This window comes from Phyllobates terribilis, unplaced genomic scaffold (genome assembly GCF_046119375.1).
Source record: "Phyllobates terribilis strain yellow unplaced genomic scaffold, ASM4611937v1 Scaffold_13__5_contigs__length_258822181, whole genome shotgun sequence".
Lineage (NCBI taxonomy): Eukaryota > Metazoa > Chordata > Amphibia > Anura > Dendrobatidae > Phyllobates > Phyllobates terribilis.
In genome coordinates, this window is record NW_027362773.1 from 137,872,777 (window position 1) to 137,944,865 (window position 72,089).

A 72,089-nucleotide genomic window follows, 5' to 3' on the forward strand; every position below is an offset into this window, starting at 1 on the left:
AAATGTTGTTTTAGCCCCAGATTTTACATTTTCACACTTGGAAATGGGTAAAGCTGGCAATAAAATTTGACACACAATTTCTACTCAATGTGGCAATACCCCATATGTGGCTGTACAATACTGCTTAGCCACACGTCGTGTCTCAGAACGGAAGGAGCTCTATTTGACTCTTGGAGAACAAATTATCTTAGAATAGTTTGCAGATTCCATATACAGAGCCCCTAAGTGCCAGAAGAGCAGTATCCCCCCTCAAGTGACCCCATTTGGGAAATTACACCCCTCTGAAAATGTATCTATAAGTGTAGTGACGATTTGACTCCATCAGTGTATGCCAGAAAAAAAGCAACAGTGAATGTTTCTGAGTGAAAATTGCAAATCTGCCGTTGTAGTGCCTGTACATTGTAGTGCCCATACATTGTAGTGCCCATACATTGTGCCAGAAAAAAAGCAACAGTGATGGTTGCTGAGGGAAAATTGCATATCTGCCATTGTAGTGCCTGTACATTGTAGTGCCCATACATTGTAGTATCCACATTGTGCCCAGCTAGTGCTTCTGAAGACATGGACCCTATAAATTAAGTGAGCACTCATCGCTGCAGAAATTCTTAAGATGGATGCCAAAAGTGGTTTAAACATACGGTGAAGCTCAGAAGATAGTGAGGCTATTGGATTTGGGAGCCCAGAATTCTCTGGATTTCTTTTGGGGGCGAGAAGCCATAGCACTTTTCCAGATCCTTTGTCCTACCAATAACGTGGAAGTCCCCTATATTTCCACAGACGGATGACAGACCTGAGTGGGGACTTGCTTTTTGGTGGATTGAGTTGAAGCTTTTATTGGGAACATTTTACATAAAATTTTCAATCACATTTATCTGGTGCTCTACGCTCAGCACTTTGATGTGATTCAGATGTTTCGAGGGATCCTTTCACTGTAATGAGGCAGTAGAATTACTCTGGACTTTATATGGCCTCTGTTCTGTGGTGTTCTTTTTATCAGAGGTGCGCAAAACTGTTGTTGACTGCGCTTTTATGCATGCTTAAAAAGACAGACACAGCCGGATCATAGGCCAGATGGCATCCACAGTGTCTGAATCTGCCTCATTACAGATAATCTTCAGCCGGGGGGTCCGTCTGAATCACGTATTTCTGAGATTTACATCGAAACCTTTGTGTAAGCGCTCAGAGCAGAGCGCAGGATAAATGTGAGCTGAGTCTTACTGCGATCTTTGTGATGCAGAATGAACAAATCAGCAGCAGGTGAAGAATTGGTTTTGTTTATTTTTTCCATCATTCCTTATGTGGTTTCAGTGATTAGAGTACTTTAATATTTGGGTCAGTTCAATTACAGTGATACCAGATTTATATTGTTTTTAATGTTTGGTTGCTGTCACACACTAAAAGACGCTTTTTTCTGCAAAAACAAGTTTTTGCGTCTCAATATTTTGAGAGCTATAATTTTTCTATAATTATGCCAACAGAGTCCCGTAACGGTTTGTTTTTTGCGGGATGAGTTGACGTTTTTATTAGTATCATTTTTAACGTTTTTTGATTGCTTTCTATTTTGATTTTTGGGAGGCCGATTGAACAAAAAACAGAAATTCAGGAATATATTTTTTTATGCTGTTCACCATGTGGTAAAAGTGATAAGACAACTTTATTTTTCCAGTTGGTATGATTTCAGCAATAACACATTTATTTCATTTTTTTTTACTTTTGCCACTTTTACTCAATAAAAACAATTTTATTGAAAAAAGAATTGTTTTTGCATCGCTTTATTCTGAGAGCTATAGCTTTTTTATTTTTCCACTGATGAAGCTGTATAGCGGCTAGTTTTTGACAGGACCATATGACGTTTTTTATTTACATTCTATTTTTTGATCACGTTTTCGTCCACTTTTTGTTCAGACATATGATGAAAAAGCGGAGTTTTTGCCACATTGCCACATATTTTTTATTTTTACGGTGTTATCTAAAACTTTTTTAACTTTTTATCTTGTCCCAGGATGCGACATCAACTTTCCCTGCCCTGATCGCTGATCTAATACTCTTCAATGCTTTTGCATTGAAGGGAATTAAATCAGACAATCGCACACAGGGAGGAAGCGTGTCAGGCCACCACACCTGGGTGGTTTACAGCTTACAGACCACTGTACTTGGGTGACCCCGTGGCCATCATTCGGCATGGGGTCACCATGGAGACCATCGGCACAATGCGATCACAATTGCATTGTGTTAATCAGAGCAGAGAATGAGTTTCCTCTCTCTGCAATGCCGATCAATGTCGCTGTCACTACAGAAAGCGGCATCAGACGAGTTAAAGATAGCACCGATCGTGGGCATTGCTGCAGGGTTTCAGCTCTCATATAGCACTGACACTTGCTTTTGATCGTGCCGGAGCTCGGAATGAGTCTGGGTGATCGTCACATCGTACATGTATCGCGGTTTGTGTGAACACGCCTCCCACAGCACCATACATGTATGGAAAATGTCATGAAGGAATTCTGCTTAAAGGGATATTCTCATCTCCAAGACACTATCCCAATATGTAGTAGGTGTAATAATAATAATATTAGCAAATACTTTCAATTAGAAATGTAGTATTGTTCTTCTGATTTGCTATGTCTCTTACCCCATGTACTGTTTTCTTGATAGTCTTGGCCAGATCCACCAGAGTGTGCAGAGCATGGGTGGGATATGGTGTGGCTAAGCCAGCCCTACAACTTTTTCAAAAGTTATGCCACTTTAAAATTGTAGTTCAGTCCCTGGCTGGAGTAACATTTCTGGCAAGGCTCAAGCCAGTGATAAGACACCCCTAATTTACTAAGTGACTTTTAGACACATTTTACCACACCACAATACTTCATTAACACTAGTGAGTGCAACGCCAGTCTTAATGAATTGGGCCCATACTGAATAAAAAGAAACTAATTAAATTAAAGACAATTGATTGCAGTTTGGGAAGAGTCACATGGCCATGATACTTGGATGACGATCACAACACAATGCTTGGAATGATGAAAGGTTCTCCCGTCCTGAGCGCGACAGCATGTATTTCTATGCAGCTGTAACACTCAGGTCGGGAGAGCCACTAGCCAGTCAAAGCATTGCGTTATTATCCCTGTCCAAGTTATACAGCCGCCTCGCTTTTATCGTATTAATATCTGTCAAAAATGATTTGCTCGTTTTTACCACTTGTGTTAAAATATCACATTTACTAAACAAAGGGGCCAGAGTGAGGCAAGCATAGGCCACAATATAAGAGGTATTGTAGTGGCAGGTCAGATTTTAATAGTTAGCGGAGGTTTGGTAAAATAGGCCAGGATTGGGTAAGAGGAAGGAGCAAGAGTGATACTTTTTAAAAGATGCAACACAGGTAGAAAAGCTGCATTCCCATTAGAACTGTGCCAATGAATAGCCTGTTCATCTGCACTGGTGGACACTTAGTGGAATGAGGGATGGCTTGTATATTAGGAGAGTCTCTGTCATAGTAGCTTGTTGGGGAGGAGATTTTGTATCAGTCTTACTAACATGGGTTGGAGCCCATTGGTGGTAAGGAAATCCTGTTTTTGGGTGAGGTTTTGAGGTTACTGTTTAATGCGGTCCCATGTAATTGGTCATGCTGTAGCAATATTGTGGTACTGTGATAGTTTGTTAACCCAAAGTTGGTGCAAATGGAGATGTTTTTGGGTACTGCTAATCAAAACTTCCATGATGTCCACTCATGAATGGTTACTTTATTAAGTTATAAAATGCTTATATATATTGGTATGGTAAATATGTTGTTATTATTAAAGGTGCTTACTCTATTTCACTGTCAAGAAGTGTGTGTGTACCTTTATTTAAAGGGATGGAGGGACAACAAAGGGAAAAAGGATGAGGGCTAGGGGCTTAATAATGGCCAACCCATTAAAGGGTTCCTTGCCCAGTATATAAATAATACCCTACTCAATATTTCATGGCTCAATACCTAAAAGAAGTGATCAATTTATTGTTGGCAGTCGTTATAAAGTTTGTGGATGTCATCTAGATAGTCAATCAGAAATGAATTAGGAAAGGTTGAATACAAAGCTGGAATTGGTCTTGGATCCACTTACCCTCCACTTTAGCTTGATTAGTGCTGTTTCCAGATGGGTTTTTGCAGGTCTTCATGGAGGAGTCTGCACCAAAAGGTCTGTAATGCCACTCACATTTGTCTTGCTCATTATAATAGTCACAGAATATAGCTGCACAAAAAAGACAACAAGGTCTACATAAGTAAATGTAATATTAGTAAAATGTAATTCACTGTCAGGTGGGAAGAATTCCATTGAGAAAGATTAAAGTGGTTTTCAAGAAATTAATGTTTTTACTTCATAGATTCCTACTGGTTGATAAAAAAATAGAGCTTTACTAACTATTCCCTGTTTTAGCTCCAGCTTTTCACCGCTGCCTCTGGTCTTTATTGACAAGCTGCAGTGATGACATTACATCAGTAGTGCTGCAGCCAAACACTTGGCCCAGTGATCCCAGTGATTAGCTGCAGCACTGTTGTTGCTACATCACCACTGCAGCCTTTCAACAAAGACACATTGGTGAAGAGAGGGAACTAGAGGAAGGTAGAGTAGTGGGAGCCTGTTAAGAAAAATAAAATGAATTCCTGGAAATCCACTTTTTAATTTTTATAAATATTTATAAATGGTAAAATTGAAAAGTATTTGTAAAGACAAGGTACTTTGCAATTTACCTCTCAAAAACAGAGGGATTTTTATTTTCATAGTTCTATGGCATGTTGTCTTGGTTACAGGCCACCTCTCTTGTCTACCTGAGTTAGAGTCTGTACCCTAGGCAAGAAGTGTATACTTGCAAGCTCTTTGACAAAGAGCTTGCAAGCTCTTCTCTGAAGCTGGCTGCATTGCTGGATCCAGCTAATGTCAAAGCCTCTGTGCTCCTCCTATACTGCAGAGGCAAAACTGTCTCTGCTTGCAACATGGTATAGCATACAATTCGAGGCAACAGTTCAGTCATGCTACTGGTTTGAACTGTCAGTTGTTAGGGGAGTACTGTCCCTCCGAAAATAGGAAGCTTGGATGAAGGTGAGCAGTGTGCTCCTCAACAACAGTTTTGAGAATAAATCTTTAAGTTCAGTGATACTTACGGCAAAGATTTGGAGTTCTCCACTGAACAAAGGCACAATGAGAGATACATGCCTGAGCATACATTGCTATAGCTGTACAATAGCAATCACAGTCCCCTCCTTCGTCACAACCGCATGAATCTTTCACACATGCGTCAAAATAGCAGTGAGGATCAACCTGAAGCAATAATAGTGGAAAATCATTTAAACATTGTGGTATACACCTTCACAAATAAAATAAAAAAAATGTAAAAAATGAAATGAGTAGAAGAAATATCACCTTCTGATTTAGGAAATTCTATTTGTTTAGGTCTTAGGCTATGTGCCCACGATGCAGAAATGCTCTGGATTTTTCCTGAGCATTTCTGCATCTCCCTGGCAGAAAAAACGCATGCGGATTGTACATGCGGATTGTACATGCGGATTGTACATGTGTTTTCCTGTCAGGGACATGCGGATGTGAAGCGTTCTTCACATGCATTTCCGCATGCGAGCTGTCAAGCGCCTTCCAAGCGATTTTAGCATCACTTGGAAAGTGCTTGTCAACTTGGTCACACTATATAAATCCATGCAAACGGCATGGATTTATATAGTGTGACCGAAAGAATGTTAAAAACTAAAAAAATAAATCTATACTAACCTTCCGATGGCCCCCGCTGTCTTGCTTCGCTCCGTCCCTGCTTGCCGTCAGCTCGCGGTACACTACACTGAAGGACCTGCCGTCACATGACTATGACGTCAGCGCAGGTCCTTCAGTCCACTGCGAGTTGCCGGCAAATGAAGATAAGGAGAGCGGGGGCCATCAGAAGGTAAATATAATATTTATTTTTTATTTTATTCTGTTTTTCACAGGTTCTATGGTACCCGGGTCCGGAGGAGAGTGTCCTGTCCTCCAGACCCGGGTACCATCCTCACATTGAAACGCATGGATTCTGCATCTACAGATGCAGTGATACTGATTCCATGCGTTCCAATGCAAGTCAATGGCGGCGAAAACGCAGCGCTTCCACAAAATACCATGGCCTTCTACCATGCATTTTTTAAGCATTTCTGCAGCGTTTTTGCAGCTGCGGAAATACTTAAAAAATGCATCGTGGGCACACAGCCTTAAAGAGGTTGTCCACTACTATACATAATGCACCCATCTGTAACATCTCTGGCGGCGTGCTTGCATAGTGCACCACCTCCCACTATGCAAGACCACAATCTTACCTGTCAGTCCAGCCTACAAACCTTGCTCCAGTTCATGCTGTGTGCATTTCTCCTGTCTGATTGCTTAGGGCGGCGGCCTGCTTACTTCCTGATTCTTATAGCTGCTGGGGGCGCACTCCTATTGCTGTGAGTCACTGGATATTTAAACCTCCTCCACCCAGAAGGAGGTGCCTGAGCAATACCTTCACTCAGTTTGTCTTTGCAACTGAATTGCCAGGTCCTGTCCTGTATCTTGTCTGTTTATGCCACCCTGGGGGCTGCATACCCAGGCCTGTTATCTCTGACTTCTAGTCTGTTTCCGCCACTCTGGGGGCTGTATACCCAGGCCTGTTACCTGTGACTTCTAGTCTGTTTCTGCCACTCTGGGGGCTGTATACCCAGGCTCGTTCTTGTATCTCGTTGCAGTAGCAGTTCCTGTCTGAACTGTATCCTAGCCTGTCACCTGTTTGTCTCTATGTCTGTACCTTCCCTTTTCCTGCAGTATCTGAACCTGCACCTAACTCCAACTCATTGTCCCTGTACTTTTGTTTGTGAGTTTTGTGTCCACTCGCTACTTCATTGTAAGTACCTTGTGTGTATCTGGTTCTGCTTGTCCCTTTTCCCTTCCTCCGTATCTACCTCCTGTGTTCTAGCCATCTTTCTCTATTTTCCAGTCTGTTCCATGTGAACAGAGCCCTGGCCTCTCTGCCTGCACCTTCAGCCCTGTTTGGCTCTGCTTGCTCACCGCGCCAGCGGTTTCCCTCTGCTCTGACTTGCCCACCTCTCCGGCGGTTCCGCTCTGCTCTGCCTTGTCCACTGCACCTGTGGTTTCGCTCTGCTCTGCCTTGTCCACCGCACCTGTGGTTTCGCTCTGCTCTGCCTTGTCCACCGCACGTGCGGTTTCGCTCTGCTCTGCCTTGTCCACCGCACGTGCGGTTTCGCTCTGCTCTGCCTTGTCCACTACACCTGTGGTTTCGCTCTGCTTTGCCTTGTCCACCACATCTGCGGTTTCGCTCTGCTCTGTCTTGTCCACTGCACCTGCGGTTTCACTCTGCTCTGCCCTGTCCACCGCACCTGCGGTATCGCTCTGCTCTGCCTTGTCCACCGCACCTGCGGTTTCGCTCTGCTCTGCCTTGTCCACCGCACCTGCAGTTTCTCTCTGCTCTGCCTTGTCCACCGCACCTGTGGTTTCGCTCTGTTCTGCCTTGTCCACCGCACATGCGGTTTCGCTCTGCTTTGCCCTTGTCCACCACACCTGCGGTTTCGCTCTGCTCTGCCTTGTCCACCGCACCTGCGGTATCGCTCTGCTTTGCCTTGTCCACCACACCTGCGGTTTCGCTCTGCTCTGCCTTGTCCACCGCACTTGCGGTTTCACTCTGCTCTGCCTTGTCCACCACACCTGCGGTTTCACTCTGCTCTGCTTTGCCCACCACACCCGCGGTTTTCGCTCCAGTCTGCTTGCTAACCGCACCGGCGGTTCCTCTCTGCTCTGCCTCATCCTCCGCTCCGGCGGTTTTGCTTTACTCTGCTTGTCTACCGCATCTGCGGCTCTGTTCCTGTCTCCCAGTCTGTACTGGACCCTATCCAGCCTGCGCTCCAACCTGCTAGTACCTTCCTGTCTGCACTCCAGCAGTGCTTGCCAGTATCTTCCTGTCTGCATACCAGCCGTGCTTGCCAGTGCCTACCTGTCTGCATACCAGCCGTGCTTGCCAGTACCCACCTGTCTGCATACCAGCCGTGCTTACCAGTATCCACCTGTCTGCATACCAGTCATGCCTGCCAATACCCACCTGCCTGTATGCCAGTCTAACCTGCCTGTTCCTGCATTCCCCGATGTGGGTCAACAGCTGTGACGGGGGTCTGACCAGGAGTAGCACCTGGTCCCTCTGCTTGGTTCCTCATTGGTTCACGGAGTCGACTGAGCCGCCGTGCGACCTTGGTCGGATCGGGTTGATACTTAGTTACGCCCCTCCAGGCACTCCTTGGTTCATGGTACAGTGGGATCACTAATCACGCTCACGCCAGTCAGTCCGAGCGTGAGCGTAACAGTTTGCTCAGGCCATGGTTCCCGTTGAGCCCCACAGCCTTTTGCACTCAGAGACATTTTGAATCCTTGTCTGGCGAATACGTGCACCAAGAATTTTTTTTTTTATCAAGCTATGGCCCAGGCGATTTACGCACCAGCCCAAATGCATCTATCAGCACTCATTCCTGCGGATTCACCACGGTACTATGGGGATCCAAACCGAAGCCGTGCATTTCTGGAGCAATGCATGCTGCATTTCAAGTTCTATGCTCACTATTTTTCTACTGATCGGGTTAAAGTAGCATTCATGATGTCCTACCTAGTGGGTGATGCCTTGAAATGGATCACCCCCCTATGGGAAGCATGGGATCCTATCGTCTTTGACCTGCAGGCCTTCCTGGTGGCCTTTCTAATGGTCTTCGATGACCCTAATCCTGAAGACTCTGCTAAATCTTCCCTTCCCAATATCCCGGAGCAGCCCCGATGGGTAATGTGTATAGGTAGCCTACCAGTTCTCCAGCCCGAAGAGACTGCTGCCCACCCAGAATCCACACAGGATGACTATGCTCCACAGAATACTTCTCTTCCCAACCTCAAGAGGCAGTCCAGACGTGCAAGGCGTAGAGGTAAACAGTCACACCACGTTTTGTCCTCCCAAAGACCTCCAGTTCCCCAGCCTGTAGAGACAGCTTTCCGCACAGAATCCATGAAGGATGACTATGTTCGTCAGGCAAAGCAGAGGCCAGAACTCAGTCACAAAATCGGATTGCGGTCCCGCTGCGGTTGTTTGGGACTCCCTGACGGTCTTTGTCCAGCGAAGGTTGGAGAATCCCAAGACATTAGGCCTGTAGGAGAGGCTGCCCTTAGCGTTATTGTTTCCTCTCCACAGATGACCATGAATGTCTCCGTGGCAAGTGAAGGCCTCGGAAGTTTCTGGCTTAAAGCCTTGAAGAGTCGGTGTCTGATTCCCGTCCGACAACTCCAGAAGCCGGTTTGGGCATTGTCAGCAGAAGGATGAGCCCTACTCAGAAACAGTCAAAATATGTCTGTACAAATTAAGCTCCAGATTGGAGCATTACACATGAAGAAGTTCACATTCCAGGTGCTGACTGGCTTACCCACAGGTCGTCCAGAGCCTAGAGATCTAGTGCCCGCTCAGGTCTGGAGATCCTGTATGGTATATCCTGGGGGACTGCTAAGGTACAAGGGGTGTCCAGTCCCCATATCTTCAGGACAGTCAGCAGTTTCTTCTTCTTCTTCACCAGATCTGCTAGTCGCTGACTCGCTGTGCGCTGAAGTCTACAAAGGGAGAGAAGCGGAGGCGATGTCCCCACACAGTCTCGACGATTGTACCAATGATCTGACTTCAGGTACTGTCCCGCCTTACAGACATGTCATCTCTGAAACCAGATTGAAGATGGTCCCTAAGCAAGGACCCTCTATCTCTAATAAATCTGCTCTTACGTCCATCAAGGTAGTGGTTACCCCCAAGTCTCTGCACCACTCCAACCAGGTGGATGACCTCCAGTTGTCTCCTGAATCCTCCGGGGTGCTACCTGATAACAAATGGAGAGAGACTTTCCTACACCCTGTACCTAGTACTTCGCCCACTTCATCCAGTAAGCTTGGCAAAGTGTACTTCGAAGCAGTGATTACCCCCGAGTCTCTGCACCCCTCCAACCAGGCGGAGGACCTCCAGTTGTCTCCTGAATTTACCGGGGTGCTACCTGATAAACGGAGAGAGACTTACCTACATCCGGTACCTGGTACGCCGCCCACATCATCCAGTAAGCTTGGCAAAGTGTACGTCAAGGCGGTGGTTACCCCCAAGTCTCTGCACCCCTCCAACCAGGCGGAGGACCTCCAGTTGTCTCCTGTATCCACCAGGGTGCTACCTGATAACAAATGGAGAGAGACTTTCCTGTGTGCTGTTCCTGGTACTTCACCCACTTCATCTGTTTCTGAGGATGGCTTGATAGGAGGAAGCATCCTAGTCACCAAGAAGATGAGACCAGTTTTGTTTCCTCTAATGGACAGAAGAGGTAATCCTCTTGAAGAAAGGGATTGGCCTCCAAATTCTCTGCAGAAGACTCTTGCAGGCTTGAAGAAGAGGGGGCATAAAGGGGGGGTACTGTAACATCCCAGGCGGCGTGCTTGCATAGTGCACCACCTTCTCACTATGCAAGACCGCCATCTTACCTGTCAGTCCAGCCTTCAAACCTTGCTCCAGTTCATGCTGTGTGCATGTCTCCTGTCTGATTGCTTAGGGCGGCGGCCCGGTTACTTCGTGATTCTTATAGCTGCTGGGGGCGCACTCCTAATGCTTCCCCAGCCTATTGCTGTGAGTCACTGTATATTTAAACCTCCTCCACCCAGATGGAGGTGCCTGAGCAACACCTTCACTCAGTTTGTCTTTGCAACTGAATTGCCAGGTCCTGTCCTGTATCTTGTCTGTTTCTGCCACTCTGGGGGCTGTATACCCAGGCCTGTTTCCTGTGACTTCTAGTCTGTTTCCGCCACTCTGGGGGCTATATACCCAGGCTCGTTCTTGTATCTCGTTGCAGTAGCAGTTCCTGTCTGAACTGTATCCTAGCCTGTCACCTGTTTGTATCTATGTCCGTACCTTCCCTTTTCCTGCAGTATCTGAACCTGCACCTAACTCCAACTCGTTGTCCCTGTACTTCTGTTTGTGAGTTTTTTGTCCACTCGCTACTTCATTGTAAGTACCTTGTTTAGTATCTGGTTCTGCTTGTCCCTTTTCCCTTCCTCTGTATCTACCTCCTGTGTTCTAGCCATCTTCCTGTATTTTCCAGTCTGTTCCATGTGAACAGAGCACTGTCCTCTCAACCTGCACCTTCAGCCCTGTTCGGCTCTGCTTGCTCAACGCGCCAGCGGTTTCCCTCTGCTCTGACTTGCCCAACGGTCCGGCGGTTACGCTCTGCTCTGCCTTGTCCACTGCACCTGCGGTTCCACTCTGCTCTGCCTTGTCCACCGCACCTGCTGTTCCGCTCTGCTCTGCCTTGTCCACCACACCTGCGGTTTCACTCTGCTCTGCCTTGTCCACCGCACCTGTGGTTTCGCTCTGCTCTGCCTTGTCCACCACACCTGTGGTTTCGCTCTGCTCTGCCTTGTCCACTGCATCTGTGGTTTTGCTCTGCTCTGCCTTGTCCACCGCACTTGTAGTTTCGCTCTGCTCTACCCTGTCCACCGCACCAGCGGTTTTGCTCTGCTCTGCCTTGTCCACTGCTCCGGCGGCTCCTCTCTGCTCTGCCTTGACCACTGCTCCGGTGGTTCCTCTCTGCTCTGCCTTGTCCACCGCACCTGCGGTTTCGCTCTGCTCTGCCTGTCCATCGCACCTGTGGTTTCACTCTGCTCTGCCTTGTTCAACACACCGGTGGTTTCGCTCTGCTCAGCCTTGTCCACTGCACCTTCAGTTTCGCTCTGCTCTGCCTTGTCCACCACACCTGCGGTTTCACTCTGCTCTGCCTTGTCCACCGCACCTGCGGTTTTGCTCTGCTCTGCCTTGTCCACCACACCTGTGTTTTTGCTCTGCTCTGCCTTTTCCACTGCACCTGTGGTTTTGCTCTGCTCTGCCTTGTCCACCACACCTGTGGTTTCGCTCTGCTCTGCCTTTTCCACTGCACCTGTGGTTTTGCTCTGCTCTGCCTTGTCCACTGTTCCAGCGGCTCCTCTCTGCTCTGCCTTGACCACCGCTCCGGTGGTTCCTCTCTGCTCTGCCTTGTCCACCGCACCTGCGGTTTCGCTCTGCTCAGCCTTGTCCACTGCACCTTCGGTTTCGCTCTGCTCTGCCTTGTCCACCACACCTGCGGTTTCACTCTGCTCTGCCTTGTCCACCGCATCTGCGGTTTTGCTCTGCTCTGCCTTGTCCACCACACCTGTGGTTTCGCTCTGCTCTGCCTTTTCCACTGCACCTGTGGTTTTGCTCTGCTCTGCCTTGTCCATCGCACTTGTGGTTTCGCTCTGCTCTGCCCTGTCCACCGCACCAGCGGTTTTGCTCTGCTCTGCCTTGTCCACTGCTCCGGCGGCTCCTCTCTGCTCTGCCTTGACCACCGCTCTGGTGGTTCCTCTCTGCTCTGCCTTGTCCACCGCACCTGCGGTTTTGCTCTGCTCTGCCTTGTCCATCGCACCTGTGGTTTCACTCTGCTCTGCCTTGTTCACCACACCTGCGGTTTCGCTCTGCTCAGCCTTGTCCACTGCACCTTCGGTTTCGCTATGCTCTGCCTTGTCCATCACACCTGTGGTTTCTCTCTGCTCTGCCTTGTCCACCGCACTTGCGGTTTCGCTCTGCTCTGCCCTATCTACCGCACTTGCTGTTTCGCTCTGCTCTGCCTTGTCCACCGCTCCGGCGGTTCCTCTCTGCTCTGCCTTGACCACCACTCCGGCGGTTCCTCTCTGCTCTGCCTTGTCCACCGCTCTGGCGGTTCCGCTCTGCTCTGCCTTGCCCACCGCATCTGCGGTTTTCGTTCCGCTCTGCTTGCTCACCGCACCGGCGGTTCTTCTCTGCTCTGCCTCGTCCTCCGATCCAGCGGTTTCGCTCTACTCTGCTTGTCTACTGCATCTGCGGCTCTGTTCCTGTCTCCCAGTCTGTGCTGGACCCTATCCAGCCTGCGCTCCAACCTGCTAGTACATCCCTGTCTGCACTCCAGCCGTGCTTGCCAGTGCCCACCTGTCTGCATACCAGCCGTGCTTGCCAGTGCCCACCTGTCTGCATACCAGCCGTGCTTGCCAGGGCCCACCTGTCTGCATACCAGCCGTGCTTGCCAGTGCCCACCTGTCTGCATACCAGCCATGCTTGCCTGTATCCACCTGTCTGCATACCAGCCGTGCCTGCCAATACCCACCTGCCTGTATGCCAGTCTAACCTGCCTGTTCCTGCATTCCCCGGTGTAGGTCAACAGCTGTGACCGGGGTCTGACCTGGAGTAGCACCTGGTCCCTCTGCTCGGTTCCTCCTTGGTTCACGGAGTCGACTGAGCCACCGTGCGACCTTGGTCAGATCGGGTTGATACTTAGTTACGCCCCTCCAGGCATTCCTCGGTTCATGGTACAGTGGGATCACTAATCACGCTCACGCCAGTCAGTCCGAGCGCGAGCGTAACACCATCGATTTAACAAGTGGAAAGAAGTATTTTTGGAATTACCTTCTGTTGTCATTCTTTCCTGTGAGCGATGCTGACTGCTCACTAGGCATCATGTGACCCGGCTGCAGCCGGCTTTGACATCCGCTCATGGCATGACCCAGTGGCATGCACCCAAGCGATTGTTGGGCTGTGGGCGGGTTTCATCGCACATCAAAGCCCATCATCCAGCCCGTATTTTCCTTCTCTTCTGCATTCGTTGGGAAAACGCTTGCTGGGTCCTGGCGTGTGATGTACAGTGAAACCCCGCCCACAGCCCATCAATCAGGGGGGGTTGCGTCACTGGGTCACGCCTGGCTGCAGCCGGAACTTGATGTGACATCAGCAAATGCAGCCGGGGTCACATGATGCCTAGTGAGCAGTCAGCAACAGCGTTGCCTACAGGCAACAATGACAATTCAAGGTAATTACAAAAAGACTTCTTTCGACTCTTTAAATTGATGTATAGTAGTGGACAACATCTTTAAGTCAGTAAAATATAAATTAAAATCTTGATTTTGTTTTTTTGTTAACATAGAAAACTTTCCTAGCAATGCCAATTACAATTACCAAAAAAAGCTACAACAGTGCAAATAATAATTGCCTGAGCATTAAAGGGACTGTGGCACGTAAAATAAGTGCTATTGACCTACAGATATGGGGTTAATAGCACCCTGAAGCCTCGGGTCCACTGGACTAAGACTCTGGCTGCCAGGAGGAAATGAAGTTTAGTCCTCCCGGCAGCTTTCAGTCATAGAGGCGCAGGCGGCATGGAATCAGGGTCTCTATCCCTACATCATACTCCTTACAGATTACATAGCAAAATCATGCTGAAAGATTCTATTTAAACTTTCCATTTTAATAGCAGACAGGAACAATTTAAAAGAAAAGATTATGCTTTCATTGCAACATGGATTTTCACTGTAAGTACACCTGCCTCTTCCTGTCAAAGAGAACTTTTTTTTTTTACATATATATGCAATTTGTATTGTCAAGATGGACAACATATTCACTTTTTGATTTGTACAAATCCTTTTGTTCTGTCAATCAATGGTTGAACTTCACATCTTTTGGCATGTATTGTAGGATACTTATTTGTCATTGTAATGTCTAACTGTTAGACAGACTGTTAAAATTACCTCGGAATGGCAGGTTTTGAATTTTTCACCCCAAATAATGTCACATTGTTTTTGAGCCCATGACTTTCGGTGTACGTTAATCTCGCAGGGTTCTACCATGATTTCAGTATCTGGACATGATGGATGACATTTCCAGCTGTTTCCAAATTCTAGCACATCTTCTACATTACAGTGACCTCTGGTAATAAAATCATTGTTTGACTTGCCATCGAAATTTCCACAGAGTCCACAAACACTATGCTGTTAAATATTAAAAAAGGTAAAAATGTATTATTGCAAATAATAAATTCTGAGGACAACGTACAGTAGATATTCTTAGATAATTACCGCAAATTGATCGTCCACCTATTAACATTACAGCATGTTGTGCTGATCCATTTTTCATTTTTATAAGAGGTTAATTTTTCAAATATTCAGATACAAACATTGGATGATTAATATATGAATACTAGGCAGTGCATTTCACAGCTTCAAATATTGGTGGTCAGAATTAGTGTTGAGCCACCCCCGTAGTGTTCGGGTTCGGTTCGGTTCGTCGAACACCGGGATGTTCGTGGAACTGTTCATCGAACACCTTAGAACACCGTCAAACACCGTTGAATACCGTTAAAACCAATGGCAGGCAAACAAAAACACATAGAAACACATAGAAAACACCTTCAAAGGTGTCCAAAAGCTGACAAACTGCTCAGAAGACACTCTTTTTAAAAAAGCCGGCCGGCAATTCAGCAGCGGCATACACCAGTACCCGACAATTTAGACAAGAAGGAATAGAGCATCTCACATAGATTAGATAGATAGAAACATGTCAGTCACATATATAAGAAGTACAGTGACAGTGTTGGTTACTGTACTTGTCATTTAGTGTTAAAGGATTTATTAAAAAAAATATTCGTGTTTTCATGCACCGTCTCTTTAAAAAAGCCGGCCGGCAATTCAGCATCGGTACTCGACAATTTATAACAGAAAGAATAGAGCATCACACATAGATTAGATAGATAGAAACATGTCAGTCACATATATAAGAAGCACTGTGATAGTGTTGATTACTGTACTTGTCATTTAGTGTTAAAATAAAGGATTTATTTAAAAAAAAATTGGCGCGGGTTTCCCGTAATTTTAGTCTCTAGCGGAGGTTAAGCAGACGGCTAGGGCAGATGTTTGAAGCCTGGGAAGGGGGTAATACCCACGGAGCTTCCCAGGCTACTAATATCAGCCCCCAGCTGAATACCTAGCCTTTACTAGCTAATAAAATGGGGGACCCCCCAAAAAAATGACGTGGGGTCCCCCCTATTTTAATAGCTAGCCAATGCTAAGCAGACAGCTGGGGGCTGATATTAATAGCCCAGGAAGGGTGCCATGAATATTGGCCCCCTCCCAGGCTAGAAACACCAGCCGTCAGCTGCCCCAGAAATGGCGCATCCATAGGATGCGCCAATTCTGGCACTTAGCCTTGCTTCTCCCACTGCCCTGTAGCGGTGGCAGTGGGGTAATAGGGTTGGGGTTGATGTCAGCTTATAATGCCAGCTGACATCAAGCCCAGGTTAGTAATGGAGAGGCATCTATAAGACACCCCCATTACTAACCCCATAGTCAAAGTTACAAAAAAACACAAACACCCAGAATAAAGTCCTTTAATTGAAATAAACACACAATTCTTTATTGTTCTAAATTAAACCATACTTACCGTCACGCCCATTCCAGCTGAAGCCAACGATCTCCTGCAATAAAAGTAAAATAATAAAGCAACATCATCCTTACCTTTCCATGGTTCCCACGACAGCTTCAGCTCTGCTACATTCACATGGGAAAATTCTCCTGCGCTCAGCTGCATTGCCGACTTTTCATGTTTCACTGTGAGCACTGTTCCCATCGATTTGGGCAACCACTGTAATGCCACAACCACCATGGCTGTGGCATTACAGTTAGTGGCAGACAATCCCTGCATGATTGGTGCTCTAAATAGCGCCAGACATGCAGGACACGCTTTTGGTGCACGAACAGTTATCGAACATAACATCGAACAGCCAAATTTTTTGCAAATCGTTCGCGTTCGTCGAACGACTCGAACACCGCCCAAAACAGCTCGAATTTGAGATTGGCGAACAGTTCTAGTCGAACACCGCTCATCTCTTGTCAGAATGCTATCATATTGCTGTACGGCTATGCTAACTTGTAGCATTGTACGGTAACCATGTTGTGAACAAGGGTCATGAATTCCTGCATTCCCAATACCTTAGAGGCTACGTTCCCACAATTTACTTTTGGTGAGTTTTTGATATTGTAGATTTTCTGCACCATTTCTGCACCTATTAGCTAAATTAGGTTACTTGCATTTTTTTCATTGCTTTTTTTAATGCATTTTTTACGTGTGTATTTAATGTGTTTTTGATGCTGCGATTTTTGCCTCTTTTTAGCATGTCAAGTTTTAAGCAAATTTTGATACTTCATGATATTCGTCTTTGTCTAAATTTTAATTGATGTAAATACTTTTATGCCCAAAAATGGAGTGATACTTTTATTGGCTAACCAGAAATAAAAAAATATTTATAAGCTTTCAGAGCACAGGGGATCCTTCTTCATACAGGTTTACAAATTAATTAATTGATTTCATTTATTTGTAAACATGCCTGAATAAGGAGCCTCTGTGCTCTAAAAACTTGAAAATATATATTTTTTCTGTATATACCTACATTTAAGGCCCATATATTTAACGGCGCTTCCACACAACACAATAAACCTATAGCAAAACGAAATCAAGAACCATCTAAGTATCAGAAGAGGGAGCCCAAGCTCCATAGGCTAAATATTAGAATCAGAAGAGACTCTCACAGAAACTATTTGCAGGTACCATGGAAGTTGGCACATACAGGTAATCTATAAAATGATTATGCCTATAATAAGGTGCAAATATCAGTAAAGTGCATATGTGCAAAGTTATGAGTGGTGCCTATACAATATCCATCCAAAGTACTCAAGGCACTATCATTTTGTTACCTGAGAAGAGTGTATACATACGATGTAGAGCTGTGCAAATAAAAAGAGTGTATGAGCATAATATAGAGCTGTGCCCAATTACGTATATACACTGCACCTTCACTGGATTCGGAAAGTATTCAGACCCCTTTAAATTTTTCACTCTTTGTTTAATTGCAGCCATTTGGTAAATTCTAAAAAGTTCATTTATATACCCCAGGTATATATTCACCCAGACTAAAGGGAGGTAGTCGCTGGGTCCTAAACACAGCCTCCTCTTTAGGCAGCTGTCTGCATTGCCAAAGGTGGAGATCTCCTGCAAACCATTGCAGGGCAACTGTCTGTCACCTCTGACACACCCGTGACACTGGGCCAGTCAAGAATGGTCACAGAGTTGTTCTGAAGCCACTCCTTTGTTATTTTAGCTGTGTGCTTAGTGTCATTTTCTTGTTGGAAGGTGAACCTTCAGCCAAGTCTGAGGTCCAGAGCACTCTTGAAGAGGTTTTCATACAGAATATCTCTGTACTTGGCCACATTCATGTTTCCTTCAATTACAACCAGTCGTCCAGTACCTGCAGCTGAAAAACACCCCCATAGCATGATGCTGCCACCACCATGTTTCACTGTTGGGATTCTATTGGGCAGGTGATGAGCAGTGCCTGGTTTTCTCAACACATATCACTTAGAATTATCACCAAAAAGTTCTATCTTGGTCTCATCAGACCAGAAATTCTTTTTTTCTCATAGTCTGGGAGTCCTTCATGTGTTTTTGAGCAAACTCTATGCGGGCTTTCATATGTCTTGTACTGAGAAGAGGCTTCCGTCGGGCCACTCTGCCATAAAGGCCCGACAGGTGGAGAGCTGCAGTGATAGTTGACTTTGTGGAACTTTCTCCCATCTCCCTACTGCATCTCTGGAGCTCAGCCACAGTGATCTTGGGGTTCTTCTTTACCTCTCTCACCAAGACTCTTCTCCCACGATTGCTCAGTTTGGCTGGGTGGCCAGGTCTAGGAAGACTTCTGGTAGTCACAAACTTCTTCCATTTAAGGATTATGGAGGCCACTGTGCTCTTAGGAACCTTGAATAACGCAGAAATTCTTTTGTAACCTTGTCCACATCTTTACCTAATCCTGTCTCTGAGCTCCTTGGGCAGTTCCTTTGAGCTCATGATTCTCATCTGGTCTGACATGCACTGTGAGCTGTGAGGTCTTATACAGACAGGTGTGTGCCTTTCCAAATCAAGGCCTATCAGTTTAATTAAACACAGCTGGACTCTAATGAAGGAGTAGAACCATCTCAAGGAGGATCACAAGGAAATGGAGAGCATGTGATTTAAATATGAGTGTCTGAGCAAAGGGTCTGAATACTTATGACCATGTGATATTTCAGTTTTTCATTTTTAATAAATGGTCAAAAATTTCTACATCTCTGTTTTTTTCAGTCAAGATAGGGTGCAGAGTGTACTTTAATGAGAAAAAAAATGAACTTTTACCAAATGGCTGCAATGAAACAAAAAGTGAAAAATTTAAAGGGGTCTGATTACATTCCATACCCACTGTATATAATAAGAGCATAGTGCATGATGCTTATGCAGACATTGGGAACTTCTATATATTAGTAAGGTATACTTAATTATGCATTATTATATACCAAAATGCCATAAGATATAGAGATAAAGTGCTTTGCATAGTTCAGAGACATATAGAGCAACATGCAGAGTATATATCAAATTAGAAGCCATGAACAGCAAAGTGCTGGGAATGAGCGATACAACCTGCGAATGAGTTTCAGACCCCGACGTGTGTTTCGTGGTTAAGCTTCTTTCTGTGGGATAAGTATACTGCACTATGCTAAGCATTTTGTCTAAGCACTTTATTATGCTGATTCTAAAATTTAGCCTTTAGATCGATTTTTCTGGCTAACACGGTACCATAATATCATTTTTTATCGCACATCTAAATTTTATTGATACGGTCATGTGTGGATTACATGTATTTTTAGTAAGTTTCTGCAGAAGAAACACACTAAAAATGCATATGCCTTTTTACCTGCAGATTTTTTGCATTGAATGCAATTCTATGGGTAAATTCTGCACATAAAACTCAGAGTACCCGCAAGAGAAATTGACCTGTTGAGGATTTCAAACAAGGACCGTAGGTCAGTTTACATTGCATAAAAAAAAAGGACAAAGGGCATGAGATTTCTGTACATTTCATCCACATTGCTGGAACAGTTAAGACATTGCCTTTCTGGTGAATCAAAAATATGCAACATCAAAAACTCATAGTGAGAAGATAACCTAAAAGGAACCTGTCCGCTGATTCATGCTACCAAAACTCGGGACAGCTTGAGAAGAAACTTACACTGTGTATGTTTTATTTTAACATTCTGTAGCATTTCAAATAAAACATACTTTGAAACAGTGTCTGAGGATACAGTTGCTTGGGTAACTATTCCATGAGGCTGGTTAGCAGTGGTTCCTCCCTATCATTTCTCTCCACCTTACTTTTCTAAACTGATAGGTCTATCTTTATGTGTGTGGATACGAAGAGACCGTTCAGTCAAATTAAATGAGGCAAACTCACCAAGGACCTTCTTTTTGAACAAGGTATCCTAGTTGCATGGTCGCCAAATTGCCATTAGAAAGTAGAGTACATTAACAATTAATGGAGCAGAGACCGATCATGAACTCCTCCAACTTCATTCAAAAATGGACTCTTCAGAGAGTCACCCTTTAAAAAAATCTACATCTGGCATCTTTCGTTCCAAATATAACATGACACCTTCAAACTGTTTGTGGAGCCCATATTTTGTTTAGTCCAAGCAATTTCTGTTCTTGGGGATTGATGAGGTCCCAGAGGTCAGACCCTTAGCAATCAACAAAGTTCTTCTCTATTTTATGGATTTTGGGCAGTAGGATAAAAAATGATTTGCTAATTGTCATTAGGTTTTCAAAAAAACACTTTGAGTTTGACATTTGTTGACATTTGCACAATAGTGTTTGCAAAAGGTGAATATATACTGTAAGCAGCTGTAGGCATTATTGAAGGTGAGCATGGTGAGTTTCCCTGATAATCAATTCTGGAGGCAGTCCTATTACTCAGCAGAAATGCCTGGCATTGGATGATTGGTCCAGAAAAGAGGCACTTAATCACTGCAGGATGAAGCTGAACATATAAGTATTCAGCATGCTGCAGTGCACACGTGGCTGCTATAAATTGCCATATGACTAGTGTGACAGCTTCTTATCGTAATCAGCCAGACGCCTAGATTTGTTAAATCAAGAGAAATACACTGTGCTTATGTTGACCTTTGAATGTTTGTGTTTCTTTGGCTGGTCAAGAAGGACAGTGACTCAGTGTTTGTGAACAATGATGTTTGTTACTATACTATTCTACTCTTATCTATCTTCCTTGAGATAGATAAGAGCAAGATCCTTCAATAGGCTTTCACTGCCAAGGACTTATCCCATATGTCCTTGCAAAGCGACAACTCAGTATTCAAAGACGTATGAGCAGTGTCGCAAAGGCCCACTGGTAACAATGATTCTTATGGCCCACTGTTCAGCTATATGCAAAAATAACCTGACCCTACTACAAAAATTTACTTTTGTTTCTATATAATAATAATTTGGCTAGCGTGTTTAATTAATGATTAGATTATACCTTTGTTTTGCAAATTGTGAATCAAGTATAATAGTACAACTCATTAGTATTCCTTTACAGAGGTGGCCTACCAGAGGATTCTCCTATTTTACTGTGGGCCAGTCCGAGCCTGTGTATCAGTAACGCCCTGGCTACTGATGGCCATATTTCAGCCTGGATTGCAGCTACAGAGACGATCCATCCAGGCAGCTCATTTTGAGATTCAGATTCTCAGCTATAGTTCTAACTCAGCCCGTGATATTAAAGAATAATGTAAAAGCTGCAGGTGTCACTCCCAACTCTTGCATTATCTTATAATATATATTGGGTCGTGACCACAGAGATTATTCTGGTCACATTCTAGGGACTCATTCAGACATCAATGAGTTTCTCAAATGTTAAAATCGGTCCGGTTTCATTAGAGTTTGGTCAGTGAGTGAGATTTATTATCAGAGTTTGGTCAGTGAGTGAGATTTTCCTATCACAGTTTGGTCGGAGTTTCATCAATTTTGTCTCGGGTGAGAAACAAAAAAAAAGTTTAGTTTTCTACCTAGCAGTCCATGAAAAATGGACAGCACTCGGATGGCACATGGACCCATAGACTTGCACTGCACATTTTGATCCAACACTCAGATCAATATTGGACATGCCTTTGTGATTCTGCGATGAACGCTCGGTCCATGAAATATCAGGGACATTTGATTGGCCCCATCACTATAATAGGTACAAGCTCTATCCGTAAAAAAGACGGATAGCACCTGTATGCAAAACACAGCCATATGAATGAGCCCTGATTGATATATATATAGCAACATATCATTGCTGAGAAGGCAATAAAAATGTAAACAATATTGCAACTTTAATGACAGCTTTAATACATCTGTGACTTGTTATACCAAATCATTTTCAAGGCATAACAATACAAATTTAAGGCCCCATTTATCAAACCTTTAGTGACAAAATTCTGGTGTAAAAAACTTTGAAAACTTGGAATATTTTGGCACAACTCAATGTTGCACTAAATTCTTTGCAATTTTTTTTGCATTTCTAACCATTTATGCTGAACTCTGACAAAGTGGATGGATCTGGAGTGTAATGGGGCATGCAACCACCTCTCATCAAATTCACCATGCCACAAAACTTACTGCAGCAGGGAGTGGAGTAAAATTTATGGTAAATAGCACACTGAGGCGAATGCCACTCGTCAGATGTTCCTGTAATTAAGAGGTAAATTGGAGTAAGATTTGTGGCAAGGTGCACATGGAAGCACTTCTTAATGAATCAGGATACTTGTGTTCCATCTCACTTCAGATGTGAAGACTGCTGGTTGTGATTAATCTGAGCCATAGATTTCAATATTAATAGTCCCTTATAGTGGATCAGTGAAAGAAAGGTTTTCAAGACAGATAAAACAATATAAGTAGCCAGTTTAGGCAATTTTGTAGAATTATATAGTATATACATCTTTATTGTCAAACAACAAAACAAAGCTAAAATTAAAGAACTTACTTGAAAATTTGCTGGGATCTTGATAGTGAGACCATTTTTTTTATTCCAAATGAGTTCCAGTCCAATTATTGTAACTATGTGTAAATTAAGGCTGTTATCCAAGACATTAAATGGTGACTCTAAATGACCCCACTCATTAGTTATAAAGGCTTTTCCATCTTTCAAAACAAGCAGGTAGCCCTAGGGACAGACCAGTTTACTGTTAGGAAAATATTAAGCCATTGCATAATCATCTGCACGCATTTGTATACTGCTCGATATTCCTCTTATTCGCATTATTTTCTGCATTATGCTGAAGCCAAAGCTAAAACAAATGCTATTAATTGGTAGCAGGATCCAGAGATTTAAAAACATAAAAGAAAAGAAGAGCATAGAAGAGCACCCCTCTGTGGTGGTCAGCCTAGAAGAGCAACCCTCAGTGAGGGTCAACCTAGAAGAGTAATCCTCAGTGGTGGGCAGCCTCGAAGAGCAACCCTCAGTGGTGGTCAGCTTAGAAGAGCAACCCTCTGTGGTAGTCAGCCTAGAAGAGCACTATTCTGTGGTGGTCAGCCTATAAGAGCAACCCTTTGTGGTGGTCAGCCTAGAAGAGCAACCCTCTGTGGTGGTCAGCCTAGAAGAGCATCCCTCTGTGGTGGTCAGCCTAGAAGAGCATCCCTCTGTGGTGGTCAGCCTAGAAGAGCGACCCTCTGTGGTGGTCAGAGTAGAAGATCACCTCTTAGACTGACCACCACACAGGTTCTTGCCCATTCTGATTAAGCATTCTATTTTGCAATTACTAGCTCATTAGGCAATTCTTCTGGTACATTTTTTGGCTCTTACTTAGGCCACGTTCATACATTCAGTATTTGGTAAGTATTTTACCTCAGTATTTGTAAGCTAAAACTAGAATTGGGTGAAAAATGCAGAAGCGGTGCACATGTGTCTATTATACTTTTCCTCTGATTGTTCCTCTCCTGATTTTGGCTTACAAATACTCATGTAATAAACTGACCAAATACTGAACGTGTGAACGTGGCCTTAGGATGGCCTTAGGATGTCTTCCATATTTCCATTGTCTTTTTGATTAGATTGGTTATTTATATAAGGATTCTCTAGTGTAGTAAGTTTATACTATAGTTTGATTTTTATTCTCATCTAGGATCCTTTTTTCCTTTCATGTCTCAGTGACCACTTAGTTATAACAATATATGGATCTAGTGCAGTAAACTAACAGGAACTTATTCCATTATTTACTTTTGTGAATGTCTGTATCCACCTACCAGTTACCAGCATTTGTTTTTTTCTGGAGTTCCCCTTGGAGCTTGCCATTTGGCATGTTCCCTTGCGTATTGGAAATAGCAATCCTACAAGTCATTATCAACCCTGTAAGCGAGCCTTGAAATATGACTTGAGATAAAAGCCAAATCACAGCCAAATCAGATCTCATACTTTGCACTGACGAGGGGCAATACCTCGAAACACCGTGTCTGCAAATTGATATTCTGATGTGGCTTTTATCCTATGTCATATTTCAAGGCTTGTTAAAGGGTCAATAATGACTTGTAGGATTGCTGCTTCCAATAGGTGGCATGAGAGTTCAAGTCCTCTTCCTCTCTGAAAAGACAATTTGCATGTTTAATTTCTCAGAGAATCATGCAAGGTATTTAAGTCTCCTCATACTGGCGTGACAAACCTGGCATGTCACTCTCCAGAAGGAGAAACCTTACCCCTTAGATCCCAGTCTTAGCCTCTCACCCAGCCAAATCAGTTTTCATACTTTGCACTGACGAAGGGCAATACTCCAAACATCTACAAATTGAGATTCTGATTTGGCTTTTATCCTAAGTCATATTTCAAGACTCGTTAAAGGGTTGATGATGACTTGTAGGATTGGTACTTCCAATAGGTGGCACTAGAGTTCAAATCCTATTCCTCTCTGAAGAGGCAATTTATAATGATAATAATAATAATAATTTTTATTTTTATAGCACCAACATATTCCGCAGCACTTTACAATTTTATATAATGTATGGCAATGACAAGGAGAGGTTTCAATATTTTCCATTCCTGTTGGCATCTGTAGAAGAGTGTAACAGGCTTGATTCTTTGCTCCTAAACTTTCCTATTACCATTGCTATTTTTATAAATACATTTTGTACTTACTATTTTATTAGATGCTATTAACTTACATTTAAAAGCATTTTGAACATCTTTGAACAAGTTGAACCAGTATCACTGCATTCGGTGTTTACAGAAGAAATGTGAAATGTTCCGTTACTGTTCTCCGCTCCACAGTTATCCTGAAATCATGTGATTGAATAAATACAGTATGAGCAGTGCGAACAATGAAAATGATTATCATAATCTCATAATAATATAAATCTAATTCAGTTCATATAAACTGTATTATTTCACATAAATTAGACTCAATCATGTCAGTATTTTAATGCAGCCTACCACACGGAGAATTTATGTTTGATATTCACATATATATGTTTGCTATATTAATTTGGCTAACCTTTGTGGTTTTACAATATTTGTTCCCTTAAAGAGTCAGTGAATGTTCAGACAATTTATAGGAGTGATCCTTTGAATAAAAATTGCAGTATTGCAGTTGTGCATATCATTACGTTAACCATATCAATTACAAAACACCGCTATACAGTTTAATTTACATTCACTGTAATCTCTTTACATACTCCGCTTTTTTGTCTCTTCCTGGGGGTAGGCAACAGCTTGTCACATGGGACAGGGAAGTAACAGAAGGAGTACAGCTTCTGCTAACTCCACATTTCCTGTCTTTCCCTCCAGAGCTGCAGAGGAAACATTCCCAAATAGCCCCATCAGTCCCACTAATAAATAGTTTGGACATGCAATGGTTTTCCTCAAAGGAATACATGAATCTAATAGAAACTGGTAGCAGCTATCCCAGGCCGACAAGGTTCGGCTTCACTGGAGCTAGTGAAGAAGCATCTCAGCCTGTCAGGGGTGTGAGCGAGTGTGATGCCACATCAGTGGCTGAGTGGGCCATCTCTTCTCACCCCCTGGTGTCTTCCTTTACTTGCGCAGACAGGGGGTGTCTGTATAGACCTGTACCAATCTGACCTTACACGTCCTTGAGGGGGTGCGGAACGTCACGCTGGTGCAAAGGGGAGATCCGTATCACATGATCCGTCTGATGTAATAGTGATGGCAGGCGGGTGGCGGGGTGTTGATCCATCACAAGTGGTGGCAGCGGTGGGATTCTGCGGGGTCTCTCTGTTGCCATTTCATCACATTGGTGGCAGTGGTGGGATTCTGCGGGGTCTCTCTGCTGCCATTTCTTCACATTGCCTTCAAGCGTACAACCTGCAGTAACCCTCGCTCCACCATACCGCTGCACAACTAGCTCTACCCTCACCTACGGTATCCTCCCCCATCCCTTGTAGATTGTGAGCCCTCGCTGGCTGGGTCCTTGCTCCTCCTGTACCAGTCGCTGTCACGTTTTGGTAACAATCATTGTAATAGTTTTCGTATGTATACCCCTTTTTCACATGTAAAGCACCATGAAATACATGGCGCTATAATACTAAATAATAATAATACAGTGATTTGAAAAAAATGTCTGCCCCTTCCTGATTTCTTATCTTTGTCTAATATTTAATTTTGCTTTGTGATCTGAAACATTTAAGTATGACAAACATGCCAAAGAATAAGAACTCAGGAAGGGGATAAACACTTTTCCACAACACTGTAACAGCAACGAATAGAGAAACATGTATGAAACAGAACAGAATATCTGTTTAAAAGGATTGTCTAAATTAATAAGTTTGCTTCACTCTGTGTGACTGCGGACTTATGAATCCCCCAGCACACGCACTGTGCGCTGTGATGATTAGCCAGTTTTGGAGCTGGGAACAGCGGTGATGTATGCTATATGCATACTCCTGGCCAGAACCTGACTAGTGGGCAGCGCCTCGCACCATACACTTGTATAAAACAGGGCCGTGCCCACTAGATGGCCATGTCTATTGGACAGTCGCGTCACAATATGGGGCGTGGCCTCGCTCTATACAAGTGTATGGAGCTAGACCACACCCACTAATTGGATTCTATCTGGGAGTATGCATAACACATACGTACCTGCAGTTTCCAGCTCAGAAACTGATGAATCCTCGCAGCGCACAGTACATGCTCTGCGTGGATTCATAAGTCTACAGTCACACAGAATGACTGCACTCTTATCATTTTATACCGGATAACTACTTTAATTTTAAAGTCCTCAAAATATCCTCCTTTTACTCTGATGACAGCTTTATACCCCCTTGGCATTCTGTTAAGCAGCTTCATTGGATAGTTACTTGAAATGTCTTTGCAACAGTCTTGAAGGAGTTTCCAGATTTGCTTACCATTTGTTACCTGCCCCACTCTGCTATTCAACTAATCCCAAACCATCTCAATTGGGTTTAGGTCGGGTAGTTGTGGAGGCCAGGGCCGGCTCCAGGTTTTTCTGGGCCCCGGGCGAAAGAGTCTCAGTGGGCCCCTTTAACACTTACCATGATTCATGATACACAGAAACAGCGGAGAAATATAGGTATAGAACACAAGGCCCAGCATGCACCCTCATCCTTCACATATGCAGACATGCATATACATACAATATGCAGACATACATGCGCACACACATACAGTACACAGACATGCGCGCACACACATACAGTACGCAGACATGTGCACACACATACAGTACACAGCATGCGCGCACACACGTACAGTACACAGACATGCACACACACATATAGTACGCAGACATGCACGCACACACAGTACGCAGACATGTGCACACACATATACAGTACGCAGACATGTACACACACATACAGTACACAGACATGCGCGCACACACGTACAGTATGCAGACATGTGCACCCACATACAGTACACAGACATGTGCGTACACACGTACAGTACACAGACATGCACACACACACATACAGTACGCAGACATGCATGCACACACATACAGTACGCAGACATGCGCACACACACACACACAGTATGCAGACATGTACACACATACAGTACGCAAACATGCGCACACACACAGTATGCAGACATGTACACACATACAGTACGCAGACATGTGCACACACACAGTATGCAGACATGCACACACATACAGTACGCAGACATGCGCACACACAAACAGTATGCAGACATGTACACACATACAGTACACAGACATGCGCGCACACACGTACAGTACACAGACATGCACACACAAACACACATACAGTACGCAGACATGCATGCACCACACATACAGTACGCAGACATGCGCACACACATATACAGTACGCAGACATGTACACACATACAGTACACAGACATGCGCACACACATACAGTACACAGACATGCGCGCACACACGTACAGTATGCAGACATGTGCACCCACATACAGTTCACAGACATGTGCGTACACACGTACAGTACACAGATATGCACACACACATACAGTATGCAGACATGCGCACACACACAGTATGCAGACATGTACACACATACAGTACGCAGACATGCGCACACACAAACAGTATGCAGACATGTACACACATACAGTACACAGACATGCACACACACACATACAGTACGCAGACATGTACACACATACAGTACACAGACATGTGTACATGTTTTGCAGACTTCCACACATACACAATACGCAGACATGCACGTACACAAACATATACACAGATATGTACACATACAGGCATACGAACATACACATATTTAAAGACAAATTCACAAACCACATATAAACAGACATAAATATATACACAGTCATAAACACTGACATACATAGATATACACATCATACATGCAAACACACAGACATACAGACACATAAGAAATATTTATAATATGAGGACGCCAGCAAGAAGCCTCGCCCACCCCCCACCTGTCCATCTCATCTGGAATGTGGAGGTCGCGCTGCTTGATTACTATCACTTTAACAGACATGGCGATGCGCAGTGCACTGTGCGGTTGAATCTGCTAGTAGTGATGTGGCCGGGTTGGCACGGCACTTTTAATTTTGATTGTGCGTCTCCCCAGCTGTGCTAGGAAATGTTGTTATATTTGCTTGTGTGGTAAAAGTACATGAGATTTTATATGCCATGATTTTATATTTGCCCTCTGCTTCACTGTTACTCTATGTGCGGGCATATAGTACATAGATGCATACATCCCATGATAGATTATGCTTCACAGCTGTCTGTACCCTCCTTGTACTGAGCATAGTATTTTTTTCAGATTTAATCCCATTAGCTACATTTTCTGTAATTCTAAATTTCTTATTATGGAATATGTGGCTGCATAAAATATTACTCTGCAAAGGAAAAAACTATTATGACGTACCTGAATCAAGGTATATTCACACTGTCCACTGAATCGATAATATTTTTTGTCAAATGTTATATAATTTCCTTCTCCGTAAACCATACACTCTGCCTGAGCACCTGGGTCATTACAGATCCATTGACGGTTATGACATGTACTTGGGGAAAAGATGAAAGAAATCTGAATCAATTGGTACTAATCAGAAATTACCATAACAACAAAGTAGGAGCACTCATACTTTTTCATCAACATGACCATATGAGGGCTTGATTACTTTGAAATTAGTAGTAGTTTATGCATTGAAAAAGGGAAAAATTGCCAAGGGGGGTGAAGTGGTGCAAAAAAAAAATGCAATTGTACGATATATTTTGGGTTTCATTTTTACACCATTCACTAAAAATAACTTGACAACTAGGTCATTACAATTAGAATGATATCAAGCTTGCATGTATTTTTATTTTTAATGATTAAGAAATAAAAAATTCTGAACTTTGCCAAAAAAAATTACCTTGTGTTGCCATTTTCTGAGACATGTTGTATTTTTATTTTTCTATCAATGGAGCTGTGCAACAGCTGTTTTTTGGCATGGTAAGCCAGATTTTACTTTGTACCATTCGTAGGGGTATGAAGATAGATAGGATTGCTTTTTCTTTCTTTTTTTTTGGGGAAAGATCAAAAAAGACTAATTCAAGCATTTATATATTTTTGTCTCTACTGGGTTTACCGTGTGGATTAATTATTTTTTTAATTTCATAGATTCACCTTTTACAGATGCAGCCTTTTAAATGTGTTTATTGTTATTACTTTTTTTTTACATTTCTTTATTTTTAAATTGGGAAAGGAGTGGATTCAAACGGTTATATTTTTAAGTATTTTTTAAAAACTTTTTTTTAACTTATTTGTTTAGCCAGTCAAAGGGTACAGCAATTATTTAATTGCTTGCATTTTATACTGTGATAATTCAGTATTGCAGTATCTAGCAAAAATGATGACCTCTTATGAAGCCCAGCTACGAGATGTACTTCTTAAGAATACACATATGTCAGTGACTGGGATTTTTAGTAGACCACCTGTCAAAAGTAAACAATCATAACCATTTAAATGCACTGTCAGAGATCTTTATGATTAAACGGCAACGAGTGGAGCTAGCTCTAGTCACTGCTGTTGAAAACACATTCCGGCGGTATTGTGTGTGGAGTAGGTGTCCATCATCAGGAAGAGGTTAAAGGGAACCTGTCAGCTCAGAAATCCCCTGCAATCTCTGGAATTGATTTTAATAGAGCAAATTAATATATAGATTTATGGGAAAAGAGATCCAGCATAACTTATATTTACGGGCAGCATGGTAGCTCAGTGGTTAGCACTGCAGCCTTGCAGTGCTGGGGTCCTGGGTTCAAATCCCACCAAGGACAACATCTGCAAGGAGTTTGTATGTTCTCCCTGTGTTTGTGTGGGTTTCCTCCGGGTTCTCCAGTTTCCTTCCAAAGACATACTGATAGGGAATCTAGATTGTGAGCCCCAATGGGGATAGTGGATATAATGTCTGTAAAGTATATAAGTGAGTAAAATAAATAAATATTTTATCTACTAAAATGACTGCTCGTTCTGAGCTTGGTCAAGAGGATAGACAAATTTCTCTGTATAACTATGCATGCAGAGACAGCTGTAATTCACTGATTAGGACCGACTACTTTAATTTAAAACAGATTTCATCCTTCAAGTTTTCTATAAATTCCATATATTCTATTCATTCTTTTATTAAAAAAAGTGTTATAAATATTTTAACAGCAGTTTTATTCCACATTCGTTCTCCTGGTGCTAAAGATGCTAGCTACATACCACACACTGCAGCCAATCTTTGCTTCCGCATTGTGGCTATATATCACGTCATTATGAAAACAGGTACATTGACCATCTGGCACGCATCCTCCTTTGCCATCTGCCAATAAACCTTCAGGACAAATACAACCAGAGACGCAATCTTCGTTGTACTGTGATATAGAACAACATATATTTTTTAGACTGTAATACACACATAATCCTAATACAGGTATAAAGTTCGGTATATTGAGCTACTTTCAATTCCGAGTCCAGGGAAATTGGACTACATTAAGATGTCATTCGAGTGCAGTCCAATGATTTCCACGTACTCATAGACTTGAATGGGTGAGTGTCTTCTGATTTCAGAGTCTAATCGCAGCATGCTGTGACTTTTTTTCCCAGACAGATTATGTCAGTGAAAAAAAACGCTGATCAGCACTGCCCCATTGAATAACACTGGTCCGAGTGTTAGCCGATCAAGATCAGATAGCACTCGACCTATGTATATGCTGGTGTGAACATGTCCTATGGATAGGCCATCAATATAAAAGCCCAAGACAATCCCTTTAACAGCTATGTACATTGGTTAAATAATTCTTCTTTACTATAACCCAAATAATAATGCTCTACAATAAAACCACCTTAGATCACGTGCACAGATTGAATATTTGGTGAGGTGTTTTTTTACCGCAATATTTGTAATCCAAAACCCAGAGTTTCTAACTCCGTATTATTGTAGTCTACAACATGCAACCTTCCATGTCTCTAAGGCTAGGCTGAAATGAATGTATAAAATAATGAACATTTTTCATCTATCCAGACATCCAAATTGTCTCTGTTTTTATATTATCAGCAGTTCTTACATTTTACAAGACCAAATGCAGTTTTTTATGTTAAAGAATTGCAACATATCCGTAAAAAACAGATGCTGCATTAGATTGGATTTTTTTTCCACACCTATAGACTTGAATAGGTGAATGAACTCCAAAATCGGGTCGTGTAAAAAAAAGAAAATGGTAATCTGATCAGCCGGATTTAATAACTTTGATCCCAGTGCTGTCAGTTTTTACCATGGCGATCAGACAGAAAATACGATAGTGTGAATGTAGCCTAAGGCTATGTTCACACATGTTGTGTTTTTTTCTGCTGCAAATCTGCTGCTAACTTTTCTCTGGCAGGAAAACAGCTGCCTTAAAAACGTGCGTATTTGCTGCGTATTTTTGACCACCCATTACTTCCTATGGGTGAAAAAACGTAGCAAATACGCAGCAAAAACGCCGGTGCGTATTCTGCTGCAGAAACGCTGAAAGAAGTGACATGCTCTATTATCCAAATACGCAAGCAAGTCAGAAAATACACAGCAAGCTAAAAGCAACATGTGTGACCAGAGAATTCTGGTTTCTCATAGATTTTGCTGGTACTGCTAGGCACAGCTGAAAATTTGTATGTAACACAATGGTCAGAATAATACTTCCAGAAATTCGATATATACCACACAAGCATAAGCTACATCAGCTCAGCTTAGAAGGAAGATACGATGCAAATAAATTAAAATAAATATTTTTATTATTGCAGATATTAAAACAAAAAGTAAAACAATTAAAAAGCAGAGACCTTCAGGTTCCCTTAAAGTAAACACTTCATGACCATATAAATAATGCACATAGCCCAATAAGTAGATAGATGGTAGTAACAGTTGAAGAAGCATTCACGAAATGGCGTCGTCGGGGCAGGTTCCTCAGTATATCTTCTACCATATGTAAGTATTAATCTGCAGCCCACTCCGGGTACATCTCCTATACATTCTCCTAACATCCCAAACACTAGTTGGTATCCTATTACACATATAGGGATTTGAAATTGTTTTGTGGTTTCTACAGGAGTGTCCTTGCACATATTTATTGTGACGTTTACCTTTCAATTAACCCCCCTTTATACAAAGGTCATGGGATTTAATACAATTACCCCTTTTTTTGTACATGCACTTGCACTTTTCAAATGATTGTGGGGATCATTTATCCCATTGCTCCATTTCTGGGTTTAGAATTAAAGGTTTTCTCCCATTGGACATAATTCTACCTATTATTCTACACTTGTCTGTGTATAAAAGACGATTTAGTAGGTACAACTGTTACTACCATCTATCTACTTATTGGGCAATGTGCATTATTTATATGGTCATGAAGTGTTTACTCTAAGGGAACCTGAAGGTCTCTGCTTTTTAATTGTTTTACTTTTTGTTTTAATATCTGCAATAATAAAAATATTTATTTTAATTTATTTGCATCGTATCTTCCTTCTAAGCTGAGCTGATGTAGCTTATGCTTGTGTGATATACAGCTGAAAATTTGCATAAAAATCTGCAGCAAAATACGCAGCAAAACACAACGTTTGTGAAGCCAGTGCTGTTACTGTGAATTCTGATCATTCCATATTTAGGCCCTTGGAGGTACATTATATTGGTATAAAATGCTTGGTATAAAACGTCTTTCTAATTTTAACTGGCATTTCAAGTGCTGCCATTATTATATACTTACGCAGACCATATTTAAATTCTGACAGCTCCGCATGCACTCAATTCCTTCAGAATCGGGTGAATTCTGAGAACAATTAAAGTAAATCATGGGTTTGACACAATCTAAAATGTAAGAAGAAATATATCGGAATATGAGCACTTATAGCAGTAATTATTATAATGCTTTATATCACATACACACAATGTATAGCTTCACGTCCTGCTCTGCAATGATCATAAAGATTAGAAAGAGAGAGAACTGTGCAGCTATACATCACTGAATTGTTTCATCTATCACAGAAGGTTGAACTCAATATGAACATTGTGTTCAACTTCAGCTGCTGTCCTGTACTTACTGTATACCACAAATGCCTATGAGATAGCTAGACAGTTGTGCAAATATGAGCAGATACATAATTTTCTCAATGATCGGGCAGAGTGCTTGACAAAAAATTTTTACTTGATCATTAAAGTGAACTTGTCACCACTTTTGAGCTATGTAATCTATTAATATGGACAAACAGGTTATAGATTGCTGAAAAAAGTAATTCCTTCCACTCACAGTATTCTCCAGCATGCAGAAACTTTGCACTACACAAGTACTAGTGTGGCACCCGGAGGGCTCGGTTGCAACAGAGGTATTGCATCTCATCCAGATGTGCGATATCTCACTCTCAGGTAAGTATGGAGTGTGGATCAGGACCCCGACACCTGCATGCATTACACCACATTTCCGGGGGGCAGGGCGACCGATATGCTCCAGGCAGAGCACGACAGTCCCTGTCCCTGGCTGGAGTGGGGGGGGGGAACACCGAGGAAGGGGGAACCCTGTAGTGCAGGAGCAGGGAGGAAGTAGTTCCTGGGTGCACCCAGAGGGAGGTATAAAAGGTGGGCACCATCTTAGATCAGGGTTGAGTCTGAGGAGAAAGGACCGGGAGCAGAGGCTCTGCATGAGCTCTGCTCCAGAGGCGGGCCTAGTAACTTAGGCCCAAGCCTGGAGGGGAAGAGAAAGGAAGAGGAGCAGAGAAGGCTCCAGGAACAAGGAACGAAGGGACCCCAGGGGTGTGCACCGGCTGGTAGCCACCACACGCCCGAATCTACCTGCGTGGAGGGGTCAGGCCAAAGGGGGAGACCGGTCCCCGAAACTAGTGGAGGCGGGGAACTGCCCTCAGCTAGAAACCGGAGGCTGTGACATTTTATGTGGCACAGCCCCTTGCCATACCCGTTAGGAAGGCACCACATAGGGTCAGGGAAACGGAGGCCAACGTTTACCCGCCAAGGCCCGAGGCAGCCGGACAGAAGCGTGGTCACTGGTGGGGTATGACAGGCCAGAGGAAGGACACACAAAGGGGGTCCTGTGAAGCGCTCCAAAGTTATCTGGGAGTTGGCCGAGCCCCTTACCTGGTGAGCACAGTGCGACGCGGGATGTTATGACCAGCTGAAGTAACTTGGATAAAGAACTGTGAGTAAAGATCCTGAACTGCATTAAAGAGACTCTGAGTCATTACTCCCACGCACCATCACTCCCAACATCTCCACTTGCTGCCATGAGGCTGTACTCCGCCCATGGGGAGTTATACTACACTCTGCTGCGCCCACAACACCAGCCTCAGCGGTCTGCACTGCAGCGGCGGTTCACTCCGACCGCAATCCACGGGTGGCGTAGTCGGACATTCAGAACGAATAGACTATCCCTTCTGGTTTGACCACCCTGGGCACGGACCGGGTCACTGCCACGGAGACTACAACCCCCAGCACCTCCCAGAGGCCCGGCTCCAGGTATTCCCCTACACACACGGCCCAGGGGGAGCATCAACTTTGGCGTAGTCGTCAGAATTTCATGCCCGCCACCAACGGGTACTGTGTGCCTGAAAAGAGACTGTTTCACTGTATTAAATATGGCGCCCGCCCCAGCAGAACGGACGCCATAATGTGTGCGCCAAAAGACAACAAGAAGCCACCTCCCATCGTGGGCCAGGTTCCAGAATGGCGCCAAAGAAGGAGCCCACCCCCAATAGCCATAAGTGCGGCTGTAGAGATGTCCATCAACGTGGGGGGCTGCCCCTGAGAATGATTGTCAGCAGATTGCCCCGGGACCACCCCCAACAGGGGCAGAAAGAGAAGAAAACTGAGGGGCAGGGTGTGGTTTGGATCAGTCTCACCAGACCACACCCGGAGATGGAGAGCAGCACCAACTCCAACACCCTGACAAGTGGCCTGCTGCAGGCCGAGGTGGCCCCATACAGCCTCAGGGAGCTGATGGCGCAGCTCCCTGGAGGAGACCCGGAGTTCCTCCGAACGGCGTTGGAGGATTTGGACCGGAGGATGGTCCAGGCGCAGCGAGAAGCTGTAACAGAGTGGAGAGACGAGATGGTCCGGCGGGTCGCGGCCCAGCAGCACAGGATGTCGCCAGCACCGGCCAGCGAGTCAGCTCCTGAGGACGAGGAGCGGAGGCCGGAAGCTGAGAGCAGCGCAGCCCTGGAAGCAGGTAAGGGGGACACCCCTGCCACCAGCCATAATGCCACCAACCTGCCTCTGGACCCTGTCGCGGAGCCAGATGTTCCGGGCGTCGCTGCGTCTTCCCCGCTCCCGCCGCCGGTACGCAGGCCCCAAGCTGTGAGCACTGTCGCCGGATCAAGCCCCAGGCTGTGCCCCCTGACCCCGGGTGCGGTCGGAAGCGGCCCGCTCCAGGCCCAGTCGCAAGGCCTGACATCCCCAGGTGCCTCTCAGCTGCGTGCGTCCCAGGTCCCGAAGCCACCACCCCTTGGGACCGACCTGTACACTCAGCTCACCGGACCCGATGGAGAGCCGGTCCCTGTGCCAGAGGGATGGGTTCACCCCAGTCGGCGGAAGGATTTGTCCGTAAAGGCCGAGGCCCCGCTTGCTCCGCTCCTGCCCGTACCACAGCCAGTCGCTGTCCCCCAGCTCCCGGAGGAAGAGGTCCAGATCGAATGGGACCAGACTGGGGAGGAACTGATGGGATTTGCACAGGAGACGCGGGTGGCCGCAGCTCGCAGGCAGGAGTTCTGTGAGCAGCTTGAAAAGGAGGAGCAGGCGCGGCGCCAGAAGAGGGAGCAGCTGCAGGCCCGGAGCGCGGAGGAGAATACGCGGACTCGTCGAAACCCCCAAGCTGCACGCAGTCCCAGAATCATAGGGACCGTGGTAAAATTCCAACAAGAAAGGGGGTGGGGTTTCATCAGAGACCCGACAACGGACACGGATGTGTTTGTTACCCAGAGGGACGTGGAGAGCCACCTGCCAGAAGGTCACCAGGGGCGGGATCTGTTCCCGGGAGATCGGGTATTATACACTCGGCATCGAGGCCTGAAAGGGTGGTACGCCCTCAATGTCCAGAGGGTACAGGAAGAGCACTACCGTGAGCACTGCTATTCAGAGGACCCGGACGGGTCAGAAGAATACTAGGAGGAGGAAGAACGTGCGCAAGGAGGACACCGCTACTGATGAGCGGCAGCGTACAATGTACATAGTTACCCGTCAGGGTAAGGAGAAAAAATTGGTTACTGTTACCTGACTGTTGTCTGACTGTTACCTGTTGTTCTACCTAAAGTTACCTGGAAACGAGTCAGATAAAGCCGGCTGAGGACTGGGAGCAGCCAATTTCTTCTGTTTTATCCGACCGAGGACTGGGAGCGGTCAACCCTGTAAATAGTTGCGCTTCTTAAATCGCCCCCTACTGGTTTTATAAAGTACTATAACAACTGACCTCAGAACAAAAACCCGTTTGGTGTGGCAGAAGACGTAGTCCAGCTACCGGATCACCAATGCCCTGCAGCCACGCCCAGGGCCTACATTGAGGGTTTACGAACGGGTCCCTCCTGTTAAAAGTTTTACATATAGAATTGTTATATATGCTGCTAGAAGAGTTACATGATAGTAAAAATGTTGTACAGTCATGGCCAAAAGTTTTGAGAATGACACCAAAATTATATTTTCACATGATCTGCTGGCCTCTGGTTTTTATTAGTGTTTGTCTGATGTTTATATCACATACAGAAATATAATTGCAATCATATTATGAGTACCAATAGGTTATATTGACAGTTAGAATGAGTTAATGCAGCAAGTCAATATTTGCAGTGTTGCCCCTTCTTCTTCAAGACCTCTGTAATTCTCCCTGGCATGCTCTCAATCAACTTTTGGACCAAATCCTGACTGATAGCAGTCCATTCTTGCATAATCAATGCTTGCATTATGCCAGAATTTGTTGGTTTTTATTTGTCCACCCGTCTCTTGATGATTGACCACAAGTTCTCAATGGGATTAAGATCTGGGGAGTTTCCAGGCCATGGACCCAAAATCTCTATGTTTTGTTCCATGAGCCATTTTGTTATCACCTTTGCTTTATGGCAAGGTGCTCCATCATGCTGGAAAAGGCATTTTTGGGTGCCAAACTGCTCTTGGACGGTTGGGAGAAGTTGCTCTTGGAGGACATTCTGGTACCATTCTTTATTCATGGCTGTGTTTTTAGGCAAGACTGTGAGTGAGTCGATTCCCTTGGCTGAGAAGCAACCCCACACATGAATGGTTTCAGGATGCTTTACAGTTGGCATGAGACAAGACTGGTGGTAGCGCTCACCTCTTCTTCTCCGAATAAGCTGTTTTCTAGATGTCCCAAACAATCGAAAAGGGGATTCATCAGAGAAAATGACTTTGCCCCAGTCCTCAGCAGTCCACTCCCTGTACCTTTTGCAGAATATCAGTCGGTCCCTGATGTTTTTTCTGGAGAGAAGTGGCTTCTTTGCTGCCCTCCTTGAAACCAGCCCTTGCTCAAAGAGTCTCCGCCTCACAGTGCGTGCAGAAGGACTCACACCAGCCTGCTGCCATTCCTGAGCAAGCTCGGCACTGCTGGTAGTCCGATCCCGCAGCTGAAACAGTTTTAAGATACGGTCCTGGCGCTTGCTGGTCTTTCTTGCGCACCCTGGAGCCTTTTTGACCACAATGGAAGCTCTCTCCTTGAAGTTCTTGATGATGCGATAGATTGTAGACTGAGGTGCAATCTTTGTAGCTGCGATACTCTTCCCTGTTAGGCCATTTTTGTGCAGTGCAATGATGGCTGCACGTGTTTCTTTAGAGATAACCATGGTTAATTGAAGAGAAACAATGATATCAAGAACCAGCCTCCTTTTAAAGTGTCCAGTGATGTCATTCTTACTTAATCATGACTGACTGATCGCCAGCCCTGCCCTCTTCAACACCCACACCTGTGTTAATGGATCAATCACTAAAACGATGTTAGCTGCTCCTTTTAAGGCAGGACTGCAATGATGTTGAAATGTGTTTTGGGGGTTAAAGTTCATTTTATGGGCAAATATTGACTTTGCAAGTACAGTAATTGCTGTTAAGCTGATCACTCTTTGACATTCAGGAGTATATGCAAATTGCCATTACAAAAAATGAAGCAGTAAACTTTGGAAAAATTACTATTTGTTTCATTCTCAATACTTTTGGCCATGACTGTATATGATGTCTACCAAAAGAGTTTCGGTGATATTAAAATACACTAAAATGTTGAGTAAAGAAAAGTGGCTGAAAATGCTGAAAAAGAGAAAGTGTTTCCCATAAAGGGAAATGTATAATGTCAGCTGTTTTAAAAAAAAAAAGAGTTTTTGCATGTCTTGTAAATCAAATGTCTTTTACTCTGTTCCAGCCTGCGGACGTGCTGTGATTTACCAGGGGGGAATGTGGCACCCCGAGGGCTCGGTTGCTACAGAGGTATTGCATCTCATCCAGATGTGCGATATCTCACTCTCAGGTAAGGATGTAGTGTGGATCAGGACCCCGACACCTGCATGCATTACACCACATTTCCGGGGGGCAGGGCGACCGATATGCTCCAGGCAGAGCACGACAGTCCCTGTCCCTGGCTGGAGTGGGGGGAGGGAACACCGAGGAAGGGGGAACCCTGTAGTGCAGGAGCAGGGAGGAAGTAGTTCCTGGGTGCACCCAGAGGGAGGTATAAAAGGTGGGCACCATCTTAGATCAGGGTTGAGTCTGAGGAGAAGGGACCGGGAGCAGAGGCTCTGCATGAGCTCTGTGCCAGAGGCGGGCCTAGTAACTTAGGCCCAAGCCTGGAGGGGAAGAGAAAGGAAGAGGAGCAGAGAAGGCTCCAGGAACAAGGAACGAAGGGACCCCAGGGGTGTGGACCGGCTGGTAGCCACCACATGCTCGAATCTACCTGCGTGGAGGGGTCAGGCCAAAGGGGCAGACTGGTCTCCGAAACTAGTGGAGGCAGGGAACTACCCTCAGCTAGACACCGGAGGCTGTGACATTTTATGTGGCGCAGCCCCTTGCCATACCCGTTAGGAAGGCACCACATAGGGTCAGGGAAACGGAGGCCAACGTTTACCCGCCAAGGCCCGAGGCCGCCGGACAGAAGCGTGGTCACTGGTGGGGTATGACAGGCCAGAGGAAGGACACACAAAGGGGGTCCTGTGAAGCGCTCCAAAGTTACCTGGGAGTTGGCTGAGCCCCTTACCTGGTGAGCACAGCGCGACGCGGGACGTTATGACCAGCTGAAGTAACTTGGATAAAGAACTGTGAGTAAAGATCCTGAACTGCATTACAGAGACTCTGAGTCATTACTCCCGCGCACTATCACTCCCAACATCTCCGCATGCTGCCTTGAGGCTGTACTCCGCCCATGGGGAGTTATACTACACTCTGCTGCGCCCACAACACCAGCCTCGGCGGTCTGCACTGCAGCGGCGGTTCACTCCGACCGCAATCCATGGGTGGCGTAGTAGGACATTCAGAACGAATAGACTATCCCTTCTGGTTTTACCGCCCTGGGCACGGACCGGGTCACCGCCACAGAGACTACAACCCCTAGCACCTCACAGAGGCCGGGCTCCGGGTATTCCCCTACACACACGGCCCAGGGGGTGCGTCACTAGGGACTCACTGGCACCTGCGCAGTAGGAAAAGGAAGTCTATGCCCATAGGAGGGCGGGACACTGTGGCAGTGGGAATGCGCAGGCTTGAGATTATAGAATTAAAACTCGATGTCGCAGCGACATAGTGATGCTGTGGGAGGCGATACATATGATAATGGGAGTGCAGAGGCAAAGTTATCTCCCCATAGCCTTGAAGAACTCATTTACACAATCGGATAAAAGTAGATTTCTCCTCAACATGGCATCTGATATGAGGCATACAAGGATGAATTTTTCAGCAATCTATAATCTGTATACCCATATTCATAGACAGGAACAGACTGGGACTGAAATTTAGCTCTGGCAATTGAAAACACACGGGCCCATGCAGTCCCTGTCCCCGAGCCCCAGATGGGGATATACTACTAATATTACCCTTCCCTGAAATCAAGATCGTCCACCCAACAGCCCCTTATAGAATATGATGGTCCGACACACAGCACCCTATATAGTATGATGGTCCCCCACAGCACCCAAAAAATAAATAAAAATCCTGATAGTCACCTAATCCAGACTCCTCGTCTTCCTCAGCATCTGTCTCCTCTTCTATCTATTCTCGCAGTGGATGCTGGCAGGGCGATGTGACATCATTGCGCAGCCAACATCCCCTGCTTGGCACTGGCCTCTGGCAGACCGCAAACAGAGAGGAAGCCTGCGACCTTCCTGAGTAAGTGATGGAGGCGGCGGCTTTGTGCACCATCACAACTGTTAACAGTATCGGCATCTTGAGGATGCCGATACTGTTAACAGCATAGCAGGCAATGCGACCCACGACCGGATTGGCCCTTGCATTTGCCAGAATTGCCAGATGGCCAGTCCGGCCCTGTTCATAGGTTACATAACTCAAAAGTGGTGAAAGGTTACTTTTAAGAAGGTGGTCACGGGGCGTGGCACTGCCCAACCCCACAAAACATTAATACGTCAAGCCCGTATTTTGGCCAGTCTAATGTGAACATTTGGCCAGTCCAATAGAGCACTACACAACTCCAAAAATGTTCACATATTTTCCACTGACTTCTAAACTTGTATGAATTGTTTTGGTAGGATATAAGTGGCTGTTTTTCATGTCAAGTAAAAACACATCTTCTCTGTCTGGAATAAATATATACTACTTATTTCTTCATGTGACAGGCAGGAGACCCATCAGGTCTCTTAGCCTCCCTCCTCCCACAAACCACCACTATTACGCCTGTTCCTACATTTTAATATAGCATTTCATGTTAAAAGCAAATGTTTACTTCTGTGCTAAAACAATCATTAGTATAGAAGTTAGGTATGAATCGTTCGGGTGGGTATTGTTTCACCTAGACTAGTCTGTTTCGGATGCTGTAATCACAGCCCCCTGGGCAAAATTGACATCATTCACACTGGCTGAGTCACTATGCTTTTCTGAGCAAGCTCACTGTACTGATGCAGCCCATAAGAGTACACCTGGCTTGCGCTTGCTCAGGAAAGCATAGTGATGCCGTATGGATGGTCATCTTGGTACTATTACCTATAGTTTTGCCATAAAATGTCCAACAGGCATGTACACTTATGATGATCAGACAGTAACATGCTTTTGCCTTTAGTTCACCATTTGTGTTACACTTGCTTACTGTTCTTACCTTTAACTTGTAGTTGGCTGTAGTCACATTGTAGTCTTCCATCTCGGCAAATACTGTAAAATGAAAGCTAGTGTCAATAATATATTACATACATGAAATGTACAGAAATGTTGGATTATATTTATATTGTGTTAAGCTCTGTTCACAAAAGAGTCATGTTAGACTAGGAACTGAAACGCACATCAGGCATTAACCAAATAGAATGTGGTTTTATTGCTTTCTTTTGCGTTCATCTCGTGATACTGTGAAAGTACACCAATAGCCTTAGATAACAATGCCCCAGCTCCTGCTGCTCTACTGGTTGAATGAACCAACTTTCATAGATACTAAAAAGTAGAAATGCAGGTGTGGTGTGCAGCGCTGTTGGAGAAGAATTCACAGGAATCAGATGAATAGAAATAGATTGTAGCTTATTCTCAACGTGTTTCTGGGTGAAACGAACCTCTCCCTTAGGGAACCACAATAAAAATGTATACCAAGGGAGAGAAAAATGTGCAATAGGGTCTTATCCAGTTAAAATGGATAAAACAAATAAAGGTTATTCTAAACTGATTATGTTGTGATCCACCAACATTTCAATGATCATGTAATCCAAGCAGCGGCAGATCCACGGGTCAAGGGGCCAAGTAGAATTGTGTCAACATGAAAAAGTGGAAAAATCAGCGCTGCAGGTAATAAATCCAGGTACACACTAGAATAACGTGTGTTTTTTTATTTTGTCTATGCGTTTTGAAGCACCATACCCATACTTCTTTTTCACTCCAAAAAAAACCATAATGCTTTTTGTTCTTTGTCCCAAAGAAGAAGCATGGTACTTCGAAACACGTAGACAAAATAAAAAATACATTATCCTAGTGTGTACCTGGATTTATTACGATCCACCAGCAGCGTAGATTTTTCCACTTTTTTCCTTTTCACACAACAATAAAAATGCAGACACAGACAGTTTTCTAGCTTAAATAATACAAACTTTCAAAAACTGGCGCCAACCCAAATAAAACACCCATTGTAGGTATGAGCAGTGTTTTTTTATGTCAGTTTAAAAAAAGTGAAAAAAAAAACAGAAACCATTGATAGTGTATACACAAAAATGGTTAGGTCAAATAATAATAACGAATAAAAAATGAAGAAAATTGGGCGAAAACGTAAAAGGGATTTATGATTTACTTTTAGAAAGAAGAGAAAGAAAAAGTAAAATTGCACACGTTTCTCTGCAAGTTCAAAGAGGGGACTCCCCTTCACACACTGTAAAGCTAAACTTGGGAAAATCCCACCCTACTCTTTCCTTATCTATGCATTTTTACTTTTTCTTTCACGTCTTTCTTTTTTCTAGTGAAACATAAACCCCTTTCCACCCCCCCCTTTCCTTTCATTTTTTATTCATTATTACCATATCACCTAACTTTCTTTTGACTATACATCATCAATGGATTCTGTTTTTTTTTATTTTTTTTTTCACTTACACCCCCATAGGGCATTTTTATTTGACTTGACACCAGTTTTTGAAAATGTGTATTATTTCAGCTGGAAAATTATCCCTCACTGCATCTGTGGCACCCCAGGGGTCTGGTTTTCCACAGTAATGTAATGTTATGTCTGAGAGCAGGTGGGAGGTCCTTTGGTCAGGGATCCTGTGCATGCCACACCTCCTGCCCAGTCTTGGGAGGGGAAGAGCTTCCCCTGTAAAAACCCGGGGCTGAGGCAGGGAGAGTCAGACAAGGAGAGTGGAGACAAGAAGCAGCATAGGAAACAGCAGAGTTCCAAGGAGTCAGGGGCTGGCAGCTGCAGCGCTCGCCCTGACTAAGAAGATTCTTTACCGGACCCGGAGTCCGAGGCTGTGGGGACTAACTTCTACCCAGCAGCAGAATCCGTCAGGCAGGGGATTTCAGGTCCTCTGGCCCAGAAGCCCGAAGGCACGGTCACACGCGTGGGACCAGCACCGCCATCGTGGAGCGGAAGCCATTAGAAGGCCCCGAGTCACCGGCCATACGGGTGAGCACCACACGGTACACTCAGGGACGTGGGCTACTTACATCAGCTTCTAGCAAGGTAGCCAGAAGAGTACAGTCAGTTTGTGAGGCCTACAACTACGCCTGGCCAGGGGAGATCCCATCTGCTCAAAGACTGACCAGGCCCCGTTTGCTAGCAAGTACTCCGGGAGGGTCTATCGTTGTTACCAGTAAAGACCCTGAACTACACCGTACCGTCTCTGAGTGGTTCCTGCTACCCCCATCATCCACGTCAGCTGCCCTGAGGCCATACCCCTCCCGTTGGGGGTTATACTATCACGCTGCACAATCCTACCACCGGCCTCAGCGGTCTGCCCTGCAGCAGCAGCTCCCTGGCTGCACTCAACGGGTGGCGTAGTCATCAACTATTTACTACTAATAGACTGCCGTCTAGTTTGACTCCCTGGGCACGGACCGGGTCACCGCCACGAGACTACAACCCTCCACTGATCCGGCTCCGGGTAGGCTCCCGCATGCGCAACGCAGCGCGACACAGGCCCAGGGGCGCGTCACATCTTTAATGTGGTTCTGTTTCGAAGAGGTGTGTTCGACCTAGAAATGCGTTGGGAAGAAACAACAATCTATTTCTATTCAGCTGAATCCTGGGAACTCTTTGCCAGCAGTGCACAACAGAGTCATGGTAATATATTTAAGGCAGTGTGTTTTTTTTGAAGAAATATACAGGAGCTGACTGGCAAATTTAATACTGGAGTTAAATACAGATCAGCTTTAATCTGTTGACCTCAACCTTCCATATACAGATGGCAGAACTGTTGTTTACGGACACTGGTGGTACCTCCATTATTCAGTATAGGTCCTAAAGTGTACAGAAAGTGTGCAGATCATCATGTTATAATTCTGCTTACAGGTCCTAACGTGGCAAGGTCCTAAACGTGGCAGGTCCTAAACATGGTCAACCATGGCAGTTTAAAACAAGATCCTCTTGTGTTGCAGGTTAGCATTACTAAATGGCCTGAAAGCACAGTTAGAATAACGCTAGAAGCATTTCCTTACCTTCACACAATCTCCAACAATCCTCCTAAAAGTTGATAGAAAGCTTCTCTACAAAGAAGAATGTATACTTATTGCATTCTGAATTTTTTTCGGAAGTATCGGGCAAACCACTGTTTGTTTTCTACTGTGCCTTGCCACATTGGAGCCATTGCCTAAAGTTACAGTTGGCATTGAGGAACCCTGTAGTCCTCCAAATAGATTGAACCTTGCAACACTCTCCTGTTCATGTTGCCCTTGTATTTGAGACCTTTGGTCTTACACCACTTTTGCTACCTAGGAACACACAAGTTCTGCTCACTCAGGAGCACAAGCTGAGGAGCCTAGCCAAACCGTCATCATGAGTTAAGCAGGTGAATTCTGCACCTGGACACAATACCTTGTGCAGCTCTCATCATGGTTCATTTTAGTGCCTTCTGTCCAGATAATAAGACCTCCAGAGGTAACTGCTCCAGTGACTGGTCACTAGAAACTTACTAGTACAAAAGTTTTCACCACAATGATCCCTATTTCAGCCATAAGTCACCACATATTGCGAAGCATATTCTGAAGTGGCCACAACACCAAATAGGAAGAGTCTCACTGTATACTATGTGATTTATAGATCAGAATCTCAGTGTAATCTCTATGTAATGTATACAGCAAAGTCTCAGTGTATACTATTTGGTGAATATGCAGCAGAGTCTCAGTATAACCTATGTGATGTACACAGCAGAGACTCAGTGCATCCTATGTGATGTATATACAACAGAGTATCAGTGTTTCCTGAGTGATGCATATAGCAGGGTCTCAGTGTTTCTCATGTGATGTATAAACAGAGTCTCAGTGTATCCTTTGTTATGTATACAGCAGAGCCTAAATGTATACTAGGTGATATATACAGCAGAGTCTCAGTGTATCCCATGTTATTTATACAGCAGAGTATAAGATTATCTTATGTAATATACACAGCAAAGTCTCAGTGTATCCTGTGTCATGTGCATAGCAGAGTCTCAGAGTATCTTATGTGATGTATATACAAAAGAGTCTCAGTGCATTCTGTGTGATGTATACAGCAGAGACTCAGTGTATCCTATGTGATGTATATAACAGAGTATCAATTTATCCTATGTGATGTATACAGCAAATTCATTCTGTGTTTGCTTTGTGCCCAAAGGAAATACCTTACTCTGGTGCATGTAGGCAACAGGATGTTCTACGCCATTTCATAAGACTGAGTACTGCTACACAAATGATAAGGCCAGAACGTGCTGAGGCGGTGTTAGATTGGATGGCTGAGAGAGCCTCCAGTTCCTTTGCATTATCTTACACCTGGTCCACTGCAGAAAGAGTTGGCATCTGAGGACCATGGTCATCCATCTCCCACCTCACTGGCTTGCAAATCAGCCAAGCAGTCTGAGCCCCAAATAATGCAGCAGTCTCTTCTGCTTTTTGATGACTCTGCTGGATGGGGTTCCATGGTCCATACACCTGGCCATACCTCAGAAATGGAAGAGACTGAGTGCACTAATGCCTAACCACTTGTTATGTTGGAGGATGAGTACATGAGAGGGCTAGTGCAAACAGTCAGAGGATCAGCGCAGCGCATCTTAGATGATCTCAGAGGATGATGAAACACAATTGTCAACAGCAGGGTCTTTCTGCAGTATGCAGACTGGCAATGAGGGCAGGGGTAAGGAGTGTGTGGCACCCCAGGGGTCTGGTTACCACAGTAATAGCAATATTACATCTGAGAGTAGGTGGGAGGTCTCCTGGTCAGGAACCCTAAGCATGCAACACCTCCTGCCCAGTCCTGGGAGGGGAAGAACTTCCCCTATATAAACTGGGGCTGAGGCGGGGTTAGGGAGAAGAAGAGGAGTCCCAGACAGAGACACAGTCTGGTCTGGAGTGGAGCAGATACAGGGAGAGCAAGATCAGGAGCTCTGTGGGAGCAGTGATAAAAGGGGTCAGGGACTGGAAACTGTAGAGCTGGTCCTGACTGAAGAGATCTCACCGGACACGAAGTCCGAGGCTGTGGGGACTGATCCATACTCAGCAGCAGAAACCGACCGGCAGGGGATTTCAAGTCCTCTGGCCAAGAAACCCGAAGGCACGGTCACACGCAAGGGACCAGCACCGCCGTCGTGGAGCGGAGGCTACCAGAAGGCCCCGAGTGTTAGAACCTTGCTGTTAGTTTTTTTTTCCTTTGCTGGTCACATGACCTTGTTGGCCTATTTAATCCTGCTCCGCCCTTCTGGCTTTGCTGGACTTCATTGTATATCTACTTTCTAGCTAGCCTGTGCTCTGTATCTAACTCTGTTAGTTTGCTTGGTCTACGGACCTCTATGTTCTATCTATTTTGTTTGTTCGTCTGTCTGCTACTATTTCTGTTAGGAGGTGTCCCATATTCCTCCCAGTCCTTAGTACTTGTAGGGATTCCCTCCCCACATCTATAGGTCTCCGTACAGACTAGATTAGGACTTTAGCAGGTCTGATCGCAGGATCAGGTTCCCTGTTACATCGTAGGGATTCAGCTGAGTCCTATAGTAGGGACAGATCTCCTCTCTTTCCTTAGCTTTGGTAGCAGAACATAACAGTGAGTCACCGGCCATACGGGTGAGCACCACACGGTACACTCAGGGACGTGGGCTACTTTTACCCGCTTCTAGCAAGGTAGCCAGGGAGAGTACAATTAGTTGGGGAGGCCTACAACTCCGCCTGGCCGGGGAAGATCCTCTCTGCTCACGGACTGACCAGACCCCGATCGCTAGCCAGTACTCCCGGGAGGGTCTACCTTTGCCACCAGTAAAGACCCTGAACTACACCGCACCGTCTCTGAGTGGTTCCTGGTGCCTGCGTGCAATTCTGCTATCCCCATCATCCACGTCCGCTGCCCTGAGGCCATACCCCTCCCGTTGGGGGTTATACTATCCACGCTGCACAACCGTACCACCGGCCTCAGCAGTCTGCCCTGCAGCGGCGGCTTCATAACCGCATTCAATGGGTGGCGTAGTCGAACATTATATCATCTTCTACTAAATTCCGCCACTTAGTTTGACACCCTGGGCACGGACCGGGTCACCGCCACGAGGACTACTAACCCCAACAGATCCGGCTCCGGGTATTCCCCGCGTGCGCAATGCTACACAACACAGGCCCAGGGGGCGCGTCAACTTTGGCGTAGTCGGCAGGATCCCGTGCCCGCAACCACCGGTACTGCGTGCCTGAAAAAGACTGTTAAACTTACCTGTGGTGAAGATTTCCGCCATCCGACGCCATCTTCTGCCTTCTTCCCGCCATCCGTGGAGTTTTCCCGCCATTGGACGCCATCTTGAGGACGCCGCGCGGGAAGAAGAGGGGCATGGACTCCGAAAGCGCGCGAGAACTGAAGCTCCGCCTCACGTCCGGACGTTGCGTAAGGTCCTGGAAGGAGCCCAGCAGACGCCGACGTCACAGGAGCGCGACGGAAGGTCCTCAACCCTGACGATCCATTGCGGAGCCGCGGCCTACGGAAGAGGATCATCGCAAGGTAGGCCACGGTCCACTAGGGGGGAGGAGGATGTCGGATACGGAGGAGAGCTTCACTGCCACAGCCACCGCCAGCGCCACCGCTGCTGCGGTCATGCCTTTCACCATGCCCTATATCCCGGGGGCAGCCTGGCTACCCCAGTACTCAGGGGAGTCACATACCCTAAATGACTTCAGAGAAAGGCTGGATAGCCTCTTCCAGGTGTACCCCCTCACAGAAGAGCAAAAAGTGAGCATCCTGGTGGCTCAATTAACAGGGGCGGCCCAAAGGGAGGTAAAGTCCTGGCCACTTGGGAGGAGGAAGACTGTCGCAGTGATACTAGCCCGGCTGAAGGACACCTTTGATACCCGTACCTCAGCCGAGATCAAGCTTAGATTCTACGGGTGCAAGCAACGAGCACATGAGAATATAAGGGACTATGCACTAAACCTACAAGAGGCCCTGAGAGCCATTAAGCAGGCCGACCCTGACGGCGTGGGAAACGAAGACAAGCAGTTGACTGAACAATTTATAGAGGGTCTACATTGCAATGGCCACCGAACCCAGTTGCGAGCAATGGCCTTACAGGACCCTCATCTGGACTTTGCACAGTTCAAGGACAGAGCCATCCGGGTGCTCCGAGAACCGGCACCAGGTGGCGCTGTGACCCACAAACGCCCTGCTACCACTTACCACCAGGAGACGGCGCCCTTGTCGGCAGGGCCTGTGGGAGCTGATGCGCAGGCTTTATACAATGACCCGGCTACAGACCTGCACCATCAGGTCCAAGAGCTAACTAAAAGCGTTGCCGCGCTAACCCGAACTGTGCAGTCTTTACAGGTTTCTACTCCAGGGAAGATCCAGCTGGCATCCGGACCGGAGGATATCCCGTGGCGCCGACCAAGGAGGACCCCACTGGCCAGAGGAAGACCTAGCGACCGATACAACGAGGACGGACAACCCATCTGCCGCCGCTGCAATCAACCCGGACATATGGCAAGGTACTGTCCTTTAAACCGGCACAACCTGGGGTAGAGGGCCAACCCCTAGGAATAAGATCACCAGGCCCATCGAACTGGCGTGACAAATACGTGGGAGGACGTCCAGTCTTGCCTGTGGTACTGGATGGCATTCCTATGAGTGCCTTACTTGACACCGGGTCACAGGTCACCACCATCCCGTACGTGCTCTTCAAGCAGTACTGGAATGACTCGGATATAACCCACTACCCAGACGACGACTTGAGTATCATCGCCAGCAATGGTCAGCCCGTGCCACAGATCGGATTTAAAGAGATGACCATTAAAATCGGTAAAGTCGAACTGGCAGCACAGGGACTGATCATTGTGGACATTGACAAGCGCGAGAGTCACCCAAAGATAACTCTAGGAACTAATGTGATTGAAAATTGTCTTGCAGAGGTGATTCTCATTTTACAGCAGGTTGCCAAGAACGCCAGCTCCGGCCAGCAGCGAGTGCTCCAAAAAGAGATCCGGGCACTGATGCGACGGCAACAGGTGGAACTCTCCGGTGGTGAGATTGGTAGCGTGAGAATGTGTGACCCTTTCCCTATTGCCATGCCCCCGAAAAGTGAAATGATGATTTGGTGCCGGGCAGCTATTGGTCTGAGAGGTAGAGATTACCAGGCAATGGTAGAACCAGTCTACTCAGACAGTAGGCCCACCATTTTGACGGCACGAGGGGTGGTTGATGTACGCCATGGGAGGGTGCCCGTTCGCATAATAAATATTGGGAAGAGGGAAGTGTACCTGCCCCGGTATGCTACGCTAGCCACATTGTATACCATCAACCAAAATTCTGTACAGTCCTTGGAACCCTTGCCTCTATCTCATCCAGAGGAAGGTAACGGCTCTAAGCAACAAATGGAGGACTGGTGTCAGCAACTGCATTTGGGTACTGACTCCACACCCGCTCACCAAAAGCAGGGAGTCTACCGGGTGATCCAGGAATACGAGAGAGTGTTCAGTAAACACCCGCTAGACTTCGGGCGAGTAAAGGGAGTGGAACATCACATCCCCACGGGAGACCATCCTCCCATAAAGGAGAGGTATCGTCCCGTACCCCCTGCACACTACCAACACGCCAAGGGGATGCTTAGAGACATGAAGGAGGCTGGGGTAATCAGGGATAGTTGTAGCCCCTGGGCAGCTCCACTAGTCTTGGTTAAAAAGAAAGACAACACCATGAGAATGTGTGTAGATTACCGGAAAATCAACCGTATCACACACAAAGATGCGTACCCCTTACCAAGGATAGAGGAGTCTTTGGCTGCTTTAAAATCTGCTAACTTCTTCTCCACTTTGGATCTCACTAGCGGGTACTGGCAGGTTCCTGTAGCAGAGGCGGACCGGGAGAAGACCGCATTCACCACCCCGATGGGACTTAGCGAGTTTACCTGCATGCCGTTCGGACTCTGCAACGCACCAGGAACCTTCCAACGATTGATGGAATGCTGTCTGGGACACCGGAACTTTGAGACGGTCCTGCTGTACCTGGACGATGTTATAGTTTATTCCAAAACCTACGAGGACCACCTGAAACACCTGGCGGAAGTGTTTGAAGCCCTGGCAAACTACGGTCTGAAGGTGAAACCGTCGAAGTGTCACCTGCTAAAACCAAAAGTGCAGTACCTGGGACACGTGGTGAGTGCTGACGGAGTGGCTCCCGACCCTGATAAGATCACCGCGATTAAGGAATGGCCAAGACCCTCCAGCGTAAAGGAAGTGCGGCAGTTCCTCAGGTTGGTAGGCTACTACCGAAGATTCATTCCCGGTTTCACCAAAAAGGCAGCTCCTATGCAGGACCTCCTGATAGGCCAGTCCAGGAAGGCCAAGAACCAGAAGCCGCCCTTCAGATGGGAGAAGCTGGAAGAAGAGTCCTTCCGCCAGCTGAAGATGGCCCTCACGGGGGATGAAATCCTGGCGTACCCTGATTACAGCCAGCCCTTTATCCTCTACACCGACGCAAGTAACATCGGGCTAGGAGCCGTACTGTCCCAGATCCAGCAGGGGAGAGAACGGGTAATTGCTTACGCCAGCCGAAAACTGCGACCCACCGAAAGAAACCCTGAGAATTACAGCTCATTCAAGCTAGAGTTCCTGGCAGTGGTGTGGGCAGTCACCGAACGCTTTAAGCACTACCTCGCCTCTTCCCGGTTCACCGTGTACACGGATAACAACCCGTTGACACACCTGGACACTGCAAGACTCGGTGCCCTGGAGCAGAGATGGATGGCCCGCCTGTCCAACTATGAGTTCACGATTAAATACCGGGCAGGACGCTCCAATACCAACGCGGATGCCTTGTCCAGAATGCCAAACCTACCGGACGTAGGGGAAGATCCAGAGGAACTGGAAGAAGTTGAACTCCCCGCGTTCCACCGTCATGGGACTACCCAGTATTCCCACCGTGTAAGGGGTAAGCAATCCGCTACGTTCAACCCCTTACCTCATTACAACTGGGCGGAAACGCAAGACAGTGACCCCGCCGTCCGACTGGTGAAGGAGATGCTGACTCAGCCAGATGCCCGCCTTGACCCAGACGCTCCGGAGGAGGCCAAGCAACTGTGGGCTGAGAAGAGTCGACTGTTCCTTTATAAGGGGAAGTTGTGCCGCAGAATGGTTAACTCCCGGACGCATGAACTGATCTGGCAAGTAGTGGTGCCAAGAAGAGACGCGGCTATGGTACTGGAGGCATACCACGACGGAGCTGGGCACTTCGGATGGAAGAAGCTGGAGTTCCTGCTGCGCGGGCGGTTCCACTGGGTAGGCATGAGAGGAACCATCGAGAGGTGGTGCAGAGACTGTGGTCCATGCAACCTAAGAAGGAAGGACCGTGCCAGCCAGAAGACCCCCCTGCAGTCCATCGTCACCAGGCAGCCGTTGGAACTGGTAGCCTTGGACCATGTAAAACTGACCCCCAGCAGAAGTGGCTACGTCTATGCGTTAACCATCGTGGATCACTACTCCCGGTTCTTGGTTGTAGTCCCCGTCAAGGACTTAATGGCTCAAACAGCAGCTAGAGCCTTCCAGCAGCACTTCTGCCGTCCACACGGATACCCAGAGCAGGTGCTGACGGACCAAGGACCTGCCTTTGAAGCGGAAGTCTTCCAGGAGTTCTGCACTCTGTATGGCTGCCGGAAGATAAGAACAACACCCTATCATCCGCAAACCAATGGACTCTGCGAGAAGATGAACCAGGTGGTGATAGACCTTCTGAAAACATTGCCCCTGGAAGAACGCAGTCTGTGGCCTGAGAAACTGCCTGATCTGGTGGACCTATACAACCACATCCCTGTAGGTTCTACCAACTGTACCCCGGCTTACCTAATGAGAGCAAGACCTGGTAAGCTGCCTGTTGATCTGGATATGGGAGTCCTGACACCCGAGGACACTTCACCAGAAGCAGACTGGGACACAGAGAGGCAGCAGCAGTACCGGAAAGTACAGGAGAGCGTTGAGCGAAGTCTCTGTCAAGCAAGAGAAAGACAGGAGAAGACTTACAACCAGTATGCTCCCGCTGTTCCCCTGGTACCTGGAGAGCAGGTCTTGAAGAGGAAAAGACGGCTCCACAAGTTGGACGACCAGTGGGAGAAGGACCCGTACACCGTACTGCCATCAAGCCATGAAAACCCAAAAATCTGCACAATCAGTAAGGATGGAGGAGAAACCACAGCCATTGTCTCCCGAGATCACCTGAAGAAGTGTCCCGAGCAGCTACGAAACCCTGAAGAAGATCAAGAAAACCCTCGACCCGCAGAGAAAAGGGAAGAGATGGTCAGTACTGTACTCGGAGACTTCCCTCGGTCTTGGACACAAGTAAATGGCGCTGTTGTGGTACCCGTCCTCACCTTCCTCCAGCCAGAATCCCAAGTGCCTACGGAAAAACAGGTAGAGCTGGAAGAGCAGCCGGTCCAGGAGGCAGAAGACCCCACACAAGCAGACCAGGAGAATCGACCCTCTGCTTATAGTGAGCCTGCCGTGCCCCTAGTGAGCCAAAGAGCCCGTAGACAGCTGCCCAGCTTACCTTTGACAGCTCCTACACCCTGTAGCTCAGGACCGGTCAGTAAGCTCCGTAGGTCTACTAGGGCCACTAGAGGCCAGTTGCCCGTATGTTGGAGGATCTAAAGTGTTCAAACTGTCTTATTGGTATTTACCTGTTTACTGTTGCTTGTAAATAATTATGTTTTTCCAGTTATTTTATAGGTGTCTTTTGTGGATTAACCGGAACTCTGTTGTATATATGTTTGGAGCGTAACCCAGGAACGGACTAAAGACTGTTAAAGACTCGGGGCAGGACAGACCCCTACCTGGTTACGGCTCCCTGTTCTTTGGTGAAATGGACACCCTTATTGCTTCAAAAATTGCACCCGGTTGCGGACACGCCGTGACCACCTTAACGTGTTTTTCCTTATTGTATTGTTCCTGTTTATACCCTGTTATGTTTTCAAAAATATGTTTAGTCCCGGAGTACTAAATTTTACTAGGGGGGAATGTGGCACCCCAGGGGTCTGGTTACCACAGTAATAGCATTATTACGTCTGAGAGCAGGTGGGAGGTCTCCTGGTCAGGAACCCTAAGCATGCAACACCTCCTGCCCAGTCCTGGGAGGGGAAGAACTTCCCCTATATAAACTGGGGCTGAGGCGGGGTTAGGGAGAAGAAGAGGAGTCCCAGACAGAGACACAGTCTGGTCTGGAGTGGAGCAGATACAGGGAGAGCAAGATCAGGAGCTCTGTGGGAGCAGTGATAAAAGGGGTCAGGGACTGGAAACTGTAGAGCTGGTCCTGACTGAAGAGATCTCACCGGACACGAAGTCCGAGGCTGTGGGGACTGATCCATACCCAGCAGCAGAAACCGACCGGCAGGTGATTTCAGGTCCTCTGGCCAAGAAACCCGAAGGCACGGTCACACGCAAGGGACCAGCACCGCCGTCGTGGAGCGGAGGCTACCAGAAGGCCCCAAGTCACCGGCCATATGGGTGAGCACCACACGGTACACTCAGGGACGTGGGCTACTTTTACCCGCTTCTAGCAAGGTAGCCAGGGAGAGTACAATTAGTTGGGGAGGCCTACAACTCCGCCTGGCCGGGGAAGATCCTCTCTGCTCACGGACTGACCAGACCCCGATCGCTAGCCAGTACTCCCGGGAGGGTCTACCTTTGCCACCAGTAAAGACCCTGAACTACACCGCACCGTCTCTGAGTGGTTCCTGATGCCTGCGTGCAATTCTGCTATCCCCATCATCCACGTCCGCTGCCCTGAGGCCATACCCCTCCCGTTGGGGGTTATACTATCCACGCTGCACAACCGTACCACCGGCCTCAGCGGTCTGCCCTGCAGCGGCGGCTTCATAACCGCATTCAACGGGTGGCGTAGTCGAACACTATATCATCTTCTACTAAATTCCGCCACTTAGTTTGACACCCTGGGCACGGACCGGGTCACCGCCACGAGGACTACTAACCCCAACAGATCCGGCTCCGGGTATTCCCCGCGTGCGCAACGCTACACAACACAGGCCCAGGGGGCGCATCAAGTGGGTGGAAGAAGATGCAGGGGATGATGAGATCCTAGACCCCACATGGAGTGAAAGCCATCCTAGTGATGTGTGCAGTTCAGAGGAAGAGGAGGTAGTCATGCTACCCCAGCAGCACAGCAAAGTAGGAAGCAGGGTGCAAAAGCACAGCGGGTGGCCCCTAGCCAGTACGTCAGCTGCTACTGCCCACCGTGCCGAGGAAATGAGCAAACCAAAGACAGGTTAAAGGAGTTCCCTGGTATGGCATTTCTTCAGCCAATGTTCGAACGAGAAGACACGGGTGATTTGAATGCTGTACCGTAAGAGCCTGAAGAGAGGCATAAATGTTCTGAACCTGAGCACCACCTGCATAATGAAGCATCTTAATTCCAAGCACAAGGTGCAGTGAAGTACACACCTTAAAAAGCATGACAGATCTGAGCCTCCTGCTGCTCCCTCTTCTGATGCAGTCTCTGCCTTTTCCTCCCACTCACTATCACCAGGGCCACTTGCCTCCCCGCAAAGAGAGGATGTGACAGCACTATCACCACCAGTAGTGTCACCGAGCATCTCCACACAGTCCCATGGAAGTGTTCAGCTTTCCATCCCCCAATCCCTTCAGAGAAAGAGGAGATACCCCCCCTACGAGCCATGGTCCTGAATGACGGCATTTCCAAATTCCAGGCCTTTGAAATGCTGTCATTCTGGATGATGGAGAAGGATAGTTTTAAAAAACTGATGGTGGCAGCTCTCCCACTGTATGTTGTTCCCAGTCACCAATACTTTTCCAGGTTGGCCATCCCTGCCCTACACACACATGTTGCAGACCAAATCAGGTGTGCATTGGGCAATGCTATCAGTGGAAAAGTCCACATAACCACCGATATGTGGACCATTAAGCACGACCAGTGATGTTATATCTCCTAAACTGCCCACTGGGTAAATGTAGTGGCAGCTGGGACAGTGGTGTTAGACGAGTGGTTGATGCCGGTGAACCTAAAGCCTGACCTGATGGTGTGCGAAAAACTTGTAGCAGCTCTGGGCACAGCTGGTTGTTCAACTCTATTTGCCATTCGTTAAATAATAAAAAAAAAAACAGTTTTGACCACCTCCTTCTCCACCTCTTTCACCTATACCTTCATGTCCACCTCCACCTCCTTCATCTATTGTACCTCCTCCTCAACTTGGACTTGCGCTTCCTGGCTCTAGATTGTTGTTATTATTATTTTTTTAATTCTATGTTATATTAAGTCAGTTCCCTAAACAAAACAAAACACAAAACCAATGTTGGACACCTCCTCCTCTGCCTCTTCCACCTAGACCATCATGTTGACCTACACCTCCTCCACCTGCTCCTCCACTTGGTCCTCTGCCTCCTGGTTCTAGATTGTTATTTATTTATTTTTTTTAATTCTATGTCCTTTTCAGTCAGTTCCTTAAAGGGAAGGTGCTGTGATTTTTAATTTTACATTAATAATTATTGATTATAGAATCAATTATTTTTAATACAAAATTAAATTCACTGTTATAATAGTTTTTTATTTATTAATATTTTCTGCAGCCACTGGGGGCTGCCATTTGCATTTGCTGGTGTGTAACGACAGTTAAACACCTCAAATACAGCAAGCCCCTGTACATAGGTCCAGGTCACAGATATGGGAGGAGATCGTGGTCATTTTGTTATAACCGCAGCTATTGTGCGAGTTCGAGTTTCGCCCTGTCATTGCACACACTGCTCAGTGTGTACAGTGACAGCAGGTGCCAGGGAGTGAAGGTCTGGGATAAGGTGAGTATCATCAGTGGTGACCAGCAGCCTGGGATTAGTAGTACATTTCCAGGTTGCTGATCACTGCTATGACCGCAGTATTCACAGCAGAGTAATTATCACCCTGCCGTGCACTGATCACTGACACAGCTCTGCTATGGCACTGTAACGTCTCTGAAGGAAGCATACACTGCCATAGCAGAGCTGTGTATGTAATGCCATCAGGGGCAGGCTGGGCCAGGGGGCAGAGGGGCACCTGCTCCCCGGGCCGGTCCCCCCAGTAGCAGTTGCGGCTAGTGTTGAGCGAATTTGTTCGGCAAATGTTCGAAAGTTTCAAATTCAGCACGAATATGGCACATTCGGATTTGTGATCTCAAAGGCGAGCAAATTTTCTTAAAATAGGAAAAGTTCAACGAATTTGCGTGTGACCGCGAACACAGTGCAACCACGGCGTTTTGAACAGTTTGTTAGCATAGTGCAAGTGTATGATGAGCGGTGACATGTGCCAAGTGAGTGTGGGTGCTGTGGAGAGCTTAGAACAGGTCAGATCAGCGGCGCACTGTTTTGCTTTTTTTCCTGTGGGCGGTAACTTTAACTGAGGAAAGTGCGGCCAGCCAATCATAGCGCAGGAAGCATCAACACTGTCCAGACATAAGGACTTCTGCAATTGGCTGCAGAAATCACATGTCCTCTCAATATAAAAAGCGGCCATGTTCCCTCAGCGTTATTATATCCATGTCACTGCTGGAGACATAAACAGCTCAGTGTTCTCCTGTGTAATGAGAGATATTAGCTAGATAGATGGGCGCTTGTGTGGTAGTCAGATAGTGTAGATAATTCCAGGCCGTGTACCTCTGCAACCGCTGGTGCAGCACATTTTTGGTGTTCTTGTGCAAGTATTGAGATTCTGACAGAAACAGAGGGCCCATGCCATACAATAGTGCTGTGCACCGCTGGTATAGAGCTCCATGTCTCCGTATACCTTGAATCTTTTTTTGCACTTGCTAATGTGATCCAGCAAGCGCAGTGCACCTTTTCATTTAGTGAAGTTGAAATTGTGCTCTGCACAGTCTGCAGAGCTTCTTATTGCAGAGCACAAAATCTGTTTTTTTCTGTTGCTATTGTGATATTGAAAGCTGTGTGCGCTAAAGTTTTTTTTAGTGTCAGATACTATTTTAGGGGAGTTGAACTGCAGGTGGATTCAGAGTAAAAAAATAATTTTTTTCTGTTTCTACGCCCCGTCCAAAAAATATTTTTTCCTGTGCCAAAAGTCATACAGTGCTATAAGCCAGCTACTAAGTCAGTGGCGGTCAAATTCAGCTTGTATGCACAGTCAACCCTACATATATTTTTGTTTGGCAGGCAGAGTCCACCAAAGGTTTTTTACTGTGGCAAAGTTGATCCAGTCTGCTAAAAGGCAGATCCTATTTTAGTGGCGTTGAACTTGTCCTGGTTTCATAGTAAAAAAAAACAAAACTTCTCTTACGAGGCCCAGTACAAAAAATATTTTTTTCTGTGCCAAAAGTCATACAGTGATAGGCTACTACGTCAGTGGCGGTCAAAGTCAGCTGGACGCAGAGCTTATGCAGAGTAACCCAAAAATATTTTTTGCTCTGAGTAAAGTGATTCAGCTGGCTAGATCTGAGTTTGAAATATTTTGGAGCATATATTCTATGTCATACTGGCCTCATCCACATTAAAAAAAAAATTATTCTGTTCCTAAAGTAATACAGCAAGGGACATCTCAGTTTGAAATTGTTTGGAGAATATCTTGTAGGTTTTATCGGCCTCATGCACAATAACAAATTTCTTTTGTCTGTTAGTGACATTATAAGGCAGGCCATATCTTACCTTGTCATTTAGTGTCGCTGAAATTTAGGTGTGTGCTGAGCTATTGCACAGGAAAAAAATGTATTTTTCTTTAGTTAATTGCGTGCTCCTACCACTGTATTTGACCAACATGAGTGGGAAAAAGAGAAGGCATGGTGGAAGGGGGAATAGGCTTGGTGTTCAAGGAGTATGTGGGGTACGTGGCAATGTTAGTGAAAGCACTAGTGAACCAACACAAACAGGTCCTATCCAAAGACAACTGACAACTTATGTTAATGGACAGCTTACTGCACTCCTTTCCTTTGGCAGCCGCACAGCGAATCCCCTTGTTGATAAGGCCCAGAAACAGCAGTTGCTCCAGTGGATGGCAAGCTCTGCTTCCAGTGCCCTCTCCTCTTCTACCTCCACCTCAACATCACAAGCAGTACAGTCCACAGTGGTGGCACCCCAATTATCCATGCTTCCCTCCGCGTCACACCTGGCCAACTGGCCAACTGACTGTAGCGAACCACAGATGGGCGAGTCTGTAGAACTCTTCACCCATTCTACACCATGGGCATCAGGAGTGTACTTCAAACAGTCACAGAGTCAAGGGGAGGAAAGAATCTGCACCGATGCCCAAATTTTTTTTAGCTTGGATTCGGGGCAGGACGAAGTAGGGTCTGAGCAGGTTCCTGACCCTCGTCACCAGACGTTACCTGCAGGGGAGGGAGGTGATCTCGATGAGACTCAGATACCTGAGGCTCATGCGGACTGTACTGTGCTGTCAGGGCAACAAGAGGAGAGGGGTCACTCTGAGGGCGAGAAATGGGATAACACATTGGATGATGACGAGGTTGAAGATCTTACTTGGTGTGAACCCAGAGTCATGCAGCCGAGTAGCTCATCTGAGGAGGTGGAGGAGGAAGAAGAGGAGGCTACATTTCACCCTACAGCGCAAACACGGAGTGATACAAGCACTAGGAGCACTGCATCCTTAGCCACAATCATGGCTGTGGCCAGTAACCATCATGGGTCTGCAGCTCGCAGGGGTAACAAGGGTTGCCTAACATGGGCCTTTTTTGTCACTGCAAAGGACGAGCCAACTCATGTTATCTGCAAACTTTCTGATAAAAAACTCAGAAGAGGGAAAAACTGCAATAACTTGATTGCTACATGCATGAACGTTCACATGCTCAAACAACATTCCTTACGCTGGGAATCTTACCACGCTGAAATACGGACCAGTGCACCAAAACAACCATCAGCAGCCCCATCAAACGCATCCGCTGCTTCTTCCTCCTTCTCTGTTACTGTACCAAGTATTGTCACGCAGGTCTCCCTTCGCAGAAACTCCGGTTCTTTACCCGCTCCAGTCAGACTGAGTGACAGCCCGTCAGCTGTAACGGAAGCGGACATGCCTGCTGTGTTTGATTCACCGAACACACCGCATGTTTCTCAATCCACTGTAACATCTGTATCTCACTCACACTCCACCAGATTATTTCATCCTAGGCATGACAAAGCTAAGAAGTTGAACTCCACCATCTCAATCTGTTGACCACGGAAATGCTGCCTTTCCGCCTGGTAGATACAGATGGTTTGCGAAAACTGATGGACGTTGCAGTCCCCCAGTACCAGTTTCCCAGTCGCAATTACTTCTCTAAGAAAGCTGTGCCTGTGCTACACCAGCATGTCGCAGACAACATCACCCGTTCCTTGTTTAAATCTATGCGTGCCAAGGTACATTTCACCACAGACACCTCGACGAGTAAACATGGCCAAGGGCGTTACATCTCATTGACTGGGAACTGGGTGACTCTGGTGGCTGTGGGGTAGGTGGGGAAGGGGCTGCTCCACAAATCTTGGAATCCCCAAGGCTTGCAGAAGAAACCTCTGTATTTCCCACTTGCTCCACTGCTTCTGCATCCTCCACCTCCTGTAGGGCCTCCACCTGCGCACTCAACCTCTGCCTTAATGAGACACGCGTTCGAAGGGTGCGAAGCAAATACACACCATCTCTGTACTGCGCAGTCAGGGCTCACCGCAATCAGGCAGTCTTCAAATTAATATGCCTTGGAGATTGCAGTCATACAGGTGAAGAGTTGTGGGCAGCTCTCCAGGCTCAGTTTGAGCAATGGCTGTCTTCACTGAACATAGAGCCAGGGAAGTCATATACATGCTTGAGAAAACTTTGATTAACATGCGGTAGGAGGTGGTGGCCCCAGAAGAAGAGGAGGATGCGGAAGGGATACCAATGTCTCAAATTTCCAGACTGTCGTCACACAGGCGGATGCCAAGTGACGGTGGATTACAGCGATCGAGGGAGTTTGGTGATACCAGGCAAACTGTTAATGAAGGTGCAAGAGCCGAGGAACTAAAGGAAGAGGAAGAGATGATGGGCGAGCAGCTGTCAGAGGATGAAGAGAATAATCATCCCCTCTCATTTGAACGTGTTTGGCAGGAGGGGAAGGAGGAAACAAGCATCAGTGTTACGCAGCCCAGAATACAGCCTGGCTTTGGACCTCCTGGAAGAGCCCGACATATGAGTGCCTTCTTGATGCACTATCTGCAACATGATTCCTGTATAGTTAGAATTCAAAATAATGCTGACTACTGGGTTGCCACTCTGTTAGATCCACGTTATAAGAGTCAATTTTGACAGATGCTTCCAGCCCTGGAAAGGAACCCGCTTATGTTGGAGTATCGAAACAAGCTTTTAATCAACCTTAATAGAGGTTTTCCCTAAGATAATAGTGAGGCACACAATCTGCATCGCAGCTGTAGTCTTTCAACTTCGGGCACATCAGTTCGTCAATGCCAAAACCTTAACAGCAGTAGAGTAAGAGGCAGAAGCAATTTCTGGGAGTCTTTTCACACAGTTTTTGCACCAGCTCGTGCACCAGCACAATAGAGTACAAGTCTTACACGTGGTGAACGACTGGAGAGGATGGTAGAGGAGTATCTAGAGCTTAATATGAATACCATCAGGGAGGATTTTGACTCTTTTACATTTAGGTCTTCAAAAATGGATGAATGGCCTGAGCTCGCCTCTCACGCCTTAGAGGTTTTATCATGCCCGTCAGCCAGCGTTCTCTCTAAACGTGTTTTCAGCGCTGCTGGTAGTGTCTTGACAGATAAGTGCACCCGGCTGTCCCCTGAAAGTGTTGACCGCCTAACTTTCATCAAGATGACAAGTCATGGATCTCCAAGGACATTTGTTCCCCAATTGAAGACTGTACAGAGTAGGCGATGTTGTCGTTTTGAGTGTGCTGCATTGATCTCTTGAAATTGCAGTCTGTGATATGGCTTCTGTGCCTGCTCTTGCTGCTGCTGCTGTAGATTTTGGGCCCTAATTTTGGGAAATGTGGAGAATTCTAATTGTGTCTCCATCCATTGGTTTGGCTGTAGTGGGACAGGTTTGGGTCAGTGTTAAACTACTTGTAGTCTGATGACATTGATGCCACTTCGGTGGTGTTAGGCCCTCATTTAGGGCAATGTGAACACTCCTGGTTAGGTCTCCATATCCTGGGTTGGCTGTACTGGAAGAGGTATGGGTCTTATTCACACTATTTGTACAGTGGTGAAATTGATGCCACTTTGCTGGCATCTGCCACAAATTTTTTTAAATGTGGGTAATTCTGATTGGGTCTCCATCTATTGGGTTGGCTGTAGTGGAACCTTCCTGTTCTGCAGTCTAAGTTGTGTAAGGTTGTGTACCAGTCCTTGCTGCACTCCTGATACAGACTCCGCCTGCTGCACTCCTGATACAGACTCTGCCTGCTGCACTCTGATACAGACTCTGCCTGCTGTACTCTGACACAGACTATGCCTGCTGCACTCTGATACAGACTCTGCCTGTTGCATTCCTGATACAGACTCTGCCTGCTGCACTCTGATACAAACTCTGTCTGCTGCACTCTGATACAGACTCTGCCTGCTGCACTCCTGATGCAGACTCTGCCTGCTGCACTCCTGATGCAGACTCCGCCTGCTGCACTCCTGATACAGACTCTGCCTATTGCACTCCTGATACAGACTCTGCCTGCTGTACTCCTGATACAGGCTCTACCTGCTGCACTCCTGATACAGGCTCTGCCTGCTGAATTCCTGATACAGATTCTGTCTGCTGCACTCTGATACAGACTCTGCCTTCTGCACTCCTGATACAGACTCTGCCTGCTTCACTCTGATACAGACTCTGCCTGCTGCACTCCTGATACAGACTCTGCCTGCTGCACTTCTGATACAGACTCTTCCAGATGCACTTCTGATACAGACTCTGCCTGCTGCACTCTGATACAGACTCTGCCTGCTGCACTCTGATAGACTCTGCCTGCTGCACTCTGATAGACTCTGCCTGCTGCACTCTGATACAGACTCTGCCTGCTGCACCATCTTGTCTGTCCTACTGGGTCCAGCTACTGCACGTCCGTTGGTCTGTCCTGGAGTGGCACCTGGCGTTCATCGGGAGCCATGTCTAACCTCACCATCAGAGGCTCTAGTGAACAGTCCAGTGCTCGCTTAGTCACGCCCCTCCAGGCTCTCCAGGGTCCGTGGAGCAGTGGTTTCTCAAACCACATCCGTGACAGTGCGCCCTCGCAGGCAGGGTCCTCTCTCTTGTTGTACCAGTCAGTGACCTCTTTTGACATGTAAAGCGCAACTGAATAAATGGTGCTGTCACAGTAATAATAATTATAGTACTTGTACTCTGGGTCAATTGATGGTACTTTCCTGGTGTCTACACCTAATTTGATGTGTTTTGGCAGCTTTTGGTCCCATTTCTAGGTTTTGTATATGCATTTATTTTTTGGTCCTCCCATTGACTCCTATGAGATTCAAAAATGTTTGACGAACATTCGGCGAATAAATTCGGCGAATATCAATTTGTTCGGCGAACTTTTCCGAACACTGAAAAGTTCGCTCATGTCTAGTTGCGGCCGCCCGAGCCTCTGCTATCTGTACATTTACAGGCCGCATCTCTGTAGCAGACACGCCCACACCCCATACTGTGTGAGTGTGTCTGTTGATCTCACCTCACCAGCACACTGGCCGGGCTGCTTCCTCGATCCTCATGGAAGACTGAAGAGGAGCTTGAAATAAGAGGTCAGCAGGGGGCCGGACAGGAGGTCAGGGACAGGGCCTGTCTTGCGTGTTGTATCAGCGAAGGTTCTGAGGCTGGTGTGATGATTTTTTGCACTAGTTTGAACTTTCCTGCAGCTCAGGTCACTCTATTAGTGGGTATTCATATTACGCTTCAGCGTCACCTGATCTGCAGGAAAGTTTAAGCTGCAGCAATAACTCACAATGAACCTCAGACACCAGTAAACTAAGTCATTCTGCACTGACTGCTCCTGAGCCTGGCTCCAGGACATTATATATCATATATAGTGCCATACATTATAATATGTGAGGTCCTGCAGCCAGGTCCAGGTATGATCAGTAGTGATGAGCGAGCATGCTCGCCACTGCTCGGTACTCACCCGAGCATCTCAGTACTCGATGCTCGGAGCTCGCCGAGTACTTTAGAGATGCTCAGGCGGATGCTTGGGTCCCCTCCCTGCATGTTTGGCGCTATTTAGAGCACCAATCATGCAGGGATTGTCTGCCACTCACTGTAATGTCACAGCCATGGTGGTTGTGGCATTACAGTGATTGCCCAAATCGATGGGAACAGTGCTCACAGTGAAACATAAAAAGCCGGCAATGTAGCAGCAGCATACACCGGTACCCGACAATTTAGAACAGAAAGAATAGAGCATCACACATAGATTAGATGGATAGAAACATGTCAGTCACATATATAATAAGTACAGTGACAGTGTTGGTTACTGTACTTGTTATTTAGTGTTAAAATAAAGGATTTATTTAAAAAAAAATAATAGTGTTTTTATGCACCCATCTCTTTAAAAAAGCCGGCCGGCAATTCATCAGTGGCATACACCGGTACCCGACAATTGGTTACTGTACTTGTCATTTAGTGTTAAAATAAAGGATTTATTAAAAAATAAATTGGCGTAGGGTTCCCCGTAATTTTAGTCTCTAGCGGAGGTTAAGCAGACAGCTGGGGCAGATGTTTGAAGCCTGGGAATACCCACAGAGCTTCCCAGGCTACCTAGCCTTTACTAGCTATTAAAATGGGGGACCCCCCAAAAAACATGTCCCCCCTATTTTAATATCTAGCAAAGGCTAGGCAGACAGCTGGGGGCTGTTATTAATAGCCCAGGAAGGGTGCCATGAATATTGGCCCCCTCCCAGGCTAGAAACACCAGCCGTCAGCTGCCCCAGAAATGGCGCATCCATATGGATGAATTGCCGGCCGGCTTTTTTAAAGAGACGGGTGCATGAATGTGTTCCAAATGCCCTGCTATGTTTTTCATGCACCCTCCTATATACCCTGCCTGCCTGTCTGCCTATATATTCTGCCTGCCTGACATTTAATTGAGCACTGTTCCCATCGATTTGGGCAATTTTTGACCTTCTGCAGACCGCTAGGGGGGACCGCCAGAAAAATGCTCGAGTTTCCCATAGACTTACATTGGGCTCGTTGCTCGGGTCGAGCACCCGAGTATTCCAATGTGCTCGACCCGAGCTTCGAGCACCCGAGCATTTTAGTGCTCGCTCATCACTAATGATCAGTCCAGAGGAGATAACACTGTAGGCATGTGCACACTGTATCAGTGCATTGATTAGTGTATCACTGGTATGTAATATACTGTGTCACAGACACTTTCCTGTGTCTGTAGTCACAGTACGTCATACACCAGACTTGGGCAAAGGGCTGAAAACAGTGGCCCACGGGCCGCACTGTGCCGTCCTAGGCTTGCATCTCACATCCCATGTCCAGATATCACTGCTGTCTACATCCTCAGGATGCAGACAGTGGTGACTACATTGGTGAAGGATGGAGCCACCGACACCTTATTCCACCAATCAGTGTGTGCGACTGAGACCACAGACTTGATTATGTCACTTCATTGCGTCTGCTGCTCAGATTCCCAGTGCACTGGTGACCAGAGTAGAGCACTGGGGGAACGGGAGCGAGGTGAGACCGGTTTCACATGTCTGTATATTTCCGGTACCGGAAAAAACGGTACCGGAGATATCCATGTCCCATGTGTCCGTGTGTGTCACACATGTGGCAACTGTGTGCCGCCTGTGTGCCGCATCAGGAGCACACGTACTGCCAGTGCTGAATGCTGCCCTCATCATGGTTCCCTGCGAACGCTGCAATCAGCACCAGCATGGACAATGATGAGGGTAGTGATAGTCTGCTCCCGCAGTGTCCCTGTGTAAAAATAAGAATAAATTAATAAAATCCAAATACTCTCCTGTCCTAGGTGTCCCCCGCTGTATTCCTCTGACCTCTGACGCCGGGGAGAATGAGCGGCTCTGGAGCTAAGCTCAGGAGTGGTGTCCTATCACTCCCTGAGCATAGCTCCCGAGCCGCCAGCTGGAGCGGCTCATTCTCCCCAGCTCCTCTGCTGATCGGTCTTAGGGATTACAGCAGGGGATACCTAGGACAGGTGAGTATATGGATTTTAGTATTTTAATCTTATTTTTACAGGTTGGGACACTGCGGGAGAAGACTAATACTACCCTCATCATGGTCCCTGCTAGTGCTGATCGCAGCACCGACAGGGAACCATCGTGAGGGCAGTGTTCAGCACCTGGTGCTTGGGAACAGCGCTAACTGTACCGCTGATTTCCAGGCGCCAGTATGTGTGACACGGATGACACACGGATGTCATCTGTGTGTGTTCAGCGTGAGACACTTTTGTGGCCCGTGCATCGGCAAAAAAACGGACATGTGAGCGTGTGGTACACACGGACACATGGTCCATAGAAGCACACTGACATGTGGGCAGACCCTTAGATTTGAATGGGTCTGCGTGTGTCAGTGTCTCCGGTACGTGTGGAAACTGTCACCACATGAACTGGACACACTGACGTGTGAAAGAGCCTTGATTGTGTTTATTTTTTTATATATGTATATAGGATGTGTGCGTATTAGTGATGAGCGAGCACTAAAATGCTCGGGTACTCGTTATTCGAGTTGAGCAAAATGGAATGGTCAAGTGCTTGGTCCGAGTAACGAGCCAATTGTAAGTCTATAAGAAACTCAAGCAGTTTTCCAGTGGCTCCCCCAGCGGTCTGCAGAGGGCCTAAAAATTGACCAAATCGATGGGAACAGTGCTCACATAACATGGGAACAGCATGGGGAAGACCCCTGTAAGCATTTCTGACTCCCAGGTCAATGCTGTCAACAATGTTGTCAGAGGTATTTCGCCACTTTTACGGACTCACAATATAACATGCCAAAACGAAACTAAAATGGATTTTCCTGGGAAATATGTTAAGGAACATCCTTTCCAGGGTAATGACTTGTATATAAGGCAAAATAAATAAACAAAAACAAATATGCTTCTCCACACCTTGGGCTATGTTCACACATAGTGTTTTTGATGCGTTTTTGCACTTTTGCATTGCTTTCAATCAAGACAAATGCATTCATCAGAAAATGTCATTTTAACATTTTATAACCTTATCTGGCCATGTGGTGTGTGACACATCATTAGACACATCCTGTTTCAATTATAATGAAGGGACTCTGAAAGTCACAAAGCCTATTTTTATCGGGCCATCAGGCGGCCCTTACTATTGTTAGAGAGCCATCTGCCGGCTATGCTTTGTTGTTCCCATTATTAACGAGTGGGTCTCCTATACTGTTATAGCTTATGCTGTGACTGCAAGGGCGGCCAAAAATTTGGATGCAACCCAATACCCCTTTGAAGAGACATAGAGGAAGGTCTCAGTTAAAAAATGTTCCCATTATAAAGGAGTGGGACTCCTATATTGGTAATGCCCATGCTGTGACTGTAAGAGCTGCCAAAATTTGGCCACAGAAATGACATGTTCCCATTATAAAGGAGAGGGTCTGCTATTCAGTTATAGGGTATGCAGTGAGTCCAACGACTGCCAAAATTTAGGAAAAACCACACTAACAATTTAAAGACACATAGAGGTGGGCCTTAGTAATGACATATTCCCATAAGAAATGAGAGGGTCTCACATATTGTTGGCCTATGCAGTGATTGCAATGGCTGTCAAAAATTTGGAGGCACTCCAATGCACCTTGCAAGAGACGTAAAGGTCAGAAGGCCTACTGAAAACAATGTTCCCATTATTAGGAAGTGGGTCTCACATACTGTTTGACTATGCAGTGAAGCAATGGCTGCCAAAAATTTGGAGGAACTCCAATGACCCTTGCAAAAGACGTAGAGGTCGGAGAGCCTCCTGAAAACAATGTTCCCATTGTTAGGAAGTGTGTCTCCCATACTGTTTGCCTATGCAGTGAAGCAACGGCTGCCAAAAATTTGAAGGCACTCCAATGTGCCTTGCAAGAGACCTAGATATGTTGATATGGTACATATGGTGGTGATATGGTGGTGGAGGATGAGGATGCGGAGAAGGAGGACGACAAGAGCAAATAGACAAAATCAGGAAGTGTATACCCATGTCTGGGTGTGAAGACAAAGGTGCATGGGAATAGAGTTAGACCTCCCTAAAAAAAGACACTGTATTTGAGTTTATGTTATGCTGCTATCATTCGGTGATTTTGAGAAGTCTGCCCCAATCAAGCCCTTGTTCATTTTTATAAGAATCAGCCTGTCAGCATTTTCAGTCAACAGGTGGAAGCGCCTATCGTTTATAATTCCATGAGCGGCACTAAAAACCCGCACTGACAAATCGCTAGCGGCAGGGCAGGCCAGGACCTGCAAGGTGTAGAGAGCCAGTTCATGCCACGTGTCCAGCTTGGCTACCCAATAATTATAAGGCACAGAGGAATAACGGAGGACGTTGGTACGGTCGGCAAGGTACTCCCTCAGCATCTTCTGCAACTTTTCCTCCTTGGGAGAATACCCCACGCATCAGGGCTTGTGTGATGGGAGGGTCTGAGAAAGCTGTCCCAGAACTTTGACAATGTTCCTCTGCCTCTGCTGGATTGCATTTGTGACTCTCTTGCCTGTACTCCTTGGTTGTCCACTGAACTGTGACCTCTGCCGCCAGCGTTTTCAGATGGGAATTTTTAAAAAATTCCGAAACTAGGGAATTCTTGTAGTGCCCCATTTTATTAGGCCTCTCCTGCAAGGGAATAATAGACAGAAAGTTCTCCCTGTAGCGTGGGTCTAGATGTGTCACCAACCAGTAATGGCTGTCACCCAAAATTTTGGACAACGCGAGGGTCATGGGAAAGGCAGCGTAACATAAACTCAGCCATGTGTGCCAGACTGGAAAGAGGCAAGACTTCCATATGATAGGTCTGACAGAGAACCACGATTTTAAATAGTAGGCCTGTAATTTACTAATACTATTCTTCACTGACACCCAGTGTGAATAACTTGATCGACACACTGCAACAGAATGGAAATGGAAGAAATGTCTGATTTTGGAACAGTCTTGTAGGTGATATGTCTGACAGAGAACCACGGTTTTAAATAGCAGGCCTGTAATTTGCTAATACTATTCTTCACAGACACCTAGTGTGAATAGCTTGACCGACACACTGCAACGGAATGATAATGGAAGAAATGTCTGATTTTGGAACAGTCTTATTGGTGATATGTCTGACAGAGAGTCACGGTTTTAAATAACAGGCCTGTAATTTACTAATACTATTCTTCACAGACACCTAGTGTGAATAGCTTGACCGACACACTGCAACAGGATGGAAAAGGAGGCCAATATTTTTTCACGTTCAGTTTAAATTTCTGGATTTTTATCGCCGAAATTTGGAACAAATCTGGCTTTATTCTGCAGTGAGAACAAGCAAATGGAGCAGAAAATGGTCTTATTGGTGATATGTCTGACAGAGAGTCATGGTTTTAAATAGCAGGCCTGTAATTTACTAATACTATTCTTCACAGACACCTAGTGTGAATAACTTGACCGACACCCTGTAACAGAATGGAAATGGAAGAAATGTCTGATTTTGGAACAGTCTTATTGGTGATATGTCTGACAGAGAGTCACGGTTTTAAATAACAGGCCTGTAATTTACTAATACTATTCTTCACAGACACCTAGTGTGAATAGCTTGACCGACACACTGCAACAGGATGGAAAAGGAGGCCAATATTTTTCACGTTCAGTTTAAATTTCTGGATTTTTATCGCTGAAATTTGGAACACATCTGGCTTTATTCTGCAGTGAGAACAAGCAAATGGAGCAGAAAATGGTCTTATTGGTGATATTTCTGACAGAGAACCACGGTTTTAAATAGCAGGGCTGTAATTTACTAATACTATTCTTCACAGACACCCAGTGTGAATAACTTTACCAACACACTGCAACAGAATGGAAATGGAAGAAATGTCTGATTTTGGAACAGTCTTATTGGTGATATGTCTGACAGAGTACCACGGTTTTAAATAGCAGGCCTGTAATTTACTAATACTATTCTTCACAGACACCTAGTGTGAGTAACTTTACTGACACACTGCAACAGAATAGAAAAGGAGGCCAATATTTTTCACGTTCAGTTTAAATTTTTGGATTTTTATAGCTGAAATATGGAACACATCTGGCTTTATTCTGCAGTGAGAACAAGCAAATGGAGCAGAAAATGGTGTACTCTGGATTGCTTTTTAAGCAAATAGCCAGGATTAAGATAAAAAAATTGCCTTGGTCTCTGATATCTGGGGCTATGTCTACAAATATCTGTAATTATTACAGCAGCAGCAAACAGGACATTCAATGGACCCTTTTATGCTGTATTATACACTGCGGTTGTCACATACACTGCCTGCCTGACTAGCACTGATTTTATGCAGCTGAATTAGTCCTCAGAAGGACTGTTTGTTCAGATTGGTATATATACGTTGTGGAATACCTATCCTAACAGGACGTTCAATGGACCCTCTTGTGCTGTATCATGCACTGCAGTTTGCCACATATCCTTCCTGCTTAACTCCTGCTATCACTATTGAATATATGCAGCTGGATTAGTCCTCAGAAGGACTGTTAGTTCAGTTGAATATATATATATGTTGTGGATTACCTATACTAACTATAAAGAAGCAAATCTCTCCCTGACGCAGCAGCACCTCTCCCTACTCTGCCTGATTCCATGGTAGACTGTGACGAGCATAGGGGCACCAGATCTTATATAGACCTGATGATGCTGTACGGCCAGCCAATCACTGTAATGCCCACAACCAACATGGCTATGGCATTACAGTGCAAGGCAGGCAAACCCTACATGTTCATTGGCTCACTAAAGAGCACCAAACATGCAGGGAGGAGACCCGAGTTCCCGCCTGAGCAACCCAGAAATACTCGCCGAACGCCAAGCTTGTCGAGCACAGTGATGCTTGGGTGAGTACCGAGCAGTGGCAAGTGAGTTCGCTCATCACTCGTGCCTATATAAAGGGGGCTATGTGATGACTCATACTGTATACAAGGGACTCATATTGTGCGTAGAGAGGCTATGTGAGGGCTCATAATGAATATATGGGGACATGTAGTGGATCACACTATATATAAAGGGCTATGTATCAGCTCGTACTGTACATAGAAAGGTTATGTAGAGGCTCAAACTGTGTCTAGGAGGCTATGTGGGGGCTCATACTGTATATAGGGGACTATGTGAGGACTCATACTTTATATAGTGGGCTCATTCTTTATATAGAGGGCTAAGTGGGGCTCATACTGTATATAGAGAGACTATGTGAGGGTTCATACTGAATATAGGGGGACATTTGGTGGCTCACACTGTATATAAGGGGTTATGTGGCGCTCATACTGTACATTGAGAGGTTATGTGGAGACTCATAGTGCATATTGGGGGCTGTGTGTGGATACTATATAAAGGGCCGGTGTCAACATACTTAAATGGTATCTGTTACCAGGTTTTTCCCATATAACCTTCGACCACCACCTTTCAGCCCATGTGACAGCATTCTGAAATGCTGTATATATGATGCCCTGTAAGGCAAAAAAAATGTTTTATTATAATCACTTACGCCACGGTCCGGTCCGAGGGGTGTCAATCTTCTTGATACAGCGCCTCCTCTGTTCTTGCAATGCCGTCCTCCTTCCCTGCTTCATGTGGACGACACATTCTATGTCATCCACACAGTGTCTCCCATCGCGCTCCTGCACAGGCGCACTTCACTCTGTCCTGCCACGGGCAAAGCACAGTACTCTAATGCGCATGCGCCAGGGCTCTTTGGCCTTTCCCAGCACCTGTGCAAAACAGTGCTGTGCTCTGCCCTCAGCAGGGCAGAGAGAAGTTCAACTGCGCAGGAGCGTGATAGAGGAAGCGTCATCCACACGAAGCTGAGCCCCCACATACCCTTTAACATTATATATAATTTTTATTTTAATATTAATTGTAATTAATATCTTATTTATTTATTTGGCCTCCACAATAGTTATGGCCTGTCATGTGGCCCCTCTGAAAAATTATTCTCCCATACTG